General features: G+C 41.4%; 1 pseudogene; it reads right to left on the reverse strand.

Moving 5' to 3' along the window:
• Positions 1 to 10,090: 10,090 nt before the first annotated feature.
• On the reverse strand, positions 10,091 to 24,406 carry LOC133042190 (alpha- and gamma-adaptin-binding protein p34-like; annotated as a pseudogene).
• Between the last annotated feature and the right edge of the window lie 47,683 nt (positions 24,407 to 72,089).

Consider the following 72,089-nt stretch of genomic DNA (forward strand, 5'->3'; position numbering starts at 1 on the left):
CAACATTGTAAATAAACTATCTCCAATAAAAAGAAAGAGAAAAGTGCTGGCAAGCAGTCTGCAGAGAGCTGTCACTCAGCATCATTTGCTAACTGGCTGCTGAATAAAGAGATGAAGGGACACAATGAGTGACTACCACTAGGAGCCATTCCAGACAATGAGAATCTCACAAGAACCTAGGGCTGTTTAAATATAATAGGGGTGCTGCTTATATGAGTCTTCCCAGATGTCTCAGTGGTGAAGAATCCACCTGCCAATGCACGACACTCAGGTTTGATCCCTGGGTCAGGAAAATCTCCTGGAGAAGAAAATGGCAACCCACTCAGGTATTCTTGTGTGGAAAATCCCATGGACAGAGGAGCCTTGAGGGCTACAGTCCATGGAGTCGCAAGAGCTGGACTCAGCTTGACAGGAGCATGTACTTTCCTTACACAGACAAACCCTGATTATTAACATCTTTGAAACTTGAGATGGGAGAGTATGTTCTTAGCACAATTTGGGAAAACATCAGAAGGCACAGAAAAATTTTGTTTTGCATGCATACATCATTGCTGGTTATGGAATTTCTTTCTTTTTTCTGTATTTTTCTATATAGAAGAGAAACTAGAAAGAGTAAGAAGAGAAGGATGAGGAGAAGAAGAAGGAAAAAGTCACAACAGAATTATGAAAAAGCAGAAGAGGAGACGGGACTGGGAGCAAAAGTAAAGGAGCAAAGAAAAAAATAAAATAAAATTGAAGTATAAACTTCCGGATATTACAGATGGTAAATAAACATCAGCTGGCAATCTGAGTACAACTTTGAGAAATCAGGACTCCTCTTGAACATGACAATCTGTACTCAGAGGAAGAGAAGTAAAAAATTTCCAGCTAATCAAGAGTGTTAATAAAAACATAGAGATACAAAAATTTACAGAACATGCATTTACTGGCATGAAAATATTTCTCTGACTCTGTATTCACATACTATACGTTTATATGTATAGTTTTTATAGAGGAACTATACTATTTAAATTACACACATGCACTCTAAAATGAACTTTATTCCAAGATGATAACTATGTTTGGCCTTTATTCATAAGTTTCTCCAGTGCTAGGGGAAGGCTGGGCTGGGTCAGTGTTAGCTGAGAGGACCCAGCTCTACCAAACAACATTTCTTTCCCTCTAACCAGCTTGTCTTTGTTATCCTGGTTGGAAAAAGTTCAAAAGAGGACCAAAGGGTTCAAGGGCTCCAGACACCCAGATCTGGCAGGAACACACCATCACTTCTGGAGTTATTGATAACAGCAAATCTTGAAATGACCCTGATTCAAGGGGCGGAGAAACAGATCCCAATTCTTTTGGTAAACTGCTGAGTATCATTGCAAAGTATGGATACAGAGAGACTATTGATTAAATCTGTGAATTTGATCAATCCAATTGCTAGGTAAAGATACATGGATGTGCCTTATACATGAGTGTGTTTCTGAACTGATGACTGTCATGTGGTCTATTGTGTAGACAGATTAGAACTCAGGTAACTCAGGTTGCTTACCTGCCAGAGATTGGTCTCTTTATTTAAGAGATTATGACAAGGCAACAAATCAGTGTGAAAAGACAGCAATAGTTACATACAATCCATAGTTATGGGAATCCATCACAAACTTATATTTTTATATGTTGTCCTTGGTATTGCATTTGGTTCCAATCATTATGGAAAATACATATGTATTTTTGAAAAGCAAAAAAAAAAAAAAAAAGCCACCACAAAAAGACTTTTTGTTTACTTGTCTTTTCTTTTAAACTGCCTGCTATGAAAACCTGACTGAGTTTATGTTTGGAATGATCTTACTTAAAATAAAAGAGATCTGAACTTTCCATGGAGGAACTGGGGAGAGAACTGCAAAGACATTCCATGCTCATCACCCAGAGAAGCGTGGCTAGAAATGTGCTTTCACCTCACTCAAATGGCATTTTGGGGGTGATTTGACATTTTTTATTTTTGGTGTGTCTTAGCATTTACAGAACTCGCTTTTGGGGGACTGGGAGTAGACTTTGACAAGACAGATGGTTATCCTCGTGAATGGCTGAAAATTTAACATCACAAGAGGTGTGTGATGTGATAATACATATTAAGATGTGGAAAAAGCAAGCAAACAAATATAAGCCCACAGAGAGTCTCAAGGACTTGAAATCAGGCTTCATCTCACATTGTATACAGTGGGTCCTGGAGAGAAAAAGAGCAAAGCAGCATTTATTAAATCACGTCCATGAGGTTCACGGTCAGTAATGTCCCCAGTGAGGCAGGGTGGTCAAGTGACTTCCTCTCTTACATTCTCTCTCTCTGTCTCTCTCTCTCTCTCTCTCTCTCTCACACACACACACACACACACACACACACACACACACACACACGGCATATACTATGAACCATAAAACAAGCAACTACTTTAAACCAGTATTTATATTTCTTTGGCTCTCCCATCCACAAAATCATGCAAATAATAGAGAAGGTATATTTACGAAACTCTTCATATAAATAATATAAAAATCTGAAAATGCAGTCTATGTCCTAAAATAAAGATATGACCAATTATGTTACTTCCACATAATATGTAGCCTTTAAAAGTGAGGGCAAAGATCTTATAACAACACGATAAAATCTTACATATTTTATTACATATTAAAATCTTACAAACTGAATATTAGTAACAATTGGAAGTAAGCTGTGATACTTTAATAGTGGTTGAGATGATACACTGAAACATGTTTAGGAGAAAATATATTAAAATTGTGATGTAATTGGTAAGGATGTGCCAGGCTGTTTTCTTCATTCTTTCCCCGTTTTTCCATAGTCATTATACTTGTTGTTATAATAGTAGATGCATTTATAAATAAAAATAACTGCATAACTATTCTTTATACAGAAGCAAAAATAATGAAAGCATAACAAATGCAGATCAAAGGGAATTAGGGGGAGGTTGAAAATAAACTCTCTGCCTATGTCCTTACTTTTGTTTTTTCAGACAATGAATAATTTTGGTAATTTTAAACATGAATATCCATCTAGCTAATTAGTTGAAGATTTTAATTATGGAAGCATATGAGGTGAAATCTCTCTAAAAATAAATCCTTATTAAACCTTGAAAATACACCTTTGATAGCTTCAAAATAAATGAGCATATTTTTTAAAAAACTATTGTTATTAAAAAAATGTAACCACAGTGTTAAAGTTCTTATTCCTGTAAATAACAAATATTTTGCAGTTCTGAAGAACAAAGACATCATTTTGTTTAATTTTGTACTCTTAGCAATTATCACAGAGTTTCTGTTGTTAATCAGTTACTGTTTACGGAACACCTGCTGTGTGCTGGACACTGTTCTTCACGGAGGGGACTCAGAAGGCACCAAGGTTTTGCTTTCCTGCTGTCCAGGTTATAGCAGGAAAGGAGAATCGATATGAAAAATAAAACAAAACACTAATATGTTCCCAGAGCAGTACTCGTTATAGACCTTAAAACACCTTGATGGATGTTCAAAGAGACTATGGGGGTAGCTTGAACTGGCTGGTCAATGGAGGCCTTTTTGATCATGTGACCTCTGAGCAGAGACCTGATGGAGAAGAAGGAGCCAGGCTTTTCAAGATCTGGGGCAGGGGGGTGGGTGGGCGAGTTGTATTTCAGGTTGGGCGGTGTATTTCCCGAAGCACTGCGCTTGGTCAATACGAGGACTTGGGATGAAGGTGACCAGGAGAAGACAGTGGTTGATGAGAGCCACGTCAGGCTGCCAAAGCCAGGTATTGTCCCCAGGGCACTGGGAAACCCTGGGAGGGTCTGAGCACAGGCATGACATGGAAGGATTCATGTTGTCAAAAATTCATTCCTGCTGCTGTGCAGAGGAGTCCCGGGGAACAGTGGTCACCCTGAGATCAATGAGTGAACTATGGCCTTTGGATAGATAAGAAATTATAGCACCTTAAGCCAGAGCAAAAAGTTGTCTTAGAGGACGGGGCGGGGGGGGGGGGGCGGGGGGGGGGCGGTGGGTGGGTTGGGGCAGAAATTGGAAATGTTTTAGGAACAAAAGCAAAAGTCCTTGCTGATTGCTTGGACATGGTTGGGGAGGGAGGACAAACACTGAGACAAGGGTTGTTGACTGTGAGCTTTAACTGAGTGTGGGGGTGGAGGGTGCATTTACTCCATGAAGACTGGTCAGAGAAACAGCCTTTCTGGGGTGGTGACTCCATGCTGATTCAGGCAGGTCACGTTTGAGATGTCTAGAAGCTTTCAAGCAGAGATCTCAAATATGCAACTCGAATCTCTGTATATTTGGAGCTCAGTGGATGGATTTAAGAGTTAATGACATATAAATGATATTAAAAGTGGTGGCATTTGAGACTGGATGAGATCACTTAAGCAGAGATGGCAGAGTTAGAAGAGTCAAGACCCAAGAACTAAGTCATGTGAATTTCCAAAGTGAAGGGGTTTGAGCATGAAGGTACCAGCAGGGAAGACCGAGGAAGAACAGCCACGTGTGTGAACAACTTCACAGCAGCTGGGGGTATTGAGTTTCAGGGATGGAGTCACCAAATGGGTGGAAGCATAGTCTGGAGCCTGGTAAGAGAGCTGAACACAGTGAAGGCAGAGTGGTGACTGATGGATTGGAAATAAAGCAAGCATTGGTGACCTTGACAGAGGAGTCTAATCAGATGGGTCCCAAAAGAAGGCAGTATAAGGAAAGGAGAAAGAAGAAAAGTTGTAAATGAGACTCTCTAGATAACATTTCCAAGACAATTTTTTGTAAATGACTGTGCAGCAGCTAGAGATGTCAATGTCACATTTATTTATTTTTATCTACATATATAGACATACAGACACAGGCAAGCACCATCATACACACACGCTTTTTTTTTTTTTTTAAATTACTTGTATAAAGCACAAGTGTGTGTGGGTGCTCAGTCACGTTCAACTCTGCAACTCCATGGACTATATAGCCAGGACCCTCTGCCCCTGGATTTCCCAGACAGGAATACTGGAGTGGGTTGCCATTTCCTTCTCTAGATCTTCCTGGCCCAGGGATTGAACCCATGTCTTCTGCATCTCCTGCATTGCAGGTAGATCCTTCACCATTCGAGCCATCAGGGAAGCCCAGTTATGCCATTAGTGGTGCCCTTGTCAGTTTCTCCTGGGCCATCACGAGTCCCCCTACCCCCACCCCCCTCCACTGCCCAGAGACCAGGGCTGCTCTCCATGTACACATGCTTATTAGAAAGAATGTATATCACTGGCCAGTGTAAAAATATTTGCTGTTATAAACAAGCTTAATCAGGAGGAGGCCCTTTAAAATGGTTTCATTTTTTGTCAGCAGTTAGGAACTTGCCACCATGGAGGACTTGATAACCTGTGGGTGATTTCCATAGCACTGAAAACCTGCCCTGGGATCTCTACATCCTTGTAACAGTTCTATTTACATGGATGCACTTTGAATAAAGCTGTGTCCCCTACTTGATGTGAATGAACAAGAAAGTCCTCCCAGGCACTGTTTCTGTCTGTCCAAGGGGCGGCGGGGGGCGGGGGGGCGCATACACCATACCTGGAGCCCCAGCCACAGGCTATCTACCAAGTAGGTTGCATTATTTCCATTTTGAAATGAAGTAGACTCAAAACAGTCTAGTATCTTACCCATGTAGTCTAGTATATTACCCACATAGCAGAAAGTAGTATTCTTTCTGGAGCAAGTCAGACTGAACTTCCTGTTTTAAGAAGAAAGATTAAAAAATAAAAACTCAGTGCTCAACCTACACTGTCTAAAATGAAATCTCCCTCCCAGGCAGTTCCAATTAATTTCCTGAGTTTTTCTGACCTCTCTTGTGACACGCATTCCGTAGCCCCCTACCCCCACCCCACCACACTGAAACAAAAATCACATTAAGCTAACCAATGGATGTTTGCACTTCAACTAATCTGAGGTGAGTAGAATTCTGAAGTTATTTAACACTTTTTTTCTGTAGCTGGAGACAGCTGAGCTCAACTATCACAGAGGGAAATGCACATGAAGCTGTTAGCCAAGATCTGAGCAATGGAGACCCAATTGAAATAAAAGGTGTTTATTTGTTAGGACTGAAGCCCAGGAGACACAGATTCATGAAGCACTTGAACTGTGTTCCCCTGACTTCAAAATGGGGGAGGCTTATAAAGGAAAAATAAAAAAATTGCAAGGTTACTGTTGGTTCCATCAGTTTTTTCTCAAGAGTTAGAATTGGGGCTGGCAAGGAGTAGGCTGTTCGTTAAACAAAGATGGTTGGGGTCTGAAAGGCTTCACAGCCAGAGGTCACCTTGAGACCATAAGGCTGCGGCTGTCAGTTGCTGTTCTGAGTACATCTGGTGGTGTCCTTACACCTGGCACAGCTCAGAGAAAGTTCAAGTCCTCGGTGGAGGTAGGACCAAGTCTGGGCCCAGATCCTCCATGACCACCTGACTCCATGTTTGTATGTTTGGTCTGATTGTTCCATCATAGTTTCAGTTTGTAATGGAAGTCTTCTAGACTTATCTGGTGATGACTCAGCAGCCTAGAACACCTTGGCTAAGTAAAGGTATGTCTTGAGGGAGGGGTCTTAAATGAAAAGGGGCAAAACAGTGTACACTCAGCAACATTTCATTAGAAAACCCACAGAAGTAAATAAATAGGATCACTGTTCCAATTCAGAAATACTTGGTAATGGTTAAGTATTAATATTTAGTTGCACTTGAACACAATAAAGAAAATCAGCTTGAAATCATACTGGGCATGTTGAAACCATGAAGTGAGAAGGATTCAGATGTGAGTATTGAATCCATGTAACCCTATCTTTCTAACGGGAGACACAAAGTGAAGCAAACAAAAAAAATATATTAACCAAAAACAGAAACCCTAAATTTACCTATCCATTCTTGAAACTGAGGTGTAGAAATAGCGACCAAGGGATATCCACAGATGATAACATAACCTATTTTTACAGAAACATATTAGGATATATGAAGTTTTACACACATTATTTGCATATGGTAATTCAGTGAGGTTAGCAGACATTTTATGGAGTCAAAATGGCTCGACTCAGCCAGTGTCTGAGTTTCATATACAATGACTATTACTTTATATCATAGCATATAGAGGTTTTGATATGCATTCCAAACTCCCTCTTCCAAAGAACTGTTTCCAAAATGTTTCACAAACTAATACAGTGTTCTAAGATTTCTACACTGTGAAGGGTGGGCTGAGTAGGTGGCCATTGTATTCTAATTTTGTAAACAGTGAAACTGAAGGACCTAGTTTCAGTTTCACAGTAACATACTAGGGTACAAAATTTTCTTGTGAAAATTATGCTTCACAGATTGTATTGTTTTGATGATTTACATTCACATTTTACTATGCTTATATTATAAAATAATAACAAAATTTAACATTTAAAATGAACCTTAAGGAACTTTTCTTTAAATAGTTCATGTTCATCTCAGTTTATCTGTCCCCTGGTTTGTGTACTTTATTTATATTCATTTGGAGCATCAGATGTTAGACTGCATTTAATTTTCATCATGCTAATTTCCATAAATGGTTACACAACTTGATGAGGAAAATTTGGAGTAAATATTCCTTCTCCTTCCAAAAAAAAAAAAAAGGACATCAAACTAACCTGATTTTACTGGGACTGACAGTTCAAATTAATCAACAGTTTCTTTTTTCTCTTCCTGGCAGAGACAGACGGAGGGAAGAAGACTGAGAGACTTTGAGTCCCCGTCAACCAACCCCACAAAGGAAATCTCTCCCTCCAGGTCTGAATAATCAACGGCATATGATTTAATTAGTCACATCTTTATGCCCTGCGTCTTATTTAAATACGGTTCTTTTATCTTATGTATTAAATTTCTGCGATGATCCTTGTTTCTACTTGTCGGGAGAAGATAACAGACGCCATCAATCGCATCAAGCGGGTTAAATTCTGGGGAGAAAAGCGGCCTCACCCACCTGGGGAGCACAGTCCGAGCTCCCCAAACCTGGAAGCGGTGTGTTTGTCCTCTCACAAAACCCGCACTTTGTGAAGCTTGTCAGTGGGGATGACACGACGTGTCTCTGCAGACACTAGAGACACGTGTGTGTCTACATCTGTCCAAGGAAAAGAGAAACTTCATTTACCAAGATCCCCAGCAATCCGTCTACTTCCACACGGACCCTAAAGCAAAACACACGCTTCCACATTCGCGCCAAGTAACAACGTTCTGAGTAGTTTTGCGGGTCTAGTGGAGGCCAGACGGCTTCATCTGACACGGTGTGAGGGCTCCCCCCCACACCTGCCACCGGCGCCCCAGTCACCAGCGCCCCTGGTCAAAGGCCCGATAGAGGGCGGGCGACGCGCCCCTTCCCACCGAGCGAGCAGGTTCCCCAGCGCAGCTCAAAGGGGACTGGAGGCCTGTAGTGAGTCGGACCCTGGCCCGCCCCCGCGCCCCCCTCAACCCGCCTCCCCTGCGCGCGCCTCCAACCCCCCCCCCCCCCCCCCCCCCACGGCGGGATCCCGCTGGAGCCCAGGCGGCGGAGAGGTGGCTCAAAGTCTAAGGAAACCGTGGACTTCCCGGGTTGAATAACGAGCCTGTCTGATTTCCATCCCGGGTGATCCCCGGTCCAGTCTCGTTTAGCCTTGAGGGAACCAACCGGAGGCGCGCTGGCTACCGCCTCCCACGCGGTCCCCCACCCCCAGGTCCTGGGGGAGCCCTCTGGACGCGCGGCGCCAGTCCCTGGGCTCGGATACCCCGAGCCGGCGTGGAGGACCGCGGTGCGCCCACGACTCCCTCTGTTGTCCGCATCCGGGCACGAGGACTCTGAACGCCCGGCCGCTAGGAGGGCCTGGGACCCGCGTCGGGAAATTCGCGTTTACCTCCAGCGCCCTCACCCCACACCCGGTCCTTCCCTCTTGAGTTCCCTCCCAGGTCTCCAACAATCTCCGGGCGCGGAAAATGACACTCGTAATCTCAGTGCCGGGAGAGGTGCGCCGTGGTACGACCCCCACCCCCAGCTACATTTTCCCTCTTTTCTATGGGTCCTTGGTTGTAATTTTGATCAGCTCTCTAGCAGTTCCAACGTAGTAAATTTCGGTCCCCCGCCTCACCCCACACGCGTCCGCACCAGGTGCCGAATGTGGGCGGCGGAGCCCTCGGTGGCCGTCCCGGGGACCCCCGCGCCGCCCCTCTTGGTGCGGGGGTCGGCGGCTGTGAGAGCCGGTGCCGCGGGCAGAGGTGGGGTCTGCGCGCCGCGGGGACGAGGGGCCGGAGAGGCCTGGGGGCAGCGAGCAGAAGCAGGCTAAAGAGCGGAAACCCGAGCCGGGACCGGCGGGCTGCGCTGCGTTCAGGCATTAGAAGGGCGGGGACGGCCGATCTTTCCCGCTGACTTTATCGTCCCCCGTTCGGTCCTTGAGAGACCGCCTCCCCCGCTGCCCTGCAGGGCCCGGGGCTGCGGACGCGCGCCAACCCGGCCTGGGGGAAGGAGCCTGCGCCCGGCGCGCACCGCTGCCTCCCCGGCTCGGAGCCCGCGCTCACGCGTCCGCGTCCCGCCCGACCCCCTCCCAGAGGCTCGGCAAGGATTTCCAGACAGTTCAGCAACGCTTTACAAGGTAGCGGGGCCTTTTCTTTCTTTCTTTTTCTTTTTTTATTTTCTGTTTTCATTGAACAGTAACCTGTCGTTTCTGCTCGGAGGGTCTCGGTGCTGTGTCTAACCTGGGAATTTCACAAGGCGCTTCTCAGAATCTAAATGCGCACCCCCCCCCCGCCCCCCAATTGGTGATGGAGATTGCAGAGTCTTCCGAAATAGCCCTTTCCGTCTTATGTAATTAGGGACCCACAGAAGCGCTGGATTTTCCACGGTACATAATCTATATTTATTCTCTCTTCCCCCTCCCTCTCTCGTGCGCGCGTGTGCGCGCGCGTGTGCGTGCGCTCCCGTTCATTTCTAGCATCAGGAAACTCGTTCGCGGCCACTGAAAAGTCAGGAGCGGCTCACAACTGATTTCCCACGGATTTCTGCCTCCAACGGCAGATGCTGTCCGGAAGCGGTGCTCCCAGACAAGCATGAAACCGTTATCTTGGAAAGCCGGTTAGCCCTGCCGCATAAGAAGCGCCGAGGGAGGCGAGTCTGGAAGAACAGCTAACCGATCGCGTTCGCCGGTGGGGAAAAGTGCGGCGCGTGGCCGGGCCTGGGGTTCGGGCCCGCACTTCAGCACCGGCGGGGATGGACAGCGTCTTTGGACCGGGCCACCGCCGGGACCCCACTGCGCCGCCACGGTCCTCGCTGCCGCCGTCGTCGCCGAGGGCAGCCCGGCTCCAAGCTCGGCGCAGCTAAGGGGCTTCGTCTCCGATGCCCCGGCGCCCCCCTGGCCGGCCGTGATAGACCGAAAGGGATCTTCCTTGCCTGCTGCGACCCCCGCGCAGGGCTCAGAGAATCTCACCTGATCCACAGATTAAACTCGGCAGCAACTTCCAGGATAATTGTCGACAGGGGCCGGAGGAGCACCGGCAGCCCAGAGAGGCCGAAGTTGTCCGGCCTCTGAGAACCATGGGCTCTGCAGACGGGGTCCGAGCGCTCAGAGGAGGCCCGCGCTGCTCCAAATAAACAGGATGCTCCCGAGCGGGCTGCACCTGTTTTGGAAATAGCTTTGCGAGAGGAGCTTCTAGACCTACTCACAACCTGGCATTAGAGAAACTGGAAGATTCTAATTCCTTTACTCGGCCGGTAAGTGATAATACTATTATTACTGTTTGTTTGTAACTCAAGTGACCCCCCCCCCCCGGCAAGATTTTAACAGAAAGATTAAAATAGTATTATTTTTTTCCTTGTGGATTAAGATGATAAACAGTTTGATTTTTAAATGGTTGTTCCTGCGTAATGATCTTTGAGAAAATCTTGCCTAGTAAAGTAGTTGGATGTTTTACTTATCTGAAGTCCTTTATGTGACAAGAATATTAAAAATGATGTGTGTGTGTGTGTAAGCCTATATAAATATAGTAAAATTTTAGTTGGATATTTTTATTGATGATCTAGTATCTTTTTGAGTCTGTGTCTGTGTTTTCCCCCAAAAGAATACAATGTGGCATTTTGTAAGTTTTTTTTTTCTCTTTGTGTTATGCATGTAGTTTAAAGCGATCCTGTTTGTATCACATAGTATGCAAGACTGAAAAAGTTACTAGTAGTGATGGTTTCACCATCTGGTCTGTTATATTTTATATGAATATAATGTGCCAAACTGTACACCTGGTCCCTATCTCTACCCCAATCCTGAGTGTACCTACACTTGTGGATCTTAACCTACAGAAATACACACATTTTTATGCAGTGTTGTCTTTCTAGCCTTCTGAAGACTGCTTGCTCAAACCAGATCTGCCAGAAGGCAGAAAATGAGAAGCTGTAGCGTGCCTTTTTAGGAGAACAGGTTTCCAAAGCATTCTTAGTCCCATGAAAATGCATTTGTCACTGAAATCCACAAAGTGGTGGGGGGCGGGGGGAGGCAAGAGCTTTTGGATGAACCATAGCTTTAAAGTGTTTATGAAATCTATTTTCTGTTGACTCTTACTTTTGTAGCTTTAGAACTGCAATCATTCACAGTGACCTTGATGAGCATTCTGCTTTTAAGAAAAGGGCTTTGCAGGGTAAAGACACAGATTTATAGCCCAAGCCTGACATTTCGCTAAGGGTTCGGTGGGTTCCACCAAGCATATCCAGTTAGTGGGGTGCAGGGCTTGGCAGGACTGACTCTGACAACCCTGTGAACACATGTGATGCTGTGAGCACGACCAGCCATGTGGGGAGAGTTGGCCCTTTTGAAAAAGCACAGTTCTTCAGGTTCTCCTTTTAATTTCATAGGGCATCTATAATCAATCATAAAATACATCTCCATACTGCCCTGTTTTTCAGTTTCATCACTCGAATCCTTGGAGGCATTTAAGATGGCACTGGCCAGTGTGCTGAAAGGCCCTTGTTTTGCGTTGACTGAGAGCAGAAACTGCACTCTGGGGACAAATTGTTCTTAACTGTCACTTGCCACTTACCACAAACCTGCTTGCTTAGCAGAAGGGAGAGCGGTGTCGGCATCATGGAGTTCCTTGGGGGCTCTATTGCCCTATATGGGTCAGAAACGGCAATCTCAGGAGGAAAAATGCACTATTGATTTGGAATCCGTGCCAGGAGACCTGCGGTGTGCCCCTGACAAACCTGCTTTTGTGTGTTTGTTTTTTTCCCCTAGTCTGGAAGATGTGAACGTGAAATTGCCACTTATACTAATTAATCATGTTTTAAGAGAGTTGCAGCCTGTTGCTAGACTCTGAGTGTGGTTGTCAGTTAATAGCACAGACAGGCTGCCTGGTGAGCAGAGCATAAGATGGAAGCAGGCCTGTGGGCACGTGGCCGCAGTTACCTTCTCAGTGACAGAGGGGGCAGGCTTTCTCCATGTGTGACAGAAACAGCACAAAGTAAAAGTTACCCTGGGCTCATCCCTTTAGAGATTTAATCACAGAGATAAATAACTGATTCACCGTTCCAAGCCCAGGCAAGCTGCCTGGAAGCTCTCCTTATCTTTGGGGAAATGTCATTGTGTTGAGACAGCATTTTGTAAACCAATTTAGTGCCTATATAAATTATAATCTTTAACTGCCCCCAGTCTCCTGGACTCCACAAAAGGAGTGGGTGGGCTAATGCAACCATACCACTTTTTGCATAGAATCCCTTGTCTCTAAAGAGAAATCAACACTTAATTCTAGGACATCCATGTCCTATTAAAATAGCTCTTTTCCCTGATTTTTTTTTTGGTCTGTTACCAAAAAAGGATGCATGAAGTTTGAGAAGTATCAGACACAGTATCCAACATCCCTTCTCAGAGGAAGGAGTTCTGTTGGTGGGGGGGGGGGGGGTCAGTGTTTTTGTGTTACTTCTACTTGAGACTCGGAGGAGAAAAGTGAAGTAGGATTGCATAAAGAGGACAATGGAAAGTGTATATAGGACTGCAGGATAATTTGAAATGAGTTCTGGAACCTGGTCAGTTACTTTTCTTCTTTTAACAAGAAATGATCTGCATGAGAGTGGGACAGAGAGTTCTGGCTTAAACCTTTATATTATACAAATATTATAGAAACATTTATCAGTCAGTATTATTATTTAGACCATCTAATTATTATTTGGATAATCTAGTGTGATTACTGACCATTAGATCTTATTGGATTGGAAGGTCCAGTTTGCCTTTGGAATTGCTTGCTTGGGTTTGAACCAAGTTATATACATGTTTACAAAAAATGTAAAAGAAGAGATGATTATTTTGGAAGTTAAGAAGTCCCTCAATAATTAATTGTTATTTTCATACCAACTAAAAGATTCTAGGCAAGGATCCTGGTTATTCATCCAATTCTATTAAGAAGGCAAAAGCCACTGAAGAAAAGTGTATCCTAAGCCAGAAATTATGTCTATAGTTATTTCACCTCCAGTGAGTCATAGACTGGCACACAAATGAAGAAACCTCTCATTTTGTATTTTCTTCCTGTTTAGCTTGGCAGAATGAGTTGTGCATGGCACACATGGAAAGAGACAGCATCCTGCAGCATGAAATATGTTATGCATCGTCATGTAGCAGAACAAGACTTGTTTGACAGTCAGGACATGGGGATTCTTGAAATGCTGGTCATAAGATCTTGGGCAAGCCACTCAACCCACTACTCAACTTTTTCTACCTAACACGGGGTACTTTATCTACCAATTAAGATGCAGTCCTCTACATATGGTTGACATCTAAGTATTTGTGGAATAAATGAAGAGATGCATATGCTGGAATATTGGAAAGTCTCAATATGATGCTCTTGAGAGTATTTTGGAAACTTAAGTGCTATATCTTTGAATTATTATGTCATATCTTATAGCAATCATTCCTTCACTCCTCAAAAAAGTCCCTTCTGATTACTCTATAGCAACATGCTTCTTGCATTTTAAGAGCTTAAATGTAGGGAATATAATATTTCCCCGGGAATTCACCATCAATTTTCTTAAATCTCTCAATGGAAAAAATATTTTAATGCAGGGAAGACTTCATTTAAAAATAGTATTCAAAATTGACATCATGCATTAAACCAAATAGGCAAGACTAGGTCAACGTGACACCCAAGTTCATTTTAATTACCCTTGACCCTTGAGCAATGCAGAGGTAGGGGGCTCTAACTACCCGTGTAGTCAAAAATTCATATGTAACTTTTGACTCCCCCCAATAGCTTTCCCAGGTGGCTCAGTGATAAAGAATCCACCTGCCAGTGCAGGAGACCTGAGTTTTATCCCTGGGTCGGGAAGATTCCCTGGAGGAGGAAATGGCAACCCATTACCGAATTCTTACCTGAGAAGTCCCATGTACAGAGGACCCTGGCAGTCCATAGGGTCACAAAAGTGTCAGACATGACTGAGCACAACATGCATGCACATTGACTGCTAATTGCCTACTCTTGACCAGAATCTTTACAATAATATAAATGATCCATTGACTCTGTATGTTGTATATTTTATGCATTTATGATGTGCCTAGGGTTTTCTTATTTTTTTAGATTTTTTTTTGGCTATGCATTTCTTCAGATCATCATCAACCTCAAAAAATTTAAATATACTTATTAAAAAAAATCTGGGTATAAGTGGACCCATGCATTTCAAACCCATGTTTTTCAAGGGTCAACTGTACTTTCATTTTGACCTGAAATGAATCAACCACTGCATTTTTGGTCATAATTTTCTGGTTTGTAATGGAGAAGTAATGTTTACCATTAGTTATACCAATAAGGAAGCTCATAGGATTAAGTGGTCTTTAAAAACTCAACATCTGATAATACATCCAGAAAGCAATTTGTCTTGCTTCACCAACTAGTAAAGATGGAGTGGAGGGTAGACAGCGTGGGACTTGTCCATGGGCAACCCTGGAAATGCTGTGGTCTTGGTTTAATCTAGATTCTATTCATAGGTGTCTCAGGAAATCTCCAGTTAAGTAACATTTCATGATTTATTTTCTTTCATCAGTTGGAGTTTTAAAAGTGGCTATAATTTTTAAAAAATGTAATCGATAAGCATTTGGTCTGTATAGATTTCTAGTGAAGTAAAGTCGCTCAGTTGTGTCCGACCCTTTGCGACCCCATGGGCTGTAGCCTACCAGGCTCCTCCATCCATGGGATTTTCCAGGCAAGAGTACTGGAGTGGGTTGCTATTTCCTTCTTCAGAGTATCACTAAAAATACATAAAGTGTAAGTTTGAGAAATCTAAACTACCATTGGTGTCATAGTCAGTTTCCATATAGTCTGCTGGTTGAACTATTTGACTGAACTGGAAATGGAAAATTATATAACTGTCTAGTCAGTGATACAACAACGTTAAGTTTTTGGTTTGATTTGTTATCATTTACCAAAAAAGAAAAAGTAAATAAACAGTAGAGGAAAAAAAAAGAGGAAAAAAGCAATGGGTGAAAAGTCATTAGAATAATGTCATTTGGTCCAGAACCAGATTTTGGGTGAAATCTCTTGGTTTTTACCTGATTTAATTGGAATAAAATGGACTGCAAGTTGGACTCGGCACAGAGCCGCAGACCATGACTACTCTGATTTCAGTACCATTTGTTAAAAACCAAAACTGACATATTTTGTCAGTCTTTTTCCAGTCCTTTCTGTCTCTTTTTAAAAGTGGGAGAATGAATCAGGACTTGGCAAAATAAAACTTCATCATAATATCTTTTAGAAGTTTATAAGAAAATATATCTCTAAAAATGAGGAGTGGCTGAGAAGAAATAACCACTCCATTTCTTTGGTCAAAATATTGTGGGAAAAGAGTCCCAAGAATAGGCAGGAATGAAGCCAGATCAACAATGTTCCATGATGTGTCTCTTCTGGCAACTCTTCCCCTTCTTTGTCCTCTGATACCTGCAATAGCAGCTGTGAACACAGTCGTGTCCGACTCTTTGCGATTCCATGGACTGCAGCCTGTTCTGCTCCTCTGTCCATGGAATTCTCCAGGTAAGAGTACTGGAGTGGGTTGCCATTTCCTTCTCCAGGGGATCTTCCCGTCCCCAGGATCAAACCCAGGTCTCCCACATTGCAGGCAGATTCTTTACCAGCTGAACCTAAAGGGAAGCCCACAATAGCAGCTGTAACCAGGTGAAAACCTTGGGGAACTGTAAGACCAAGAGAAAAACAGAGTACCAGCTATTACTATGGTCTGTTAAATGCAGAGCTGCCTCCAATACAAGTTTTGATGCAGTTTTCAAGAAAAGGGGAGAGGTTATATTATAAGGTGGAAAGAACAGCAACTGTCCACTGCAGTGTCATGAAGAATTTACCAAAGGTTTCTAGGTCAGTTTCTGTATCTGCTGTTGATAGAATGCTCAGGAAGGTGGGCTCATAGGCTGTTGTCTCTCTAAAAGCTTGTTTTTGCAGAGCGTTTTATTAACAAGATGAAATGTTCATAATGTGGCCTCGATGTAATTAAGACATCCCAGCTTTGTGGGCGTCCTTTCAGTTTGTTACTCAGAAATGACTAATATCCAGAGGACACACAAACAGAGCCAGAGACCAAAGTGGATAATAGTACTTCTGGCTGGAGAGCTTTTTTTTTTCTATATTTTTTCTTGCAGTTTTATATAATATATCCTCATTTATCAAGTGGTAAGCCTATACCAGTTTAGCTCAACTATTTATCTTTTGTTTCTCTGGTCTGATTTTAATCTTGAAGAAATAAATCTCCTAAGAGTAGATTAATTTAATTGCCTGAATACACCTCTGATTACAGCTCATATGAGCAAGTAGTTACGTGGTCAGGACCTTTAGAGCTCAGGTAAGTAAGATGAGGGTAGTTCATCTAATTCATTACATTCACAAACACACAGGCTGTTCATTTTTCTTTCCAAGTCCATCCTTTTTCTCTATTTACAAATCCTTTTAAGTGATTACTGAAAAATGAAACTTGCCTACTATCCACTGAAGCAATGTGTTTTTATTTTCCATTTCATATTTTGTTTCCATGGCGGTAAATTTCTGGGAAGTCCTAAAGGTAGATTATTTCACTGTTATATGAGGTTTTCGTGGGCCATATGACTGCATTCCAGGTGACCCAACCCCCTTGAGTTCCCATCCTCAGAGAGACTCAGTACTTCTGTGGCTTCAGCAGTTTTGTGAAATTCCCTCTCTAAGGCATCTTACCTATGAATTTCACAGCAGGACTGAGGCAAACATTCTGATTCCTGTTTTGCAAATGAGACAGTGAAGTCCAGGGAAGTTAGATGTGTCTCCATACATTGAGTCAAAATTAAGATTTGTGTCAATATTTCATATTTTCCATACTTTTTAGGTGGTTTGGAAAGAAGAAATATCTTTTGTCCCACTGATTACATGCGTCACTTGCTTCAAATTATGACTATAAACAAACAAACAGAGCAATTGTATTTTATTAACTTTTGCTTTTACTGTCTAAGGAACTGGAAGGGTTTAGATTCTCAAGGATTTGGAAGGTCTTGCAGATTATCTTGACCTTAATCTTACTCAGTGGAGGAGGGAATGGCTATCCACTCTAGTATTCTTGCCTGAAAAAAATCTCATGGACAGGGAAGTCTGGCAGGCTACAGTTCTTGGGTTTGAAAAGAGTCAGACATGACTGAGCAACTAACACTTTCACTTCCATAATCTTGTACAAATAGGAGGGTTTGTGGATGTTGTGCTCGTATGTTGCATGTCATATTTTAGAAGCGTTGGTGAGTCAGAAAAGACCAGGGTTGATTCTGCTGCAGCAATTCAGGTTTGAGGTGATGAGAACTTGACCTCATGAGGTGCAGGTGAGCAGTGAGTCAGTTGAGACTGGATGGTAAGCTGATGGGTGATGGACTGCCACACAGAAAATGAGTCAAGCTAGGATATGTGCTTGGTACCTGCCATGGGCTGGAAGAATACAAATGCACTTGGGCATAAAACGCCCATCTTTGGAAGGAAAGGTGTCAGACCTGACTTGGGACATGTTCAGTGAGTGGGGAACAGGTACAAGGACCAAATGGCAGGGGAGGAACCTTTGGTTTCAGAAGGAGGTGTAACCTGACATGTCCAGCTCGGAGCTGGCAAAATGGAAATGATTGTTGAAGCCATGAAAATATAGCCTTAGTCTCTCAGTCTTGTCCAATTTTTTGTGACCCCATGGACCATAGCCCACCAAGCTCCTCTGTCCATGGAATTCTCCAGGTAAGAATACTGGAGTGGGTTGCCCTTCCCTTCTCCAGGAAATCTTCCCCACCCAGGGATCAAACCTGGCTACACAGCATTGCAGGCATATTCTTCATCAGGTAAGCCACCAGGGAAGCCTGAAGATATATTACCTGTTTGAGAAAATGAAAGAAAAAGTGAAAGTGAATGTTGCTCAGTCATGTCTGACTCTTTGTGACCCCGTGGACGGGAACCTGCCAGACTCCTCTGTCCATGGAATTCTCCAGGCAAGAATACTAGAGTGGGTTGCCATTACCTTCTCCAGGGGATCTTCCTGAGCCGGGGATTGAACCCAGGTCTCCCAAATTGCAGGCCGATTCTTTACTGTCTGAGCCCCCAGGGAAGCCAAAAATATCATATTTTACATAATAAATCTAAAAGAAATATAGATAATAGTTGGGAAGAGACCTATTTAAACTCTTATTCTTTCCAGTAAATTGTATATTCGTTTTAAGTGATCATGTAAAATATATCAAACATTCAAATAATTACTCATTTTTGTCACTGGAAGATTAACTTTCTTCCACTGGTGATATGTATCCTGTTGTTGATTTTACTTGAGAGGCTGCAATTGATCCTCAATAATAATAATAAAGTGTCTTTTAATTATATAATTTTTATATCTCATTGATATTAGATCTTATGTAAAACTTCCATATTTTGCTAAAAGAAATTTCTGAGGGTAAAAATCAGTGCAGTGTTCTTCAGATCAATCTAAGTGTCCTCAATGCTTTTTCTGTCTCATGAGCTGAATAACTTCCATGGGAATGACTAGAATTTTCAAGCCAGGCCAGGCAAACAGAAATTTGTTTTTGTCTGATTTTCAAATTCCTTTCTCCAGCCTCTCAGATTCTCCATATAACTTGCTGACTGTATCTTGGTATAATACATTATCTAGTTTCTGGTGGCCAACTAAGTTTTCTAAGTCAACAGTGTGCCATTTAGCCAGTTACCTTGCAGAGCCCTAAAAGGCCCCCAGTAATGTGCAGGAGAGGATGTGCCACCAAACAGGGGGGGGCATGCCCTCATCACTGATGCAGTCAGTGGTTTGGTACATCCACGGGAGCTGCTTTGACTCAACAAGTCACATTTGCATCAACATGGGAGTTGAGTCAGTGAGTCTGTGCAAGGCCGGCCCCCAGAGGTTAGGAGATGTGGACAGGGGAGCAGGGCAATGCGAAGAGGTACTCCGCCCTTGAGAAATGCAGTCATGCTGTCAAGTTCTATCTGTATGGAATCTCTGTGCCATTGTCTGTGTCCTTGGCAACCATCAGCAAGTCAGTCACTCATGGTTACAGGAAGTTATCTGATTATAGATTTGTAAAGATGTGTTCTTTGTGAAGTAATCAGCTACTCTGCAGTTGTGAAATTAAAAGATGCTTGCTCCTTGGAAGGAGAAGTATGACAAACCTAGACAGCGTATTAAAAAGCAGAGACATCATTTTGCTGACAAATATCTATATAGTCAAAACTATGGCTTTTCCAGTAGTCATGTTTGGATGTGAGAGTTGGACCATAAGGAAAGCTGAGCATGGAAGAACTGATGCTTTTGAACCGTGGTACTAGGGAAGACTCTTGAGAATCCCTTGGGCAGCAGAGAGATCAAACCAGTAAATCCTAATGGAAATCAACCCCGAATATTCATTGGAAGGACTGCTGCTGAAGCTCCAATACTTTGGCTACCTGATACAAAGAGCCAACTCATTGGAAAAGACCTTGTTGCTAGGAAAGATGGAGGGCAGGAGGAGAAAAAGGAGACAGAGGATGAGATGGTTAGATAGCATCACTGACACAATGGACAGGAGCTTGAGCATACTCTGGGAGACAGTGAAGGACAGGGAAGCCTGGTGTGCTGCAGTTCATGGTGTTGCAAAGAGTCGGACACGACTTAGTGACTGAACGACAACAGCTACTCTAGTATTAATGTAGTGACCAATGGCTATTTTTGTCCTTGTCTTTTTGACTAATGGAGTAATTACTTTCTGCCAGTTATTAAATTCAATGACCTCAGTGTAGATGGATGGTCAACACAGCTCTGTGGTGAGAACACTTCTGGTGTTTCTTAGTAGTTGCAGTGATTCTGCTTGGCTGTTTACTCTTATGTTCTGTCACTATTCCACCTGAAATGTCCTTTGGGAGCCTTTGTCCTTGTACCTCTAGGTCGTATTCTGGGCAGTATATGCATACAAATTACATACTGTCCTACCCACTAAATCACAGGTGTCCTACATTTTCCAGGCAACTGTCAACAGTATTGATGGGTGTTGATACATTGTCATGCTTATGAATGTATAAAACTGTTTTGAGAAATAAGCAATTCTATTACATAGAACTCTGTGTTTTTTTTCCCAGTGTAAATGAAATTTCTTTAAATCATACCCATACTTACTTTTTCTGAAGTTTTCTTTTTTTGGTTATGTATAAAAGTAGTAAATCATAAAATAATCAGTTAAATGGAGCCTAGAAATAACTTGGGCTTCCCAGGAGGCTCAGATGGTAAAGAATCTGCCTCCCAGTGTGGGAGACCTGGGTTCAATCCCTGGGTTGGGGAGATCCCCTGGGGAAGGAAATGGGTACCCACTCCAGTATTCTTGCCTAGAGAATTCCATGGATAGAGGAACCTGACAGGTTACAGTCCACGGGGTCACAAAGAGTTGGACACAACTGAGCATCTGAATAACAGCGACAGAAATCATTTACATTATTTTTACAAGCATATAAATCCCCCACTGGGCTATTTTCTCCTGAGCAGAATTAACCAAACTCCAAATGAAATGCACTCTCTTCCTTCCACGTGTGTCTCCAGAATATTTGCATGTGAGCTACACTTCAATGTGCTTAGCTTTACCAAATCACTGAGCTTTTTCAAGTTTATCAAGGATACACATTAAGAGATTGGATGACACGCCAGTGGGTAGAAGTCCTGGGCATGGATCTGAGACTATGTTATCAATATACCTATTCTTAATGAACGTAGAAGTTGACCACTTGGAACAAAGCTGAAATGGGACCAAAAAAAAAAAAAAGTGTTTGGCATCTGATGAATTACTTAGCATCTCTTTTCGTAAAGAATAAAAGCTCTCTGGCTCCCAACAAAGAGTTTGTGAGCTGTATGGCAGTGTTTTGAACAAGAAGATCATTTATAAAAGCAGTCTTTATATTTAGGAAATAATTAGGGATGCAGCTGCAGGTTTTAATGACTTTTAATAAAGCCTGTTATAAAGTGAATTAGCAATAAATGCTTAGCAGAATGATACTGAATCAGGACATGATAGAACATTATTAGATCTGTTTATTGGATTGTTAAGGCAATATATGTTTATGTAATACCAGTGGTTTTGTCATTTTCTAGGATATTTTGAAGGAAAGTTCAAGGTGGGTTGAATTTTAGTGAATGGGAGGAGTATATCAACTAGCCCTGATAAACCAGTAAATGTTTTCATTTATAACTAACTGATAAAGTGAAAAATCTGAAAGCTTCTTAAATTTCTGCAATATTTGGAATTATAGAACAATATTCATGTCAAAGATACAATATTCTGATCATTTAAAATTTTTGAGTCTTTCATAAGGAAAGTTGAATGTACTTTGTAGAAAATAATACTTTGTTAGAAATAATCTGTGCTCAAAGCTTGCTTGGTTGGCATTGCCAAAATCTAAATTTCAATGTCAAGTGGTCAGAATACTGATGAGTAGATGCACATACAGCTCATAACTCACCAGTTCATGTTTGCCTAAGTATTTTCAGGCCACCTGAGCATGCAGAATGGTACAGGGTAGATCCTTTTAAGGATCAAGTGTTGTCTCTGACCTCAAGGAGGCCAGACTCTAATGAGGCAACGCAAGGGTACCTGGAGTCATTATGTCCCTGGAAGATAGAGCTGGAGATACAGTCAGCTTAGGAAACTGACCCTCAGAACATTCTGGAAACTTGCAAAAAGGTTCAAATTTGGCTCATGGTTTAGTCGACATAGAACAATCAATTATGGTTTAATCAGTGATGATGCTCCAGAGATGGTAAAGGAAGATCAAATACTGTTTATGGCTCCTCCCGGAACCATCCTTCACAGTAAATGAGCAACCCAGGATGATGAGAAGCTAGAAAATTTGTTAAGTTTTAAAATCTCAAGCAGGTGAGATTGAATGTCCATTGGAGACGCTGCTAGGATAGCGATGCTGTGTTTGAATAATCACCTTTTTAACTTCTTATTTATTTTTAAATAATTACAGACACAAAGGAAACAGCAGAGATATTTCTTGTGAAGACTTCCCCCAGCTTCCCCCAGGGGTAACATCTTAGATCCTTATAGTACTGTACCATGACCAGAAGTTGATATTGCCACAATACTGTCAAACAGATTATAAATCTTATTTACAGCTCATTTTTTAAAAATAAATGAATCAGATTTTAATCACCCAGCTTTGTTAAACCCACAAGATCAAGTTCACAGCTTTTTCTAGTCTGTTTTCCCTAACCACATGACCTAATGTATTTTCTGAAACCTTTCATATTTTAAGAAAAACATATTCCACCTTTGGTTTTGCAACCCCAGAGCTGATTTCCCTAACATTCCCTGTAAATGGCCAATGTTCAACCTCAAAGAGACACTGCTGGAATGCAGCTAAACTACAGTCTCAAAGACCTTCAGAATGGTTTAAAAAGAAAAAAAAAGGTTATCAAAGAAGATAGCCTCCAGTGTTCCTTGGAGAGGTTCTTCCTGAATGTTCCACTTACTGAAATCTTCCCTCTGGAAACTGGAATATTCCATTCCTTTTGTCACATGTTCTTTGGTGCTTAGACGGTATCGCACAGATGGGTCTGAGTCTTGTTTCCATAGGCGACCTTGGGGTCCATACCCACACCAGGCCAGCAGCAGTTCTCAGCCCATGAGCCCTGAGCCAGCTGAGAGCCATGGCAGAGTGAAGCCTCATGACGTGCACTATGGAGTGCCTAGAAAAGCAGAACTAAGGGTTTCATTTGTTGTATTTCTCACTCTTCCTCTGGCAAGTTTCCCTTTGGTGACAGGTTCCCCTGGAGCTGACCCCTCCAGCCCTGGAAGTAACACAGGTACCGAGGCATCTGCCGCCTCATGTTTGCATGCTTTCCCACCAAGTCTGCTCCTTAGTGTTGCTATTTTGGCAGAGATGTCTGGTATTCAGAGACAGAAGAGGAATTTCCCCTTGTTTTGAGGGTATGAATTGTGACTACAGAGCTCTGCCACCTCAGGTAACAAACTCTAAGAAATACAAGTTTCTCCACAGTAATACTAATGCAAAAATCTCAGGATATGATCAGTTTCAGTGGCCTGTATAAGGAATTCCTTTGTTGTTGTTCAGTTGCTCAGTCTTGTCTGACTCTTTGCCATCTCCTGAACTGGAGCACACCAGGCTTCCCTGTCCACCGCCAACTCCTGGAGCTTGCTCAAACTCATGTCCATCGAGTTGGTGATGCCATCTAACCATCTCATCCTCTGCTTCCCCCTTCTCCTCCTGCCTTCAGTCTTGTGTCAGATGGACCACCTTGATGATCCAAGAGGGTTTCAGTCCTCTGGTTGCTGGCAGATGGGACTGCTCTGAGTGGCAGTTTTCTGCTGATCCAGTGCTATGATTTGCTCCAGCCAAAGAGCTTAGAATGCTAAAGCCTTGGTTCCTCTCATTCTTCACCACTACCAGACATTGGCAACAAGGCTTGAACAATTTGCTTTACTCCTGTAGCTTCTTGGAACTCATATTCCTCAGGCAACTTTTCCAGACTAAGTTCTACCAATTCAAAGTCATGTTTGACAACTTGAGCTTCCTGTCAGTTTACACCATTTTCAGGCACTCTCTTGCAAACCAAGATCATCGCCTCAGGTAACCACTATTCTGCCAGTGGAAGCCAGGAGGAAACACTATCAAGACCAGATTTTTGTGTGCTGTTGAAGTAAACCACAGATGCTCAGACAGACTGCAGTCTCTGTGGTGATGAAAAATTTGTGTGGTCCCACACGCAGATTGATATCTGCTGAATAGTGTTTATTATCAATGGCCTGGGGATAAAACCTCACAGCATCATTGGCAGTCACCTCCACAGTAAGATCTTCTATTCCAAGAATATGTTATATTAGCCAGTCTGTGGATAAGGTAGAGGAGCAGCTAGCGATGAGTGTGCAGGGAACACCAACAGCCATAGCTTGTTCATCCATTCTCATCTGAACTCATTTGTGTGTGTGTGTGTAGTTCTATATAATATACCCTGTGTGTTGATTTGCATCACCATCATCACAATCAAGACATACTTCTTTTTAATCTCTGCAATAGAGATTTCTCATCTAACCCTTAACACTGTGACCACTCCCCACTCCCCTGGAGACACTCATCCATGCTCCAGCTCTAGAATTTTGTCTTTTTTGAGAATGTTATATTAATAAGATTGTGTAGTCTGTGATCTTCTGAAATGACGTTTGCTTTTCCATTCAGCATAATATTGAGCTCTGCCCAGGTCGCTGCTCATGTGAGATGTTTACCCCTCTTAATTTCTGAGTAGTATTTCATGATTCACTTGCACCAGCTTTTTGACCATGTACTATGTGAAGAGTATTTGGGTTGTTTCCAATTTGGGGCTTCTATGGATGTTACGAACATTCACATGGAAGTAGTTTGTTATTTAGTAATATGTAAACTGAATATCTCTGTATAAGTTCACTTGAACGTCTAACAGGATATATTAATAGTATTTCAAAGGCAGGCAGTAAGCAAAGGATTTGAAACAAGTAATATTGTTTAAAACTCTGGCTTTCCACTGATAAATGATGACAGTTTTGTACTCATTACTTTTGCTTTGTGAGCACTGGTTTCTGACATGTAGTAGGTGTAAAACAGTATTTTCTCTAAGACAATGCAGAATCTTAAACCATTCATTAATGGTCCCACATAATTATTGATTTTTAAAGAAGAGATTTTAGTTAATGTCATGTTTACTTGATTTTGTAAACACAGAATGGATTGTAGACCTAAAGGTAAAACACAAAACTATAAAACTCCTACAGGACAACACAGGAGAAAATCTAGGTGATTGTAAGTATGGTGCTGACTTTCTAGATATATGACCAAAGGCACAATCCATTAGACAAAATAATCAAGAAGTTGGACTTCTCTAAAACTAAAGACCTCTCCTCTGTGAAAGACAACATCAAGAGAATGTGAAGGCAAGGCACAGATTAGGAGGACTTATTTTCAAAAGACATATCTGGTAAAGGACTTTGATCCAAAATATGTGAAGAACTCTTAAAGTTCAACAATTAACAAAATGATCAACTCAATTAACATAATGGACCAAAGATCTAAACAGAGACCTCATCAAGGATGATATACAGTTGTTAAATAAACATATGAAAAGATGTTCAACATTTAGGACTAGTCCAGTGCTGTAAAGGTTGAGGGAAGCAAAAATTAGCCTAGATTTGTAGTTAATAAAACTGACCAAGGAGTTCTGAGACTTTTGAAAGTACAGATTCTAGACCCTATTCCAGGTTTGCTAAATCCTAATCTCCTCTCTTGGAGAAGGAAATGGCAACCCACTCTAGTACTCTTGCCTGGAAAATCCCATGGACGGAGGAGCCTGGTAGACCATGCAGTCCATGGGGTCTCGAAGAGTCAGACGTGACTCAGTGGCTTCACTTTAATCTCATCTCTGGAATGAAAGAGGGTGTGTACCTGTATGTGTGCGCACATGTGCATGTACATGCATGTACCTGCATGTATGTGTACATGTATATGCATATGCAGCACACATGTGCATAGTATATGTGTGCTCATGCACACATGTCTATAGACTACACACATGTGTAAGTGTGCTTGCAGTGCACACACACACATGTCTGCACACACATGTGTTCAAGCATGTACACACGTGCCCACACATGTGTGCACATGTACACATGTGTCTCTGCATATGTGCTGCATGTATATGCATGTGTGCATTGTGGGCCTTTACACACATGCATGTATGTGCAAGTGTACAGGTATATGTGTTCACATACACATGTATGTATATGTGTACATGTATGTGCACACACATACACACATGTGTCTGTGTATATGTGTGCATGCATGTATACGTGAATATGTGTGCATATGTGTACCTGTACATATGTGTGCATGTGTGTATGCACATATATGTTCATGTATAGGTGTGTGTCTGAATCACACATGTGTACATTCATGTGTCTGTATGTATGTGTATGTATGAGAGAGAGACAGAACTCTGGGGTATTTGAATGTCTTCTTCCGAAATGAAATGTCTGAAGAGCATCCTAAAGAAATTAGGAACTAGAAACATTCCTTCAGGGACTCCTCCATATCATTTCCTTTACTAAAGGCACCTGAAGTCATAATTCCCTTCTTGGTGTTGGGCACGGGCAGGTAGAGATGTGCAAGTGGAGATGTTGGGTCACTGGAGGAATGTGTCCCCATGAGGAGGGGAAGCTCAGCCAAGAAGGAATCGTCACAGCAGAGGAGGTGGATCTGTCTGAAGACGTGCTGGTTTTGCGTTCCTAGTCCACTGGAGACAGAGGCTGAGGCATTGAACCAAGGAGTGAGCACCCTGCTTGGATGCAATCACCGTGGCCTCTCTGTTGTACACCTATTAGATTCTTTGTTGTCCACCCGCAGCTCTGGCCCACTGGATTCAAGCTAGCATCCCCACACCTCTACCAACATAAAACCCAACACTGCGGTGCACCAGTGCCTTGTAGGCACCCTCATTTCTGGACTTTACAGTTTATGTCCTCATCTCAATTTTCCATTCATTTTTCCTACTGGACCATGAGACATGGTTGTACCATCCCAGGTTTTTAAATACCCTGCTTCTGTTCCCCTGATTTTTCAGTGGATATGGATGACAGTGAACTTTGGCATTCACAGTCCAAAGGAACTTATTGATAATATGAAAAGGAAACCAATGAAAACCAATTAAAGTTGAAATTAAAAATGTCTCTAAACACTGAATAGTATCCTAATTGGAATGGATTGTATGAACTAAGTTGGCAGTGGCTGATGTTGTTTCTGAAATGCAAGAATCTTGAGGTCAGAGCAAACTAATGGATATAATTGAAAGGCTTCATGCATGGGTAAGGGCTATTAGCAGGGTTGGCCAAAATCATGTCAACCAAATTGATACTTATTTAAAATAAATTTAAAAATTGATCTAAGCAAAAGGAAGGTTTTCCTTTATTTTTATATGTGGCTTTCTTAATTATTTGCCTTAAAAAATTCAGGTTGCTGAAAGCGTCAAAGCTACTTTGGCTATTTATTAGTATGAATTGATTTTACAGTGAACTTAATATTCTTAGAAGAATTATTATGAAACCTGCAATTTTAGAGAATTGTAGAAGTATCATTCATGTTTAGTAATTTAAATATAAATTGCCGATTGGTTGAAGTGAATTTTTCAGTATCTTGATTGTGGTGATATTAAGTACATGCAGCTTGTTATATGTCAGTCATCCTCACAAAGGCTATTACAATTAATTTCATCTGTCTCTTTGTACTTTGGAAAGGTGACTCTTAGGAAATTTGAGATGATCGATGTGGCTTGTATTACATTCCTATTGGAGAGTGCTGATTGAGGGATCCATCTTTCAGGAAATGTGGGAACAAGAGGTGCATTAAACATCATCCCCGGGGTCTCGGGAACTATGTACAGAAGACGGAAAGTGCAGGACGAGGCACTGGGCTTTTTCGAGAAATAGAAGACCTGAGAAGCCATAGCTAAAAGTGTTTATGAAAATAGCCACCAAATGCAGGGTCCATGTGGTTAGACCTGGATTTCTCATTTCTCTTTAGAGTTGTTCAGCTCTTGATGACACTGTCATCTCTCCCCCTCCCTCTTTTGCATCACCTCCCGCTCTTCTTTCTGGATCCTCTGTTTCTCATCTTCCTTCCGAGTCCACAGCCTATTTCTCTGCTTCCTTTCATATCCTGTCAGTGATCCATTTTTTTTAAAAATTGAAGTATAGCTGATTTTCAATGTTGTGTTTGTCTCATGTGTACACAAAGTGAATCAGTTTTATACATATACATATATCCACCCTTTTTAAAAAATTCTTTCCCCATATAGACCATTAATCAGAGCACTGAGTAAAGTTCTCGGTGCTATACAGTAGGTTCTCATTAGTTACTTATTTTTTACACAGTACCAATAGTGTATATGTGTCAATTCGAATGTCCCAATTCATCCCACACCACTTTATCCCCTTGGTGTCCATATGTTTGTTATCTATGTCTGTGTCTCTATTGTTGTTCAGTTGCTAAGTTGTGCCTGACTCTTTGTGACCCCATGGACTGCAGCACAGCAGGCTCCTCTGCCCTCTCTTGTCTCCCAGAGTTTGCTCAAACTCATGTCCATAGATTCATCTGCACTAGTGTTCTAGATTCCACATGTATGTGTTAATATCTGATATTTGCTTTTCTCTTTCTGACTCACTTCACTCTGTATGACAGGCTCTAAGTCCACGTCTGTGCAAGTCATTGGTCTTACACTCTTGTTCGTATTGATCTTTGAATCTGCTTCTCTCCTCCATGGCTGTACCTGGGCCCCCCTCACTGGTCCCCAGATGCCTTCCAAATACATGCCACTTTCAGGTCAATTTTCTCAACCAGAAACCCCACTCTTCCCATGCCTTGCTTACTACCTGCACTGCTGCACACAGAGGGACTCCTCAGCCAGATTCGCCAAGCTCTTCGCAAGCTGCCCACCTGTCTTTAGTCCCGTGTGTGGTCCTTCCCTGGGGTGTGATCCAGTACCATAGGATCAGCTCAGCTCATGCTGAACACTCTGCAGGCCATAGCTCATTTAACCTGTGTAGGGAAACTGGAAGGCAGGTAGCAACTGTAATCTTCATTTTATAGGTGAAGAAACAGGATGCATGTTCATTAGATCAGATTCTCATGATGGAAACCTGATTCATTGTCATGATTCACATTATATTTGCACCATCCAGCCAGACTTCACATCTCGAGAGCTCCTCCCTCCCTTTCTTCCTTTCTTCCATTATTTTCTTGGTCCTCATGGCAGGACTTTAATTAATTATACTACATACTATCAGTCAGTGACTCAGCTAGAAGCTGTGATCATTGGTAGGTGATTTGAAGGGAGTTTAATAAATGGGTTATTTACAAATGTGGGTGGAACTTGGGGAAACAGCAGGCACATCAAGCATCCTCCTGAGGTATGCAAAGGGGTAAAGGACGGAGGACAGGGATCTCACCTGGCCCCAGAGAAGGGACCATATGAAAGAGCCACCTGCTACGATCTGCTTTCTTGAGAAGGCATTTTGCCACCCCAAGGACTCGACTGGCAGATACTTGAGAACAAACACCCCAGACACTTTTCCCCAGCCCCCCGTTTCTTGCTGGCCCCTTCAAGCAGAAACTAGAGGAAGAGAGATATAGTCTATGCAGATCCACCTCCTGTGGCCAGAAGTGATGAAGAATACAGGTCAAAGAGTTTTTAAAGATGGGAATAGCCCTATAAAATAGGTGACATTTTGTGTGTGTTTTAAATTTATGCTATAATCCTGTTCTCGTTATGAATTACTTTCTTCAGTGTATGCAAAGATACCATTATGTTGTTTATGTCCTTGTAGTTCAGTACTCCTAATGGTAAAGAATCCACCTGCAATACAGAAGACTCAGGTTTGATCCCTGGGTCAGGAAGATCCCCTGGCAGAGGAAATGGCAACCTACTCCAGTACTCTTGCCTGGAAAATTTCATAAACAGTGGAACCTGGTGGGCTACTCTTCATGGGGTCACCAAGAGTCGGACAAAACAGCAAAGAACACTTTACACTTTAAGTGCTGCATCGTATTCCTACTAGTGAACCACTGCATTAACATACCTGTCTACTAGTGAACAAGTGCATTAACCTATTTACCTGCTAGTGAACTGTCTGCCAGTGAACTACAGTGAACTACTACATCACACCCAGATTGGTTCCAGTGACCAGATTCTGTGGGCAGTAGTGGGGTAGAGCCTTTGTGTATGTCTCCTATTGACTTATGGGTTTGCTGGGTCAGAAGGTTTGCACATTTTCAATTACATTAAGTGCTGTCAGACTATTTTTGTTTGAATTTTTCCTCTCTTCACTTGTGTGTGAGGACTTCCACTTTTGTGCATTCTGAACATCCTTTGGCATATGTCAGTCTTTAATTTTGCTCTTCTGTTGAGTAAAAATTAATAAGTTGATATTTAAACTTCTATTTCTATTATTACTAGTAAATTCTAGAATCTTTTCAAAATTTTCAGTCATTAAGATCCCATCTATAAATTGTCTGTTTATAGGCAGATGCTAATAAGTAGTTTAATTGAATGAAAATGACCTTAGTATTCATCTAATCACAGCCTTTTAAGAGCCCCTTGCCATTGACCACTTAGTAGAGACACAGTAAATTTTCATTTAATAAAAAGCAATGTACCGCATTTTATTTTCTGTACATCTAATTTCTGCCATTTGCCTTTTGAGTTGGCTCAGTAACCATAGGTAACAAGTCATGAAATGACTCTTTTAAGCTGTCAGTCAATAGGCTTTTAGAACACACAGACTGACAACTTATTCTCTGGCTGTTTCCTATGCCCCATCCACCCCCAGTTCTCCTCCTCTGCCAAGTGCATTGGGTTTCAGAGGACATGCTGAGCACAGGGCTTGTTTGGGAGGACAGCAGCTACTGGGAGGCCCTGCTGCATGAGGGCCGTGCGGGAGAGATGCAGGCTGCCTCCCCAGACCATCCTGATCCGACGTGTCAGGAGGGGTCCTCCTGAGGCAGTGACCTTGCACTGATGCTCATAATTTAATGAACTTGAATTGGTTAAACCAGGGACCTTTGATGGACCAATATTTAATGCACTGTTGGGACCACCCTGGGCATTTAGAGTCTAGAACATTACCTAGATGGAATTCAGCAATAAAATGCCCCTTAGTGGTGTATATCTGAGTGAACACCTATCTTTCTAAGGCAGCTCTTCACCCCATGTTCCTCTGCATTCCAGGAACTATTATTGCTTTTCCTGAAATGGTAAAACTGAAGAACAAGATTGCCTTCTAGAGCTAGGAGTTATAGACCATCACTCAGGAGAAAAGGTGTGAATGTGGGTGCACCCCCACCCCACCCCCCTGCCACCTCAGAAGGCTTGAGCCAACGTTGCTGTGTGTCTGAGTGACACTATTCTGTCCAACTTGTAGAATTATAATCCTTGCCTCTGTCACCCCATAACCCATGTTTTTCAAATGTCACCGTGAACCCCACATTAACTATGTCTTATTTGGATGGAAATATCTCTATGTTTCTTTCCAAATTATGTTGCATGTAATATTCTTCTATTAAAATGGATTTTTTCCCCTATACAAACTTTTGCATCACTCAATGTAGCACATTTGAATTTCATTTCCATAAATATTTTTAAAGCAATCACATAAATTTAACTGCTTAGTTTTTGTTATCATATTAATTCAGCTAATGCATTTATTATTAGTGTTTTTTAAAAGTTTAAAAAAATTAAAGCAGGGAAATTTAATTTCACAAGGTCTCTAAAGCATATCAAAAAGTTATAATGTAAATGCAGAGTTAAGAAATTATTAGCCGCCTAAAATTTATGTATTATAATTTTGGTGTTTAGTGTTTAGTAATTTAAAAAGTGATTTTTCTAAATGTCCCCTCCCAAATTATTTCAGCAGTCAGTCTATCCATAGTTCATGCATCTCTGGATTCTTGTCTGATTTAACCTGGTGCCAGATCTTTGCAGGGTCCCAATTCTGACCCACATTACATTTCACAACTACTTCACTGGGGAAAGAATATCTCCTCAAATGGTTAAACAGGGTATCAGGTTTGACTTTGCAGAGTTCCCTGTGGGCCGTGAGTCTAGAATTCTATTTTAAGGATTAATGGAATTTATACTTATTCTGTAATCAGTAGACCCTGTGTTAGGAAGAAGTAGTTGGAGAAAAGACATTTGTGTCAGTTTCGTAATACATATTCTTAATTCTTTAATCTGAATATTCACTACTGTTTATTATTGTGTTTGTCACAAAGTTCCCCAATAAAACATTAATTGACATGAAATTTGTTCTTGTGGTGTGATGAATATTCTGAATATATATTTAATAATTATGTATTTAGTGCTCAGCTTAAGATACCATACGTTCAGTTCATCTTTTGCCTTTGGACTTAAAACATTCAGAGCAGTGTCAGAGTTTTGCCAAGTTACTCTGGTGCTGAAATGCAGACACACTCCTAGGTTGACAGGCTGATAGGATCTGTGGTTCAGAACTTGCATCTGACTGGAGGACCCTTCTAAGTCCCCAGAAGGTCAGTGTCGCCCTGGCACTCTGCTGGGCACCTGGAGACAATAGAGAGGTTTTATTTTCGGGGTGTATATTCTGTTATGGGACGGCTCCAAATGTTTGAGCATCCATTTCACCTGCTCTCAGTGGTCTTGTTAATCGGCTCTTCCTTCAGTAATGCTCACTGGGGACATAGTGACACACGACCTGACTCCAGCAAGCATTTAGCTCACATCCCTGAGTCTGCAGGTGACCCATGCCCAACTCACTGTGCTGGGCTCAGCCTTGCTTCGGGCTCAGGTAAGATTAGTCTTGTTGCACATGTGTGCTGTGCCTTCTGGGTCCTGTTCTCACACTGACGCGTGGAGCCTGCCAGGCTGGCAAGGACACAGGCTCACTCACGGCCTCCATGGCATCGGGTCACGAGCGTCCACTCCCAGCAAATAGCCCCGTCCAGCCCAGTGTGAGACGAGCAGGAGGCCAAGTACTTCCTCAGCAATAATTCAGAAGATCATTCCTTTTAAATCTGATCTCTGCATGAAAGCAGGTCATTATAAGCTTCCCCTTTCATTGCAGATATAGTAGCTGAAAATCAGAAAGGTTAAATGTCCTGCCCTGGTGACAGTAAGGAGAAAGGCCAGCAGGCTCATCCAGTCTAATTGAGTCCAAAGCTGCTGTCTTTGCATTATTCCCATGGCTCCTCTCTGGCTCAGCATCCAGACCATAAATATATCAATTTGAAAGAAAACTTCATATTCCCCTTAAGAGTTCTCTTTTCCAACAGTGCTACTGTTCCTCCCAGTTACCATCAGAATCTTTTAATTTTCCAGATGAATTCCAGCTGCTAAATACTGTGCTCACCATTATTTCATACTCACAATCACATTAAAATCTGCTACCACCACTAGACAAAATATTTAAAATAATTTTATAGATAAGATTAATTAATGTATGTCTGACCAGTTTAGGCTTCAATGGGAATCTCTGAATAAAATCTTGAAAACTCTGGGAGGTGTGTGTGGTTGTGGAATATATATATGTCCTAAGAAGTTAAGTCCTTTCTGAATTTTACTTGGGTTCTGGAAAATTATTTTAAAAAGTGTTTTAAAAATACTCACTTGAAAGTGGTGGTCGTAGCTTTTACTTTATAAAATTCCAGAGGAAGAGATTTCAGGGTTTCTTTTTATTTATTCATGAAATAGAAAAGAGAATATTTCTTAGTGAAAAAAGGGAAAGAGAGGCTTATTAGTGAATAAAGTCTCACAGTGCGTTTCTGTAGTCAGACTGGGCCTTCAAATGTAATCTGAGTCTGCTCAATTTTATGAAAATCTGCTGTTCCCTGACACAGTGCCTCCTTTAATCTGGACAGGATGTAAACCATGAAAAGATGAACCTTATGTCTGTGTTAGATAATTCTTAGGAGATGTAACCTTTCAGTTCAGTTCAGTCGCTCAGTCGTGTCTGGCTCTGTGACCCTGTGAATCGCAGCATGCCAGGCCTCCCTGTCCATCACCAACTCCCGGAGTTTACTCAAACTCATGCCCATGTAATCTTTAGTTGAATTCAAATTTTGTGTGAATTGCATACCATTTTAAAATATTTTCTTAAAATGAACATGCCCATAAATGTTCATATTTTCACTTTTTATATTAACATCCTTAATACATGGGCTTCCCAAGTGGCACTAGTGGTAAAGAACCTGTCTGCTAATGCAGGAGATGCAAAAGATTCAGGCTCGATCCCTGGGTCGGGAAGATTCCCTGGAGAAGGCCATGGCAACCCACTCCAGTATTCTTGTCTGGAGATTCCTATGGATATAGGAGCCTGGCGGGCTGCAGTTCAAAGAGTTGGACACGACTGAGCGACTAAACACACAAACGCATAATACTCAAAATACATGTTTAACACATTTACTAAAATTAAGTACTCCTTGATTGCTGCATAAGATTAACAGGAGACTAAAAGCCTGTCCTCAGTACAGCTATAAATTATCCCCAGTGAGCATTACAGGCACAAACAGGACTGGAGGGGAGGCTGGGCTTGGATGTGGCTCAGAATGACTGTGTCCCCAGAGCAGGGCCCTTCCTCAGTGTCCCCACACTTGGAAATAAAAAATGTCATAATAATAATAAGACATCTAGGATTTAAAATGACGTAAATGAACTAAACATTTATGCAAGTATCTGTCCTGGGGAGGCTTTGTGAGTTTTATCCTTCTATAAGCACCATAATTCATATGTTCTCTGAAATAAAAACTAGGGATATTGATACAAAAAGGTACAATATTAGCAAGTGTTTGATATTTTCTAGTACATCCTTATATTCCTAATATGTTTGTTAAAAAGTTCTTTAGAAGTCATTCTAAATATGAATATAACTATGTAATGCTTGGATTTATACCTTAAATAGAATTGGCATAAATATTTATGCTACTTTTGTCCCTTTGTAGTTCAATGTATGAAATATGATCACAACATTTGCCTTTAAAATACTTCATAGAACATGAAAAAAACAGAAATAACTGGCAATGGGATATTTGATCTTATTCCATATTTACAAAATTACAAGAAGAAATAATTCCCTAAATATCTATTTTATCCCTTTAAAGTATTTTGGACCTTATGAAAAGGCTTCTTAGAATCCTAAAATGATTACTGGAAAAAAGAAGCTAATTCATTATTTCATTTAAAAAGCTTATTAACACATATAAACAATTAAACCGAGAAATGAAAACCACATAGTGATTTTTTTTAAAGTTTTGACCAAAGGTTCGATGCCTCGCTCCTAAATCTAGGAATGCCCTTTTGCAATTATTTGGTCCCTGTGATACTCAGTCTCTTCTTCTTTTTAAAAAGTTATTTATTTGTTTATATTTGGTCGTGGGTCTTTGTTGCTCTGGGGGCTACGCTCTAGGTGTGGTGCTTGGGCTTCTCACTGCGGTGGCTTCTCTTATCGGCGGAGCACGGACTCTAGAGCACATGGGCTTGGTGGTTGTGGCTTCCGGGCTCTAGAGCACAGGCACAGGTTGTAGCTCACAAAGCTTAGTTGTCTTGTGTCGTGTGGGCTTTTTCTGGATCAGGGATCCAACCTGTGTCTCCTGCATCGGCGGGCAGATTCTTTACCACTGAGCCATCAGGGAAGCCTGACACTCAATTTCTTAATCAGTAAGTTAGAAATGATGTTTCTGGTGATACCCATCCAAGGCCTCTATAAATTTGAGATGAGGGGCTTCCCTGGTGGCTCTGCAATAAAGAATCCACCTGCCAAAGCAGGAGATGTGGGTTCGATCCTGAATCGGGGAAGATACCCTGGAGAAGGAAATGGAAACCCACTCCAATAATCCTGCCAGGAAAATCCTATGGACGCAGGAGCCTGGCAGGCTACAGTCCATGGGGTTACAAAGAATCAGACATGACTTAGTGATTTAAAAAAAAATGTGTGAAAGCACCTGGAAAACTTTAGCACACTGGCAAAACCATCACCATCACTGTCACATCTTTATCAGGAGAGTAAGTAAACCCAGAGATTAGCTCCCCATGTTGTTTTTTTAATGAAAAGGATATATTTTGCTTTCTCCAATGATAAACTTGATCATGTGGTAAATGTCTGGACAGTTGATTTTGATTTGGCATGGAGAAAATCTGTCAGTTTTCACCCTCACTGTCTGCCAAGTGTGGGTTTTACCAAATGCTTCCCAGGCTTCATTCATTTCTCAGAGCTCAGTGACAAGTGAATCTCTCCCGGGGTTCCAGAAAATATTGTCACTGTTTGAAACTGTGCATTTCTCCAGCTATGAGAAGCTCACATCATACTTTTTCTTAATATTAAGTGATATAAATCTGCTATATAAACAATGCCAAAACTCTTTTTTCTCCTTTGATTACTCATAAAACCCTTATAATCTTAGGGTTATCAGATCATGTTGAGTTTATCTACTCAGACACTTTCATTTTTGAGGATAGTGAAACTGAGATCAAGAAAGATGTCTTAATTGCCATCTTACACAGCTAATTAGTGGTCAAAGTAAGATTAGAAATTAGGTTGCTGACATCTAGTTCATCCTACTATTATGTGATATTTTACTAGTGAAATGAGAAACAAAATAATCAGTGGAGTAAGAAGTAAAATAATAATAAATAACATAAAAACAATAAGTGTAATTAACTGAATGCTTGCTATATCCAGACTTTAAATACACCATCTAGATGGGTTCTCCCAAACTTTAATGGCAGGTATAATTGGCCGGTTTCAATGCTGGCCACATCCAGGCAGAGAGAGAATCCACTGACCATGATCACATGAGTAGGAAGTGGCAGCACTGTCATTGGAAAGTGCAGATATTTAATAATAACCATGTAAATTCTTGAGGCTATTTGTGAACATAGGGAGTGGTGATAAGAGTCATTAGTAAAAACATCATCTGGAATGAATATTTTGCTTGTTGTGTTAAGAGAATAATTGGAACTGAGTGGCTCTCAAGACAACTTCAGAGTCTAGAGAAAGGTTTCCACCAGCAAGATCACTTTACACTTGTCGTCACCCTGAACAGACTTTTCTTACAGCAAACTATTGCTTGTCTTCACTAAACTACTGTAGACTGTCCCTTGCCATGAAGAATAAAACAGAACCCAGAGCAGACTCAGCCTCATTCCACAGAGCTTACCAGACCAGGGGAAATTCTAGCAGTGGGCGATGCTGGGTTAGTGGTGAGTGAGGGGAGGGAAGACTTCCTCCAGCAGTGAGAAGGGGAGAGGAGGACCCATCCTGCACAAACAGTGGGCGAGACGTCCACAGGAGAACAACTCACACACGTGGGGAGGTGGGAAGGATCTCGGCTTGTCCAGCAAACCAGAGGTTGCTGTGGCCTTGGCTTAGGGATGAGGGCGATGGTTTAGTATGAGATGGAGAGACAGGCAGGTGAGGGTGTAGTTGGTCCAGTGTTGTTATTGCTGTTTCGATCAGTGACCTCTAAGAGATGCCTGACCTGGGAGGGCCCAGACGAGTGTGCTTTAAACAGTGGGGCCCACAGAGAGCAGCGGGGCCCAGACAAGTACAGTACTTGACAGACTTGATTCGAGGGCTAAGAATAAAGAAGGGATCAAGGAGAAATTCTTAGGGATTTTCCTTGGCCAACCAGCTGGTTGATTCCATTTACTAAGAATACCTTGGTTAGGAACACGTTTTGTATGGTGCGGTGGGAGGACAGCAAGTTGTGGTGGGAGGACATCGAGTCTTCAGTGTCAGGCTTATTTCTGTTAATAAAATCACTTCCTTCCAGATGGAGGTGTCAGTGAATGGGTGGATACAAGAGATTGGAGCCAAGAGGAGTCTCAACTTAATGTGCATGGCCAGAAGCCTATCGGGGGATTTTATCCATGAGAATGGATGAGACAACCAATGGCACCAAGGAGCCAGAAGTCTAGGAGGAGCCGGAAGGGCTCCAGCATTAGCAGGAGAAACCAGCAGGGAGACCGTGTCTGTCAAGGTCCTGACAGCAACACGTGGTGGATCAAATTGGAAGAGTTTAGCCTCTGGGGGACCAACAGTCGATGAGTCACTGCTCCTCACCCTTGGGGATGGCAGTCCGGTGGGCAGGATTCACAGCTGTCCAGGGCACTCCTGTCTTCCCCTGATATGCCTGTTGGACAAATCAGCTGGAAGCTGGAGGTCCAGAGCCTGTGGATGGCAGGTCAGGCAGGACAGTGCCTCCTGGGGGAGAGGGAGGGCATGGAGAGCAGTGGGGTTTAAATCAGGGGGACGGAGCCTGCACGCTCTTTCTTCACCTCTAATGGTATATAGTGCAGGGGAAATGTGGACATTATCTGCTTTGTTATCTCCCCAGGGTGTGGTGAGAATTAAATTACTTCAGATGCTGGAGACTGCCTTGAAAATTTGAAGCCTTATGTAGTGGTTAGTACTTGTTGTCACTGAGGCCAGGTCTCCCATGGAGGGAAGGAAAACTCGGCCTGGGTAGCAGAAACAAATGCGGTTTTGAGGAAGCTCAGTTCATTTCTTGAAAAAAATCAGATCCCTGAACAAAAAAGACTATTATAGCACCCGGGTAGGAAAACTGAAATTATTTTAAGTGGCAGCTACAATTTTCTGCTTTTTTCTCCTCCTTCTTTATTTCTCAGGTACTTCTAGTGTATTTCTAATAAAAATTTTCTGTGATTAACAAAGAGGTAGAAATGCAAACATCATAGTGTATTTTTGCTATATTTCTTCAGTGAAGAAGTTTAAGGATTGAAATCACTTGCTGTGTTTTCTGTTACAGTCCGAACCTGGGAGTAGAAGATAAATATGATTAGAGATGCTATGAGAATGGTTTGATAGAAATAATTGCAATAACTTAACATCCATTTTCATTTGATCTTCACCCCTCTAACAATTGGCATTAGTTGGGTAATTTTTAAAAGAGACTCAGTTGGGAGAGGGTGCAGAGAAAAGGGAACCCTCTTACACTGTTGGTGGGAATGTATGGAGGACAGTGTGGAAATTCCTTAAAAAACTGAAAATAGAACTGCCATACGACCCAGCAATCCCACTGCTGGGCATACACACTGAGGGAACCAGAACTGACAGAGACACATGTACCCCAACGTTCATCCCAGCACTGTTTATAATAGCCAAGACATGGAAGCAACCTAGATGTCCACTGGCAGACAAATGGATAAGAAAGCAGTGGTACATATACACAATGGAATATTACTCAGATATTAAAAAGAATGCATTTGAATCAGTTCTAATGAGGTGGATGAAACTGGAGCCTATTATACAGAGTGAAGTAAGTCAGAAAGAGAAACACCAGTATAGAATATTAACACATATATATGGAATTTAGAAAGATGGTAATGATAACCCTATATGCAAGACAGAAAAAGAGACACAGATATACAGAACAGACTGTTGGACTCTGTAGGAGAAGGCGAGGGAGGGATTTGAGAGAATAGCACTGAAAAACATTTATTATCATATGTGAAATAGATAGCCAGTCCAGGTTAGATGCATGACACAGGGTGCTCAGGGCTGGTGCCCTGGGATGACCCTGAGGGATGGGATGGGGAGGTGGGAGGGGGTTCAGGATGGGAAACACATGTACACCCATGGCTGATTCCTGCCAATGTATGGCAAAAACCATTGCAATATTGTAAAGTAATTAGCCTCCAATTAAAGTAAATAAATTTAAAAAAAAAGAAAAACATTTTCCTATCAAGAAAATAAATAAATAAATAAAAGATACCCAGCTGGAGAGAGGATTCCACATGGCCAGAAAGTGCAGTTAAATGTGCAGTAATGAAATTAGTAGCGCACGTTCAGAAAGATGTCAGCTAACAGTTCACACAGGATTAGTGATTGTGTTGTCATTGTTCAGTTGCTCAGTTGTGTCCGACTCTTTGCGACCCCAGTGACTGCAGCACGCCAGGCTTCCCTGTCCTGCCTCACTCCTGGAGCTTGCTCAAACTCATGTCATTGAGTTGGTGATGCCATCCGCCCATCTAATCCTCTGATGTCCCCTTCTCCTCCTGCCCTCAGTCTTTCCTAGCATCAAGGTTTTTTCTAATATGAGTCAGTTCTTCAAATCAGGTGGCCAAAGTATTGGAGCGTCAGTGTCAGCATCAGTCCTTCCTATGTGACCATGTTTAAGACAGAAAAATTACTAACATGCTCCTTGGCAAAGGTAATTTTAGGCTGCAATGTCTAGTGAGCAAGGTGAATGAAACCCAACTTGCAAAGGCTGCTATTTTGAGAGAGAAAGGTGACCCAGTTTCTATTGCCTTAATTCTGTGTTAAAATTTAACGGAGAAATATGAAGCCAAAAGAAAATTTAAAAGAATTAGAATGTTTGTTTTCTTTCCTTTCTTTTAATCTTTAACTTATGGTTCTAATAAAATCTGCCATTTTCTTTGTATTTTACAGGATAGAGCTCCTTAGTTAAATTAGTAATTTCCTCCTCATAAAATATAGAGCCAGAGAATAAATGACCAAGTTATTATTAAGTTTAGAGTATTTCTCAGAAGGACTAACATATTTCCACTAGTAGTTTTTCCAATTTCCTTAGAAAAAGACAAAAACCTATTGACTTTTTAGGATGCAATATTATGTTAAATATATATGTCATTGATTGCTTCAAAGGATCAGAAAAGCATAGGATTTTTAGTTGTCAAGATACATATATTGCAAATATTTATCCAGCTTTCTTTTAAGCAGAAGTATTTATTAACTGGCATCTCTATAATTGGCAATGTAATATGACTCCAAAATAGTGAAAATATTTTAAGTGTTTTCATGAACATCAAAAGGATATTTTGAGACTTCCTTGGTTGTTCAATGGTTAAGACTTCATGCTCCCAATGCAGGGGGCATGGGTTCAATCTCTGGTCAGGGAACTAAGGTCCCATATGCTGTGCAGTGCAGCCGAATTTTTTTTTTTTTACCAAGAGTAACTATTCTCTCATCATTTTAACATTATAACTCTTGTGTTCTTATTTCTTAAAGGTTCTTGATCCATAAATGTCATAAGTGAACAGTTGCAGGCACAGTGTTTGGCATCCTTTCATTGACATCCAGAGCATTATTTCAGTGCATATTCAGTTATTAAAAAAAAAATCTGCTGCTTGTAGTAGTAATTGGACAATCACTTTTCCTCCTTCAGCTATTTAAAGTAATTTTTAACTTAAAAGGACCTCGGTAGAGTATCTGCAGCAGTAAAGTTCTTTCAGCAGCGTCCTCCCCCACCCCTCGGCCGGGCCTTGGTGGCATGCGTGGTAAACGCCCAGCTGATGAGTCGCGCTCAGGCCCTGCCTGCAGGAGCCAGACTGCTTCAGGTTCAAGTGCACATTTGGGAGGTGAAGTGTTTACAGTAACAGATCAACTGGCAAAGCCCCACGGCTGCCTGTCATCATTTCCTTCTCTGTCACGGGAAATGGCTGAGTGTGATGTGTCTTTTCCATGTACTCAGTATTCCTGTGATTGGAATGGATTTTCTGCTTTAAGACGTCATTAACTCCCATGGGAATCAGTCTCTGCTGTGAGAAACTCAGGCTCGGCAAGAGCACGGTGGTCCCCACGCTGCGCGGGGATTTTCCACAGCTGCGTCTCGATATCTGCACAGAGATAAACACCAATCTACAGGAGAAGGACATGGCAACCCACTCCAGTGTTCTTGCCTGGAAAATACCATGGACGGAGGAGCCTGGTAGGCTGCAGTCCATGGGGTCGCTAAGAGTCAGACATGACTGAGCGACTTCACTTTCACTTTTCACTTTCACACATTGGAGAAGGAAATGGCAACCCACTCCAGTGTTCTTGCCTGGAGAATCCCAGGGACGGGGGAGCCTGGTGGACTGCCATCTATGGGGTCACACAGAGTCAGACACGGCTGACATGACTTAGCAGCAGCAGCAGCATGGGCTTTTCTCAGACTTGCTGCCTAGAAGGCCAATAGGGCTCTGGGAGTTCCCTGGCTGGATTCCTAAGTCCTTGGCAAAACAACTCTAGGACACTATATGTCATCTCATCTTCAATACCAGTGTTCTTTGGCTTTCTTTTGGTTGACACCTGTCTCTGTTCAGTGTCATATTTTCCTTATATCCAGCTAGAAAGATTTCCTCATCAAAAAAATCTCCTGCAGTGTTACATGGATCACTTGCTATTTATTTCACAGACAACACACAGACTTAAAATTCTTACCTGGTTGATTTTACATTTTGCAGGCAGAAATTTTACTTCTTACATGGACAGTAATAAAAACATAGTTATGAGCAAGATGCATTGTACAACTAGTGAGTTGAAGAACCCCACTGAGACCGTTTGTGCAAGAAAGACAAAACCTAAAACAAAAAACCCAGACTGTCCAGGGGTGGGATTCTCTAGATCGCAAGACCTGCTCTTTCTAAACAGCTGTGTATCTCCCACTTCGTTTTGCTGCCTCGTAAGTACAGTCCCAACACAGCTCATCAACCTGCATTAAAACAAGTGTAATATGAAAGCTGGGCTTCCCTGTGGCTCAGCGGTAAAGGATCCGCCTGCCAATGCAGGCTCAGCAGTAAAGAATCTACCCACAATGCAAATTTGTTCCCTGGGTCAGGAAGATCCCCTGGAGAAGGAATGGAAAGCTACTTCAGGTATTCTTGTCTGGGAAATCCCATGGACAGAGGAGCCTGGTGGGCTACAGTCAATGGGGTGTCAAAGAGCTGGACATGACTGAGCCACTAAACAATAAGCATGAAAGCTGGTTCAAAATGTGATGATCCGTGTACTGCCCTGGGTGGTGGGCAGCATAGCTTGGCTCTGAAGAGATCATTACTCAAGTTTATCTTCAGACACATCCATGAAAGTGGGAACTCAGGAAGTAAGGTTAATAAAACGCTGACTTAGACAGGTGATGACAGATTCAAGTCTTTTAAAGAGAGCTCTTCCAGATCTTTAATCAGTGCCCTCAGGGTCACCTCCAGGAGCCCCGCCCAATAGAGACAATGCTTCTGCAGTCAGATTCAGGTCTCACATGGGGCTTGTGAACAGGATTGGGGTTGCCTCATGCTCAGGCTTTCTCAGAAACAGTGATATTTTGTAACTAAGAGTGGGAACAGCAGAATGAGCGAAACGCTATTTTCCTGAGCTCATTTTAGTTATGGTTGTCCCATCTATAGTACATTTTTATTGTAATTAAGTGCATTCATTTTTCAGTGTGAATATTACTGATTGTGGTTGTCATTCATCTTTTTGTCCTTTTTGTCATTACCGGTTATTAATGTTTTGTTTTGAAGTATTTGAAGTAGCAGTTGGAGCTGCTTCAGCTACGTGTGGGAGGGTGAGAGCCTCATAATTTGGATGTCCCCACATGGGTTAGGGGGGGCTGACAGGGGAGCCGGGGCATTCTTGGCAAGGGTATGCTGCCTGGAAAGAACGTTTTTCCAGAAGACCAAGTCCCCCAGTTCCTGTCCCACAGGATCCAGATGAAGATAAAACCTGGAATATTGGCCAAGTCTGAAGGAGGTGATACATCATTGCTTTCATCTTTCATGTAATTGGATTTGGAGAACTGGCTGGAAGAAAAAGCAGGGGCTTTAAAATGATGAACATGACGTGGGGCCCATGGACCTTGATGCTAGAAGCCTTGCCCTTAAAAACATCTTTGCTGCCTTGTGTTTCAGGCTGAATGTCCACAAGTCAGGCTTTAGCTCTGGTCTAATAAGAGGTCATGGGGAGACCAGGGAAGGAAGGTGGATGAGGAACAAGGCAGCTGCTGAGGGCCGTGGCCGACGCTGTCCAGTGAGAGGGCAGAGCTCTTCTTGAGGGGCCACAGATACACAACGTACACTCATCCTGGAACCAAACTGAAGGCAAAGCCCCCCAAAGGTAGAAGGGACCCATGGTGGCTACTCACTTAGGGAGGGACTCTGACAAGGTACAGACCTGCACCCCCAGGCCTGGTTGGCTTGTGACTGTTTTCCTTCTGCTCTGAGGATTTACTGCCATGAAGCCTAATTAAGATCATTTTAGGTGAAAAAAGTGAAGCATATAATCACAGGTGAATCACTACTCGTCACGGAGTAGAAAGGTGACACTCAGCACAGAAATATTTCTCCGTCTGGGGCTCCAAAGCGGAGATTACAGCCCTCATGAAAGTGGAAATATAGCTTCAGTCGGACCTGAAATGATCTCACGGTTGAAAACGTGCTTCAAAGCCTCCGCCTCATCCTTTCTGGTCTTCCAGTCAGTGTGAATGCAATGAGCCTCCTTGCAACAGGGAACTGCAGTTCATCTACTTAGCTCTTTGGGAATTTTTGTCAGGTTCAACATTTCTTAAATACTAAAATGGGGCATGTGGATTGGAGATCAGTTTCTTGTGAGCATAATTTTTGTAGTCAAAGAACATCTGCAATGTTATTTAACAATTACTAATAAACATATTGGACTTCCCTGGTAGCTTAGATGGTAAAGCATCTGCCTACAATGAAGGAGACCCGGGTTCATGTAAACTGAGTCACCTGGGAAGCCCCATACCAAAGTGTACACCTACTTGAAGTGTGCATCGATTGTATATTCATTGATTTTAGAATATATACAGAGCGGTACAACCGTTGGGCTTCCTCGGTGACTCAGATAGGAAAGAATACGGCTATAATGCAGGAGACCAAAGTTCTATCCTTGGGTCAAGAAGATCCCCTGGAGAAGGAAGTGTCAACCCACTCCAGTATTCTTGCCTGGAGCATCCCATGAACAGAGGAGCCTGGTGGGCTACAGTGCATAGGATCGCAAAGAGTAGGACACAACTTAGCAGCTGAACAACAACAATGAGCAGGCTCAAGATAGGTGCCTGTCGCACATGCTAGCTGAGCATCTCTCTGCAGACTCTCCTGGGAATCAAACAGGAGACTGGACAGGAGGGTGTGTAGTTCCTCTGGCACGCTGCCTGCTTCCCATCTCGGCAGATCTGATTTTGTTTTGGTTCACATCTTGGGCTTGCGATGTTCCTTTATAGACTCTGATTTCACAAGTTTGTTATCTTTTTAAAGTCATAGTTTTTAAGGACTTAAATTACTATTTCAATGTAACAGTTTCTTTGTTAGTATTCACTATATTTTCTGAAAAATTAAGGATCATTTAAGGGGACGACAGAGGATGAGATGGTTGGGGCCTCACCGACTCAAAGAACATGAGTTTGAGCAAGCTCTGGGAGATGGTGAAGGACAGGGAGGCCTGGTGTGCTGCAGTCTTGCAGAGTCAGACACAACTGAGTGGCTGAACAACAGCAATGACCTTGCTTCTTTATCTTGCAGGCAGGCATTGTTCCTTGCAATTCTGTAAGTCAGGTAGGATTCAGGTCTGGTGCTTATGGGCCTGGGATTCCTTTTCTATGAGCAACTGGTCTTTAATACCTTTGGATGACTATCTGAGCTCAAATTCATGCAGCACTGCTATGAATAGCTCCCAATTTATTTCAGGGAGTTCTGAAACGTGTTAAAAATAGGACCTTGCTGAGACTTCATATTCTCCTGTTTTTCATAGCTGATCTGACAAAACATGTCTTTGTAAATCTTTTCAATTTAGAAAGAATTTTGCTTTACCTCCTCACTAACGTCTGATTTTTTAAAAATTTATCTCTAAAACTCAACATAAGAAAAATGGTATGCGTCAAATCTGTTAAATTTTCGCCACTTATTTTCAACATAACACAAGTTAACTTGAATACCTATTTCACCCATCCCAGGGCTTATAAATAGTAGGGCTTCAGTGGGATTATTAATTCTGTGTGTTAAGACTGAAGTACCCAGATAATTGGTCAAACCTTATTCTGAATGTTTCTGCAAAGGCATTTTTAGGTGACGTGTGTGCATGTGTGCTCCGTCATCTCAGTCATGGCCAACTCTTTGTGACCCTATGGATTGTAGTTCCCCAGGCTCCTCAGTTCATGGGATGCTCCAGGCAAGAATACTGGAGTGGGTTGTCATTTCTTCCTTTGGAGATCTTCCTGACCTGAGGATCCAATCCACAGCTCCTGTGTCTCCTGCGTTGCAGGCAGATTCTTAACCCACTGAGCCACCAGGGAAGCCCTTTTTATATGCTATTGACATTTAAATCAGTAGACTTTGAGGAAAGCAGAGTGCTCTTCCTATGAGGGTGTGCCTGACTGGTCAGTAGAAGGCTGGCCTCCCTGAGCGAGAGGATATCCTGCAGCTGATGGCTATGGATTCAGCTCATCCCTGGGTCTCCAGCCTGCTGGTTTACCCTGCAGACCGCCATGATCATGTGATCCAATTAAGATAAATCTCTTTCTCTGTGGACACATGCGTACACACACACACACACACACCGTCTGGTCTGTAGGTGCTGTTTCTCTGGAGAACCTTGACTGACTCACTTAGTGACAATGGGTTTACTCCTTCCTTCCTTCTCATGAGGTTGCAAATTCTGGTCCAGGTGCACCCTGCTCACCTTTGCAGTCTTCCTTCTGATCACAATCCCTGTACAGGGAAGAAGCAGTCATGTTTGTTGAAAACAAGATTAGGCTGCTCTTTTTTGTTTTGTTTTGTTTTGTTTGTTTGCTTTTGTTGTGTTCATATTTCCTTCTCTCTTTTTGACCAGAATTGTATTTATCCAGGTCAATGACAATCAGTATTCATTCAGGATGTCCTTGATGCAACAAAGTTTTAAAAATTATCTCAGAAATCTGCAGAGTAGAAGGAATTATGCTCAGTGTGATTGTGAAGTTGTCTCTGTGTTGATTTTTTCTGTAATTGGGAGTCATCGGTGATGCACGAAGTGTTGCCCAGGCATTTTGTATAAATTAGAGTTTGTCTGTAGAGAACTCATGGGGGCAGCTGGGAATTATTAACGACATATGGAGCAGGGCATGGGATCTCTGACCTTTGTTTTCAGTTAGGCCAGCACAATTTTTGTGAAATGAACTTCAGGGCCGTGCACCTGTTCTTGCTGAAGGTCTGTGTTTGTCACTGTCATCCTGGTAAATGAGATACCAGAGCTGAGACTACCTGCCTCAGGTAAGGAGCATGGGCTTTGGCCACTTTCCTGAATGGACTAAAGTGCCTTCATTTGCCTGGATGGATTTTCATTTGGCAATGCTGACAGGCTGCACTCTGTCAGCTCTGAGAGCGTTGTTTTCTATTGCAGAGTGGAATGTCTTGTCAGAGAGCAAGACGGTTAACAGGTGACATTAATGTGGTTGTTAACAAGATGGCTAACAGGTAATGGTAGATCCCAGGGCCCCTTTTTCTACTCCTTTCTGAGTGTGTACTTGTATGTGGTGAACATGAGTGTACATGAATATGTATGCATATTGTGAGATTCGGAGGCCCCGAGTGTTATCTGCCAACATAACAACTTGCTGTGCAGTCAGTCTGCTCTCTCCCCAAGAACACCTTGCTCTGACTGTCATATTTACTCGCCTGAACAGGGAATGCATTCACAAATTGAATAATTTAGGTCGTCAGTGGAGCACAGGAGTGTTCTTGTCCCAGACCCCAGGACAATGATCTCTGTAGAGATTTGAAATCTAGATAACCAGAAACTTATATTTCCTTGAAGTGGATTCCTTGTCATGGATCTTAGTCATTGCTCCCTCCCTCCACCAGAAGGATTCAATTTTCAGGTAACAGAATTTTTTAATGAAAGCAGGACAAATAGGCACCACTTTGGCTTTTGTCATCTTGAAGATATTTACAACCAAACATATTACAAATTTTTAGTTTTTATCCTCTCCCTTTATCTTTTTCCCCTATATGTTATTTTTACTAATTCACTGAGGTTTTTTTTTTTTTTTTCTATCTTTGTCCTGAGGTCATTCATCATCTTTTATTTACCCTTTAATGACTACTACGGTTGTCAATGTGTTTGTTGTTGTTTCAGCTCCTTCTGTCGGCCCTTCTCATTTTTCTGCTTCATCTGCTCACCTAAATGTTGGTGAATCGTCCAGACCATGGGTTTCTTTTCCAGTATCTTCAACATGTAATATTCATTCCAAAATGTGTTTGGTTTCTATTCGATTGAATTTTTATTTATTCAAGTCTCCAGTGTTCTATTTTCTTAACTCTGTTAGGAAAACGCATGCTTGCATGCTCGGTCGTGTCTCACTCTTTGTGACTCCATGGACTGTAGCCTGCCTGGCTCCTCTGTCCATGGAATTTTCCAAGCCAGAATTCTGAAGTGGGTTGCCATTTCCTTCTCCAGGGAGCTTTCTGACTCAGGGATCAAACCCACATCTCTTGCACACAGTGCATTTTCAGATGAATTCTTTACCACTTTGCCACCTGGGAAGCCCATATTAGGAAAATGGTGGGGGTGCAAATGGACTTTGGAATCTGAGTACTTGGGTCCGAGTCTTTGGTCAAGTTGCTTCTTTAATGTCCCAGCTTGGATTTTAGTGCATAGAGTTGTTAATTGTAGGTTTGCACTTGAAATGTAGTTAGTATTTTAGATGTATTAGTTACCATTATTGTTTTTGTTCTTTAAAACAGTCTGCTGCTTATACGTTCTTTTCAATAAAACAGAATTTTGCCTCTGAAAATGATTTAGTTTTATTTCACATTTCCCTAGCGGTAGTTAATTTGTGATAAACAAAGGGTATGATGACTTCTGAAATCATTTTCGTTTATAGGCATATTTTGTATGTACCACTCTATGTATGCCTAACACATAATTAATGGTTAATAAATATTTTTATGATTCTGTTGCAATGCTAACAGCTATATTACATTTTATGTAAATTTAGTGTCATATTATTAATTTGCAAATGATACTTTTTTCAACCTTTTTATAAACAGTGTCAACAAGTATTTTTATGCTCTGTTTGAAGGGTGCAAGGCTAGACAGTTCCGTAATAATGATAAAAGCCAAAGCTTCCTAAACACCCAGTACTGGCAAGCGTTGCTCTAAGCTCTAAGCGTTATTGGAGTCCTCATAATAACCTCGCAAAGCTGGACCTGTTCTCATTTGTATTTTGCAGATGATTAAACTGACCACAGAGAGGTTAAACAGCTTGCCAAAAGTCACATTAATATAGTGATGTAGCAGGGCTTCGAGCAACACCTGCTGGCTCTGGATTCCTTGCCTTTAATAATTATTCTGTTTCCACCAAAATGATGAGGCCCTGTCCTTGGAGTTTTCTGTCTATCCTCTTACTGTGTTTTAATCTCTTCCAGAATCTGCTTGTGTAGACATGAGCCTGTGAAGTTTCCTGCCTTGGTTTACATTCTCCTACACACATTTGCTCAGAGCATATATGGTGATGAGTTTTTCATCTGATAAAATCTTCACTATTCATCCATGTTCTGTTTTTCGATTTTTGTATATTTAGTATAATGTGTACACCATGTTTAAGTTCTAGTGGGTTGATATGAATAACTTTCTTTTTAAGTTCAGTAAATGTAATCTTACCCTTTTTTCAATCTAGCTTCACTATGACAGTGCTGGGTCTTCTGAGTTCCGCCCTTTCTCTGAATTATCTTTTTCATTTATAGTGAGAATTGATAGGTGTTAATTATCACTGAAAGTGAGATTAAAGCAACGAAAAATCCATTAAGCAGAATTAATTACTAGGGTGGCATTTTACAGAAAGTTTTTAAAGCAAATACAAAGATGTTATGAGCATGTATGCCTTAGGAGTGACATTTACAGTTCAAGATAATGAAAATCAAAATAACGTGTCTTTTGAGCATCTCCCTCATTGTGCCCCAGAGGTGTGGGTATCAGTCTGTGAAGGTACAGATGTGAGTGTGTTCTCTCCTCACAGTTCATCCTGTCTTTAATCTTTGCAGGCAGCAAAAACTTCACTCTTCACCTTGTAAACCCATGCATATTTCCACTATACCCTGGTGGCCATTCTCTGTTTTATTTTTTTCCTGCAAAGAAGTACAGTGGTAACTGTTCAATCTATATTTTTGTTTATGTATACCTTTTTGAGAGGGAGCAAAGATTTTTGCAGAGAAGAGTGGATTTGTTTACTATTCTTCCATTTCTCCTGTGTCTAAAGCCATTTGCTCACATACATCATTAAGTCTGATAATATGAAATGTGCCCCACATCCCAGACACTAGTTTATGGGGTTTCAGCACCCTGTCTCCCTCTTAGTCATGCTGTATTTTGTCTCAAGAATAAAGATGTTGGTTAATTCTGTGTTATCAGTTTGATGTGTCACAAGATGCCTCGAGTAAACCTAATTCCTGTTAGTCTGTGAGGGTGTTTTGGGTGAGGCTGGCATTTGAATTGGTGAGTGGTCCTCTCCTATGAGGCCTGGTACTGTCGAATCCACAGGGGCCCTCAACAGAACAGAAGGTGGAGGAAGGAAGGAATGTCCCTCACTGTTGAGCTGGGACAATCTGTCTCATCTTTTCTGCCCCTGGATTGGGAATTTCACTACTGACCCCTGGTCCTAAGGTCTTTGGACTCAGACTGAAATGTGTCATTGGCTTTCCTGTGTGTCTCCAGTTTGCAGATGACAGATTTTAGAGTTCCATAGTCATGCGCACGGATTCCTCACAGAAAGAAAGTGAAAGTGTTAGCTGCTCAAGTGTTAGTGTCCGACTCTTTGTGACCCTATGGACTGTAGCCTGCCAGGCTCCTCTGTCCTTGGGATTCTCCAGGCAAGAATAGTCGAGTGGGTTGCCATTCTCTTCTTCAGGGGATCTTCCTGACCCAGGGATTGAACTGTGGTCTCTTGCATTGCAGGCAGAATCGTTACCATATGAGCCACAAAGGAAGCCAACAAATACATATATACCCTGATTATCTGGAGAATCTGATGAGTAAATAAATCCTTAAACTCTCTTACTTTTGCTTGTTGTGACTTGAGAGGTGACTGTAAAGAACACATCCTAAAACATTTTCCTGCAGAAGGTGACTCAGATCCTGACTTTGAGCTTATCTTTTAGTCCCTGAATTTTCACAAGTATCTGAAAAGGAAAGATTACTGGATGAGGTACTAAAGGATATAAACTAAATCTGATGTGATCCTTGTCCTGGACAGACTTATAATAACGTCCCCAGTTTACCACGAGTAGAGGTGTCTTCTCATTATGAGGAGATCACATAAGACTGGGAGGTCAGATGTAACTTCATGGTGAAGGTGATGCTTGAACTTGGGGAGAAGGAGCATGGGTCCCCTGGGCTCAAGGACGTACTTGTATGCACTGTGCTCCAAGTTTCAGAAAACTGAATGGCCCTGGATGGCAGGGCCATTCAGAACACATCTAGGGACATAACAGAACATTCGCTTTGTTTGGTGTTTACTCAAGGAAAACGCACAATACTCTGGCCACCTGATGCGAAGAGCCGACTCATCGGAAAGGACCCTGATGCTAGGAAAGATTGAGGGCAGGAGGAGAAGGGGACGACAGAGGATGAGATAGTTGAATGGCATCACTGACTCAATGGACGTGAGTTTGAGCAAGCTCTGGGAGATGGTGAAGGACAGGGAAGACTGACGTGCTGCGGTTTATGGGGTTGCAAGGAGTCGGACACAACTTAGTGACTAAGAAACAACAGCAATAATAGGGAAAGTGCCAGTATCCAGGAGGAGAAATAAAACCAGGCGGCATCTAAAGTGAGGGGCTTGAATGCAAGTAAGGGAACCGTGGTAGAGTCCCTTGGTAGAGGATAGGACATGAGCATTTCTGAACTGCAGAAATTTTAATTTAAGAATAATGTGTAAGATGGATTAGTGAAAGAATGAGAGAAAAGCCAGGTGACCACACATTCAGATCCAAGGTGACTAATACATCAGTGGTGGCTTGGGTACCCGCTGCTTAATTCAATTAAAGTCTTCTGTTCTGATTATTTTTTTAATGAGGTAGTTGAACTAATTTATTTAGGAGGCTTATTCCACTTTTTAAATTTCCTCCTTTTGATTGATTATGAATTTGTGAGAATTCAAAGAGAGACATTAATACAATGAAACCTTGGATATATCTCACCACAGGGTTCATAAATCACATTACAGAGAATTGTAAAATTTAGGAAAATTCTTAGTAGAAAGTTTATTTTTGTTCACCTCACTTTTCAAACTACATTTGTGGCATGTGGCATGGCATTGGGGCATGTTATAAAAGAGAGATGGCTGCATTTATCAAAACAATAATTATGCAGTTTCGTAAATTCCTGTTTATAGAACATGAAAAGCTATGTCTTCGCTCATCCCTTCCTCAGCCAATACAGGCTGGGTTTTGATGATGGAATTAAGGACAACTTATGTTTTTTTTCATCATGGTGTACTACTGAATCTTGGTGAGAACATCTCATGATCTAATTATTTACTTGAATCAAATGGCATAATGCACAGTGACTTCAGGGAACAGTTAGACCAATCTTCCGGTGATTAGCAAGGGTTGGTTGCAGAAAGTAAGTACTAGGCAGGCTGACATCTGACTAGGAAAATGTTTCAGTGATTTGAAAATGCAGTACTATCTCTACTTCATCTTCTTGCAAAATGTCTTTCCTTGTGTGGTGAGGAAGAGGCTCTACAAGGCCCTCACCAGGCGGTTGTCAGCCCGGCAAACAGTTTCAGTAACTTCTGTGGGCAGCAGGCAGTGCTGCAGACAGACAAGCCCTGTAACATGCTGCATTCTTCCTGCAGTGCACACACGTCCAACCCTGAATATTCATTGGGAGGACTGATGCTGAGACTGAAGCTTCAATACTTTGGTCACCTGATGCGAAGAACTGATTCATTGTAAAAGACCCTGATGCTGGGAAAGACTGAAGGCAAAAGGAGAAAGAGGTGACAGAGGATGAGATGGTTGGATGGCATAACCGACTCAGTGGACTTGAGTTTGAGCAAGCCCCGGGAGATAGAGAAGGACAGGGAAGCCTGGCGTGCTGCAGACCATGGGGTCGCAAAGAGTCAGACACGCCTGAGAGACTTAAACAACAACAATAACATGTTTATGCAACATCTGGCACCTAGTAGCCTTGTCTGACCTGAGCAGTGATCCTTTCTCAGGACACAGCCACTTGTTTTAGGTGATTATTTCTGTTTTGGAGCTTCCAAGATAATAATAAAGTATCTATTTCATTAGAGAAATAAGCATTTACTACCTGAATCCAAACTAGTCAAATGTGTTCTTTTATCTTTTGTTCAGATTCCTCCCAGACTGTGAGTCAAAGATGTCAGTTATGCGGTTCTGAGCACCACGCTCTAGAGAAGCATCCTTTTGCTGCCCTAGACCCTTGGGCTACTGAGCCTGACCAACAGCTGTCATATCAATACTAGGGACCCCTTTTCTCCTTGTTGACAGCCGTGGTGAGGGAGGCTCCCATGTCTAAGTCAAGGTGACTTGAAGATGCAGAGGGTGTGGAGGGCCATGGTAAATGCATGTTGAACCTCCTCCAAGATGGAGTCTGTGTTTCAGATGAGATAATTCACTGCTCCAGTCTGGTGACTCCTGGGTTTCATAAAATGTGCACCAATGTGCTCTAAAAACTAAGAATAACTCAAGCAAGACATGAAGGTGTAAAAGGAAGTATGTTATTGTGGTTATTTATTCACTAAGTCATGTCTGACTCTTTTATGATCCCCATGGATGGTAACCACCAGGCGCCACTGTCCATGGGATTTCCCAGGCAAGAATACTGGAGTGGGTTGCCATTTCCTATGCCAGGGGTTCCTCCTGATCCAGGAATTGAACCCACATATCACTTTATGTCTCCTGCATTGGCAGGTGGGTTCTTTACCACTAGCACAACCTGGGAAGCCCCAGATGAAGTATATGGTGGGACAAAAGAATATTCTTTCAATAGATTTAGTATTCATTCAGTATATTTCAATGTATAGGTCAAATCAGTTGAACTTAGGACTTCAGAGAAACACTAGAGATGCATAGGATGAGAAAGGAATATCTGGAGGAAAAAATGATAGCAACAATGGTCGCTCTGATTCTATTTGGTAACATATATCTCATTTCCAAAAACAATATTTCTGCAATTACTAGAACAACTTTTTTAGGTCCTGTCTTTTTATTCAGAGGAAGTAAGAGAGGGTGCTCGGTGTTCAGTACATGACCATCTTAGGTGAGAGAGAAGCATGTCCACTTTTAGGAGAAACCCAGTTTTTCCATTGTTAGACTGTGAGGCTGTTTGCTCTTTGAACATGTTAAGATCATCCATGAGTCCGAGTTTTTATTTAGTTACACTAGGAAGTGTGCTTTCTTCTAAAGTGAATGAATATAGCTTCCACAGTTTCAAATCATTCAGCTGTTATTTTGCTCCTATGTGTATAGAAAAGTGAAAGTGAAAGTTGCTCAGTTGTGTCCGACTCTTTGGGACCCCATGGACTATACAGACCATGGAATTTTCCAGGCCAGAATGTTGGAGTGGGTAGCCCTTCCTTTCTCCAGGCGATCTTCCCAACCCAGGGATCGAACCCAGGTCTCCCTCATTGCAAGAGGACTCTTTATCCACTGAGTCACAAGGGAAGCCCAGTGTGTATAGAAGCACTGGCCAAACACTGTTAGCAAAGAGACTAATTCTATGAGTTACTAAAATCACCTTCATCCTCCAAATGGAGGTCAATAAACTAAAACAGCCACTGGAAAAACATCAGTTTATGAGATTAGCACTCCGTATGCATAGAGTTCATTTCTATATTTTGTTAGGGTGTTTGGCCTCTGGACAATTCTATGAGATAGATAGATGAAAACAGTTTTTTTTTTGTTTGTTTGTTTTTCCTAAGAGGGGAAATCAATGTTCCCAAGGATGTTTAGTTAAAAGTAGTAAAATTAGCCTCAGGCCTTTTGATTTCAACATTCTTGCTCTTTCAACCATTTCTCAGGATGAAGCATACAGAATTTTTCAGTTTTATTTTGATGTCAGGGAAGAACCTGGCCAGAGAATTGGAGAATGCAGCCCTGGCTGGCCAGGTCAGTGACTTCTTTGTGGCCTGTCTGTGGCTTCTTTCACCAACTATAAAAGGTCTTGCACTGGATAATTTTCAGCTAACAACATTTGGGGATTTTATTTAAAATATTTTAGAAAAATTACATCTACAATAATGCATTTTGTTGTTGAAAGTTTCCCAGAATGTATCCTGAAAATGTTAGTTTCACATATGTTAATATGCATTATGTCAAAAATAATGGCCAATTTGGTTTGGGATATACAGGGTGGAACAAATTAGACCTACTTCTGTTTGTGGTAGGATCCTCTGTCACTCTCAGAGATGAGTGCAGAGACTGAAAGAGAGCACATGGGATGAATTTACAAGCATGCCAGGAAGGCATCGTGGGCACCTTCTGGGCGAGATTGTCTAGGGGTTGAGTCCCTGGAAGACCCCTCCCAGCCCGACAGTTGGAGATGGTTTTCAATCCCCACATCATCACTGCATCTCCCCACACTCTGTCTCTTCCAAGATGGTTTTGAGGTGGCTGAAGACTTTGGTGGAATAAGATTTAAATAAGTTTTTTACCAAATATAACCACAGGCATACAATTTAGAATGTCTTAATTCAGAATCTCCTCAGCTGTTGAGATTACTTTAGTTCTTCTTTATTTATGGCAGTGTTCCTCATTTCTGACATTTCTTGGAGTTTCATTCTAAGAATCCCTGACTCAGTTACCTTAGCATGCTTTCTGATGCTGACTTTATGATATAAACCTATTACATGAACTCCCCCAAGGTTAAGATTTTAACTGATCACCAGGAAATACACCTAACCTTTGCCTTCCAGATCACTGGAGCTGTGCGGGGTCGCTGCGTTGGTGCATAGCCTCTGCAACTCCTGATGATGTTTTCCCTTATTACTGTTTTCACCATAAAAAAAACCTGTGGAACTGGACTGAGTGTGCCTGGCACACCCAGGCCTTCCAGGGGAGCTCACCAGTAACTGGGAGAATCGTTCTGTACACCCTGAATCATGAGCGGTCCCAGGAACAGGCCTTTCCTTTCACTGTGGAGTTAGGCTTGTCCTGGTTAAATCACTGTGTCCCTGAAATACCTAAGACACAGATTCACACATGAAAAACTTCTGTTTGTTGATATATAATTTGAAAATACTTTGTCCTTGTTTCTGACAAATTAATGAGGTTGACAATTTGCTATAGTGCCTTCTTTCAGCATTTTTCCCCTCTTTTTTACATTTTTGTTTTCTGTTCCTGTTGGTCGTGGGGTGCGTGGCATTGCCTCATTTACCTTTTAATTAACAGCTTTTTTACAGAGTAAATTTGCTTCTTGAGTTATTTATTCTTCTTATTCTTATTTCAAAAATTGGGATAGAGAGAGAATTGGAAAGAAGACTGGGTGCCGTGTCTGTCAGCTATCATCAATCCCGAGATTCGCAGCCAGTTCACCACAGAGCAATGACCCGTCCAGACGTACCTTGCAATCAGGGCAGACTTAATTGGATTTTATATCTTTTTCACGGGAAAGTAAAGCTTTCTTTGAAGCTCAGAGTGTGAATAGTTATGTAGAATACAGAAAGGAGTGGGGAGGAAGCCTTCCTTCTTGTAAAGTCAAAGTACACAGCATTCTATAGGTGCCTTTGATACAGACAGGAAGGGCTGCCAGAGGAGCACTCACTTATTCCTATGTTTTTGCATTTGTATATTTATTCTCAAAATACTTACCTGATGTTTTCCAGGCCACGAGACTGAATAAGGCTGACTGTTGACTCTTTTCATGAAACTAACCTCCAAGGGGGTCCAAGAGGGCCGAGGAACATGAAATAAGGAAAAGATAAACATGTGATGCTGCAGAATGTGATATAGAATTTTACAGTATTAGGGAAAAGAAAGTGACTTAAGCTTGTCCAGTAAGGCTCTTCTGCGAATGTGCCATGTGCTCAGTTGTGTCTGACTCTGCAACCCCATGGACTATAGCCTGCCATGCTTCTCTGTCCATGGGATTTTCCAGGCAAGATTACTGGAGTGGGTTGCCATTTCCTACTCCAGGGGATCCTCCCAACCCAGGGGTCAAACCCACATTTCTGTGTGTCTTACATTGGCAGGCGGATTCTTTACCACTGAGCCACGTGGGAAGGGGAGACCTAAACTGAGATGTAACTGGCAGAACAAAGCCAGCTCTGTGATGAGGAGGGTTTGCCGGCAGCGAGAGCGGTGGTGGGCAGCACCAAGGACAGGGGTCCCCACAGGATTCCAAGTCCTGCTGAAGCCACCAGCAGGTTCTCAGCAAGAGTCGGTGGCTGATTTCACTCCTCTTGAAGCATCACTCTGGGTCTTGTGGGCAAAGAGAAGTGCAGGGACGGACACCAGGATGTGGTGATCACTGCCCGCTGCTGCCGGATACCGGCTCAGGCTTTGCACGAGGACCTGCTGGTAGGAAACGTGTGTGCTGCGGACCTTGAGACCAGACTGCATGGGGACGTGGGCGGGGGCGAAGGCTTAGGTTCTGGGGTGGAGGCTGCTCTCCATGTGGGCTGAGTGTCCTGAGTCAGACAACTGTGTGGCTTCTGCATTCACACCCTGGTGTGGGTCATGTATAGCTGCGTGTATGTGCATGTGCACTTGCTTGCGTGTGCCTGTGTGTGCAGACAACCAGGGCGATGTAATGGTTATTTGTATCCAACACTGGTCCTGTCCACGCTTCCCCTGGGAGGTGCTGTGGGGACAGCGGGATTCATACCTGGGGATGTGGGGCCCTGAAAGTCCAGTCGCTCTACACTCAGCAGTCACACTGGTGCTGGGTAACTTGTCCTGGGTGGATGATTGTATTTTTATGAAAACTTAACCCTAAGTGACAGGGGAGAATTTGAAAAAAAAAACAACTTTCTGATTAGTCTTTGTTAACAGAGAGTTTTTGACACATCAAGTATTAATATAAAGGTCAGATCAGCTGCAATTCAAAGTTCAAATAACTTTTTTTGTGAAATTTAATGTGACTCCATGCATATGCTATTTATTTTTTTTTAATTTGTTGTCACTTTATTTTCTATTTGATTGTTTTTAAATGGAAGTTGATTTACAATGTTGTGTTAGTTTCAGTTGTACTGCAAAGTGATGCAGTTCTATATGTACATATATTCATTGTATTTTTTAGATTTTTTTCTCATACAGATTATCCTAAAATATTGAGTAAAGTTCCCTTTGCTCTATAATAGGTCCTCGTTGTTTATCTGTTTTGTGTGTAGTAGTGTGTATATATCAGTCTTAACACCTACCTTAATGTTTAGTCTGAGTTCAATAAAAAGACCAAATTCTGTCATTTGATATAAGGGATATATTATATATTTAAGGAATGTTATGTTATATATTTAAGGAATCCGTTCCTTTGTTTGAAACTCTAAGTGCCTTGTTGTTAATCTCATTGGCCTTTTATTATTGAGAAGTGGATGAGATAGGTGAACTTAAATAAGCGGGTGAAGCAGTGTGTGTGAGGTAACATGGATCACCACGGTCCTAAGTGGCCAGTAACTTACTGTCCGTCCCCTTCCCTCCAGTTCTCTGTTGAGGGAGACACAAATCTCATGGTGGAAGAAAGCCCTTGGAGGGCCAGTCACAGGCTCTCGGCGTCCTGGTGCCTGTAGGTTTGCAGGAGAGTGATGTAGGAAACCAGTTCCTGTGCCTTCCCCACCCCACTCGGCGTCCAAGGAGTGCAGAGAACACTGCTCCACTGAGGAGCTGGAGCCTCAGTGTAGCTCAGTCTTATTCAGGAGGAGATGTGACCACGAATGGGGTGGACCGTTGCCCTGAGGCCCTGCTGGGACACGCCTTGGGCTTGCGCATCGCAGTTCTGTCCTGCTCCCTTCCAACCCACCTTTTCTCTGACTCTCCATACCACTGGTTTCCTTTGGGGGCATTTTATTCCAAGTCTAGATTTAAAAGAAAAAAAATAAGTTGATTTGGAATAAAGCATGAACATTTAAAAATATAACCCATATTGTGACCAACTTTTTAAAAAATTATTCCTAAACAGTAATTTTCTTGCAGTGGAGGGAGGTCAAATATAAATTATTTCCAATAACATTCAATGAATGACCTGAGGTATAAAATTTTCCTAATGTTTTAAACCTCAATGTGTAACTTATCTTGCCAAATTACTGTGTTTTGCTCCTTTTTTCTTCAAAACCGTCACTAAATTCCAAAAGGAGTAAATTGAAGAATTGACCCTTTGTAATAGGAAGAGATTACCATACTATGTGTTGTACAGTTTTAAGAATTTCTGCCTACCTGATTTCATTAATGAAATGGCAAACTTCCCACACAATAAATATCATTAGACATTTTGGCTGGGGAACCCTCGGGAAAGGTGAGCTGCTTCAATAATGTTAAGTTCTTAAGCATCTGAAGCAGAAAGCAGTCTATTCTCCTGTTGGAATACATTTTTTTAACCTCTATCTTATCAATTTCCAGAAGGAAAATTATCTAAAAGGCATTTTTTTGATTGAATTCTAATTAACCAGCTTTCCTTCTGGCTTCTGGGATTAGATAACGCGGGGAGTAAAACTTCATAATCAGGAATTGAGAATGAAGTTTACAGAGGCACAAACTGGTGGTTCAAATATAGTGTACATGTTATAAAAGTGAAAGCATACATAATGCTTTTATTGTGCTAAGATAAATATTCAAGTCATAATTCTTATTATCTTCCTAGAGAATATTGACATTATTAAGTTGTCAGAGAATCTTCTTCAGGTGGGTTAGGCTTTTATTTAGAAGTGAAAATAGAAATTTTTCCTTAGACTTATAAGTTGAGGGAGTTAATGACTGAAAACATTTCATATAATCATGTAACACACAGTAAATAGAGTTCAAAGACTCATATTCGGTCTATAGCACTGTAAGTTTTGATAGTCAAATCAGCTATTTCAAATAATTTGACAGAGGACACACTTTCCTCCCATTTCTGATGGTGTCATAGTTTCTTGTCAAAGGTGGTCATAACTTTAAAAATTAAAAAAAAAATTCTTATACCCACTTTTATACACTTTCAGCTTAAAACCCAAAACAAAACTCAAAAAAACCAACTTTGAGTATGATTTATTAAATTGACATTTTTCCACCTAAGGTGGTTCTATTTTGATCCATCCTGTGTACACTTTCATTTAGTCATCAAAGAAAAAAGACTGGTTGCTTTTTGAGAGCAACAGGCTAAGCTATGGACCATCTGAAAGTTTCACAGAGAGCAATAAAAGATACATCCAAGAAGAACCTTCCTGGGATTGGAAACAAACCTCAAAATCTATTCCCAAAGTTAACCTCTGCAAAGGAGTCCAAATTTAATTAGATCAGACTTTGGAACAATTTTTGCCTAGGACACTTTTGAATATAATAAAACCATCAGCTTGAAATTAGTGGAAGCTAACTAACAGCTAGGTATGATACAAACAGATGTAGAAGCTTAACAGAGAGACCAGGAAGAGAGAGACACTCGAAAGAACTGTGTGAACACCATGGTCATCCCAGGGTGGCTGCATCCAGGCTCAAGGCTGTGACTTTCGGGAAGTGACAGAAAAGACACTTCAGTGAAATGGTCTAGCCAAGACAAAATTAGGAAAAGAAAACTCTCCTAAGACAAGGGTGATCCATACATAAGGGAAAACAAATGAACAAATGAATGAAAAACTCCCAGAAACTGCTTTGGAGAAGGCTCAGATGCCAGATTTAGCAGAAAAAGACTTCAAAGAAGTTTTTACTAAAGTGTTCAAAGAACTAATGCAATTGATACAAAAAGAAGTAAAGGAAGATAGGACAATATCTCATCAAGTATGCAATATAATGAAATGCATAAAATTATTAAAAAATAGAAATTCTGGAGTTGAAAAGTATAATTAATAATCACAATGAAAAATTCACTAGGTGGCCCCACTAGTAGATTTGAGCTGGCAGAAGAAAGCATCAATAAACGTGAAGATAGATTGATAGAGATTATGCAACCTAAAGGACAGAAAACAGAATGAAGGAAAATGAAAGGAACTTCAGGAAGCAACCAATATTCAAATAATGGGAATACCAAAATGAGTGGAGAGAGAGAAGTAGAAATAGTATTTGAAGAAATAATGGTGGAAAATTTTGCAAATGGGTTGAAAAAGATGAACTAGACTTTGGAGTTCAATATAGTCTAGTTAACATAAAGACAAAGATCCTCAAACTCAGATACATTGTAGAAAAAGAATGAAAGCCAAAGATAAAGATTCAATCTTGAAAGCAGCAAGAGAAAATTAACTCGTCATGTACGGGAATGCTAATAAAAGTTATTGCTGACATTCCATCAGAAATGATGAATTCCAGAGATAGTAAGATGGCTGAAAGGAAATGAAGAGTACTGAAAGGAAAAAAATGCAAAACAAAACTGTCAGGTAGGAATTTTATATCCAGAAAATTATTTTAAAAATTAAGAGAAAATAAAAGCATTCCCCAAATGAAAGCTGACATTATTTTTTGTTCCTGTAGCTGCCTTAGAAAAAATACTAATAGAAAATATTCAGACTGAAAATAAGTGACCTCATAAATTAATTTAAATCCACTCAGAAAGAATAAAAGGCATTGAAATCAAAGTATTTTCTTAGATCACAGGTGTTGAAATTAGAAATCAGTATCAGAAGGAAAATTGGAAAATGCACAAGTATGTGGAAATTAAACAAAACTATCTCTGATATCAATTGTAATTGGAAATGGAAAAGTATCAGACAATAAAATTAATGAAGTAATGATACATGCTACAAATGGATGAACCTTGGAAACTTGCTAAGTGAAATTATATAGTCATGAAAGAACACATATTCTATGATTCCATTTATATGTAATGTCCAGAATAGGCAAATCCTTAGAGAAAGAAAGTAGATTATAGTTGCCGAGGGATAAGGGAGGGGAGAATGGGGTGTGACAGCAAATGGATATTGTGTTTCTTTTTGGCTTCATGAAATGATCTAAAATTAGACAGTGGTGATGTTTGCACAGCTCAATACTGTAAACAAATAATGTGTAAAGTTAAGTAGGGGAGTATTATGATATGTGACTAATATCATTAGAGCTGTTAAAAAATAAAGAAGGGCATAAAGAATAATTCTCCCCATTTTTTTTCTACTACACTTCTCTAGTATTATACGCGCCCCCCTCAGCCCCGACTATGCCTCCTTGGGCTTCCCTGGTGGCTCAGATGGTAAAGAATCTGCTTGCAATGCAGAAGACATGGGTTCAATCCCTGGCTTGTGAAAATCTCCTGGAGAAGGGAATGGGTACCCACTCCAGTGTTCTTGCTGGGAGAATTCCATGGACAGAAGAGACTGGCAGACTATGGTCCATGGGGTTGCAAAGAATCAGACATGACTGAGTAAGTAACACACAAATGCACACTCACACACACACACATATATGAACACACACATGCACATGCCTCCTTTACAGCATGCTGTCCCTGAGCTGGAATGTAATGTGCACAGACCTAAATCTTGTACATAGAGTTCTTGTATTCATGGGGTTACCTGGTATAGATTTCCAAAAATTTAAGGAGAACTTTCAAGTGCCACCATGATAATAGATTTCAACTGTGAATGTAAGAAAATAAGGTATTTTCAGATGGTGTTACATTGTGGCGTAGATCAGGATACGTGGGTGGAGCAGGCAGGAGAGCTGGGAAGGAGGAAGGACAACAGTGATCTGCTCTGAGTGCTAGCAAACCCACCACAGCATCTCGACTCTGGTGATTTTGCAAATTACATCAACTACAGTGTGTTTTTGCTGCACCACCCAGTTCAGTTCAGTCGCTCAGTTGTGTCTGACTCTTTGCGCCCTCATGGACTGTAACACGCCAGGCCTCCGTGTTCATCACCAACTCCTGGTGCTTATTCAAACTCATGTCCATTGAGTCGGTGATGCCATCCAGCCATTTCATCCTCTGTCGTACCCTTCTCCTCCTGCCCTCAATCTTTCCCAGCATCAGGGTCTTTTCAAATGGTCAGCTCTTCACATCAGGTGGCCAAGTATTGGAGTTTCAGCTTCAACATCAGTCCTTCCAATAAACACCCAGGACTTATCTCCTTTAGGATGGACTGGTTGGATCTCTTTGCAGTCCAAGTGACTCTCAAGAGTCTTCTCCAACACCACAGTTCAAAAGCATCAATTCTTCATTGCTCAGCTTTCTTTATAGTCCAACTCTCACATCCATACATGACCACTGGAAAAACCATAGCCTTGACTAGATGGACCTTTGTTGGCAAAGCAATGTCTCTGCTTTTTAATATGCTATCTAGGTTGGTCATAACTTTCCTTTCAAGGAGTAAGTGTCTTTTAATTTCATGGCTGCAATCACCATCTGCAGTGATTTTGGAGCCCCCAAAAATAAAGTCAGTCACTGTGTCCACTGTTTCCCCACCTATTTGCCATGAAGTGATGGGACCAGATGCCATGATCTTAGTTTTCTGAATGTTGAGCCTTAAGCCAACTTTTTTGCTCTCCTTTTTCACTTTCATGAAGAGGCTCTTTAGTTCTTCTTCACTTTCTGCCATAAGGGTGGTGTCATCTGCATATCTGAGGTTATTGATATTCCTCCTAGCAATCTTGATTCCAGCTTGTGCTTCATCTAGTCCAGGGTTTCTCATGATGTACTCTGCATATAAGTTAAATAATCAGGGTGACGATATACAGCCTTGACATACTCCTTTTCCTATTTGGAACCAGTCTGTTGTTCCATGTCCAGTTCTAACTGTTGCTTCCTGACCTGCATACAGGTTTCTCAAGAGGCAAGTCAGGTGATCTGGTATTCCCATCTTTTTCAGAATTTTCCACAGTTTATTGTGATCCACACAGTCAAAGGCTTTGGCATAGTCAATAAAGCAGAAATAGATGTTTTTTCTGGAACTTTCTTGCTTTTTTGATGATCCAGTGGATGTTGGCAATTTGATCTCTGGTTCCTCTGACTTTTCTAAAACCAGCTTGAACATCTGGAAGTTCATGGTTTATGTATTGCTTAAGCCTGGCTTGCAGAATTTTGAGTATTACTTTGCTAGCATGTGAGATGAGTGCAATTGTGCAGTAGTTTGAGCATTCTTTGGCATTGCCTTTCTTTGGGATTGGAATGAAAACTGACCTTTTCCAGCCCCTTAGCCACTGCTGAGTTTTCCAAATTTGCTGGCATATTGAATGTAGCACTTTCATAGCATCATCTTTCAGGATTTGAAATAGCTCAACTGGAATTCCATCACCTCCACTAGCTTTGTTCTAGCGATGCTTCCTAAGGCCCACTTGACTTCACATTCCAGGATGTCTGGCTGTAGGTGAGTGATCACACCATCGTGGTTATCTGGGTCATGAAGATCTTTTTTAAATAGTTCTTCTGTGTATTCTTGCCACCTCTTCTTAATATTTTCTGCTTCTGTTAGATCCATACCATTTCTGTCCTTTATTGAGCCCATCTTTGCATGAAATGTTCCCTTTTTATCTCTAATTTTCTTGAAGAGAGCTCTATTCTTTCCCATTCTATTATTTTCCTCTATTTCTTTGCACTGATCACTGAGGAAGGCTTTCTTATCTCTCCTTTCTATTCTTTGGAACTCTGCATTCAGGTGGGTATATCTTTCCTTTTCTCCTTTTCTTTTCACTTATCTTCTTTTCACAGCTATTTGTAAGCCTCCTCAGACAGCCATTTTGCTTTTTTGCATTTCTTTTTCTTGGGGATGGTCTTAATTCTTGTCTTCTGTACAATGTCATGAACCTCCATCCATAGTTCATCAGGCACTCTGTCTATCAGATCTAGTCCCTTAAATCTGTTTCTTACTTCCACTGTATAATCATAAGGGATTTGATTTAGGTCATACCTGAATGGTCTAGCGTTTTCCCCACTTTTCAATTTAAGTCTGAATTTGGCAATAAGGTGTTCATGATCTGAGCCACAGTTCAGATCCACTGAGATTCAGATCCACTGAGCCACTGAGATTCAGATCCACTGATCACAGATCTGATCAGTTCATGATCAGAGCCACAGCTGCACCACCCAGTGATTCTCAAACCCTCAGTGGGCACTGACCAGGTTCCCACAAGTTTACCTCACTTCTGACAGTGTCTACCTGAGAATGTCCGGTCCCACGGGTAGAAAAATCAGTTCCACAAGATGCCCCCACTTCAGATGCCAACTGCAGGTCCATGTTGTCACCTGTGCCTCTGACCAACTGGCTACAAATCAGTGGTTTTCATAACCCCTCCTTGGGTCCAACTAATTTGCTAGAACTGCTCACAGAACTCAGGAAACCAGTTAGGTTACCCAGCGGGTCCCATCTCTGGGTGGGGAAGATACCCTGGAGGAGGAAATGGCAACTCACTCCAGTATTCTAGCTTGGGAAATCCTGTGAACAGAGGAGCCTGGTGTGCTGTGGTCCATGGGGTTGCAAAAAGTCGGACATGACTTGGTGACTAAACAACAACATCGTCTGAAAACCAACATCTTATTACATGGGATTTTCTATGTGGATTTGAAGCATGTTCGCTTTTAACATTCTTGAGGTACCTAGACATAAGGTAAAACTTGATGGATAAAAGTCCTAAGTGCACACAAAGAGCTTTAGTAAACTAGCTAACTGGAAGCAAACTCCCACATGTTTGTACTGACAGATGGGAAATGTTGGAAGAAACTTTAAATTGGCTTTCATGACAGCGCCTGCCATCAGCAAAAAGGCAGAATTCTAAGTACGTCTGTCATAATTAAAACCCTTTACTTTCCCTGTTGGGTGAAAGTGGGTTTTACCCTTTAATGGATCTCTTGAGGACAGTTAGGTTGTATGTATTACCTCAACCATTAATTTACAGACATAATTCAAAATGTAACACTAAAAAGTTATTGTTAATAAATAAAAAGACCACAGAAATGCTCAAATCAGCTTTTTGTGGATCAACCAGTAGTATTTATTATATATTGTGATTTTTTTATACTTGCGCTTTTTTACTAGAGCATGAGTTCATATAGACATTGGAAACTTGAAAGCAGAGTATTATTTCTGCAGGAATATCTTATCCTTATCTACATTTTACAAGCTCAAAATTCCTCAAGTCAGTTCAGTCACAGTCGTGTCCGATTCTTTGGACAGGCTTCCCTGTCCATCACCAACTCCTAGAGCTTCCTCAAACCCATGTCCATTGATTCAGTGATGCCATCCAACCATCTCATCCTCTGTCATCCCCTTCTCCTCCTGCCTTCAGTCTTTCCCAGCATCAAGGTCTTTTCCAATGAATCAGCTCTTCACATCAGGTGGCCAAAGTATTGGAGCTTCATCTTCAGCATCAGTCCTTCCAATGAATATTCAGGATCCCTACTAGCCACTATATGCTTTTTATGTGTGCATGTACCATTATTACATTTTTATGGAGATCAAGGAGGGTGCGTGAAGGTCTTTTCATCCTAAGGTGAGGAAATTGGAAATCGCTTCTCTATGGGCTCTGTCTTGAAGAGAGGGAGTGTTGGTTAACAAATCGGTGAAATGTCAGGCAAACCATCATATTACTATTGAGAATAACTGAATTCTTATTCATATGAGAGGGGAACTTCCCCTTCTGTATCCTTCTCACCTCTCTAGGTGAGAAGTCTTCTAGCCCCCAGGATACTCATTATACTATCTGCAGTTTACTGTATCTTACTACATGCTTTAAATTGTCATGAATATGTGGATGGATAGAGATATAGATATTTACATATACATAGATGTAAGCATATGCATATACACATAGCATTATTTTTCATGATATACTTTGTTTAAATGGTATAAATGAGACATGAAAAAATAAACTCTTTTCTACTGTTCATCAAATATTAAGTATAATTCTCAAGATCATATTTCTTACTAAGGGATATTATAAAGAGCGGTGTATTAGATTAAGATAATGCAATGAAATAAGCATTATTTCAAAGTCGAAAAACTGTTAAAGCTTATCTAATCCCCTCATTTTTAAATTATAATACCAATTTTTTTCCCTCTGAACCTAGAGAATGCCTCATTGCAATGAGATAAAAGATGATAGGGATTGTGATGGAAATGTCAAGAGTGTAAGACAGTGAGTGGGTTAAAGGAGAAATCAAAGATAGTTTATTAAAGATCACAAGGGGCACTCCTTGATTTCGTATATTAATAGATCATCTCAGATCTTAAGAAACAGTTTAGGAAACTTTTTTTTATTTACCTCAAAGCCTTGTAGATCTTTTAAGTAGTAGGTGTCAGTGCTAGAGAAAAATATAGTAATTGCCTAGCAATATCACCTCATATTTAAATATGAGTATGGAGGTCTGATAGTAAGATGGTTTGTGTGTGGCTTTTAAGATGAGAGAATCGGTAGATTGAGAAATACCAATTGAATGGGAGATATGAATGAGAAAAAGGAGAAAGAGAAATGATTGATTGATGAGGTTTCAAAAATTTTAGAGTAGAAAAATCTCAGTCTGATGAAGAGTTCAATTTTGAAGTAAACAAGGTGTCTCAATTATAGTGTAAAACAGAAAATTAAAAAAGAAAGAATGGATGCAGCTCTCTCTATATTTGTTGGATTTGGAGTAAATATTATTTTTAGATGACTTTTTTTAAAGGAAAATTTTATATAAGGTTATTTCCTGAGAATAAATCTGGCCACAGGGTTATAACTCTATGAAGAATGGAGAAATGGGAAAATACATCTGCTGAGGACTGGAGACAGTGTTTATGTAGAAGGATTGGTGGGCAGAGTTGAGAACCCAGTTGAGTTTGGAAACCAGAAAATAATGGTGGCGTCAAGTGGGCAGCTGTGTGGTTTTCTCTAGTGGCTTTCAGCAGTTGAGGGATTTTCACAGTTATCCAGCCGAGTTTCCCCCTCACGCAACACAGACACACTATCTGGGCAGTATCCAAGAATACTGCTACAAAAATGTTCAGGATGCTGACAAAACAGACACTGTCGTCTGTGCTCAGTACAGGATGACTCTGGAACACTCTCTGCTGTGTCCTCGAAGTCCCCGGGCTGTCCAGTGCACTCAGACATCACTGACTGCCTCACAGCAGACCGCTGCTTATCCCTGCTGCTAGGAGGCCTTTTATTTATCTTATTAGTTGATGATCAAAGTGGGTGCGTGCATGCTAAGTCGTTAAGTTGGGTCTGACTCTTTGTGACCCTATGGATTGTAGCCCGCCAGGTTTCTCTATCCATGGGATTCTCAGGCAGAATATTAGAGGGGGTTGCCATTTCCTCCTCCAGGGGAATCTTCCTGATCCGGGGATTGAACACGAGTATCTAAGTCTCCTGCATTGGCAGGTAGGTTCTTTACCACTAGTGCCACCTGGGAAGCCTGATGATCGAGATACTTCTACCAAGAGTTTTAAAGTTTTTCTAGACGTAAATGCCCATTCCTTTAAACTTAAGTATCTTCTGAGTTTCATTGAGTCTACAAGCTTCACACTGACAGGAAAAATGTGTCAATTCAAATTTTAAGAGAAAAAAGACCTTAGAAATTCACAAGAGTAACCCAATACTGGGAAATATGTATCATTCAATTTAATGTTTAAATTCACATTTTTTGGTTTTCCAATTTAGAAAACAAGCCACTTAGCCCTTTTCATTGATTTCATCTTATTTCCTGAAATTTACTCATAAACTACATGAAATAGAAGGATGTAGTTACTATTTTACAACAACTGTTTTATTTCCTCCAGGTGATAAGCTTTTTCAAGGGAGTAGGAGAATGCCAAATTACCTTCAGTGTTAAAAATCTTGCTGCTCATTACTCTTGTATAAATATACCAAGGTGAACAAGTAAAGGGAAGTCATATGTTTTCTATTCCCTCCCCGACGTTTGATGGAGCATTCTCTAAAGGAAGAGCTCTTCCTTCTCATGTCCTTGTCCTCTCCTGTTCCTTCAGTTCTAATTTTATCCACGAGCCTCACCTTGAGTGTTGGAGAGAATTATTTTGTTACTCTAAAGCTTGGAAATTAGGGACAGCTTAAAATATAGAATGTACTTTCTAAAACAATGAAGTCCCTATAAATAAATAGACCACACTATTTCTTAAAATACTCACCACTCAAAAAGTACAATTATCTGAAGAAAGGACCTAATGTCAATCAAAATGTTTTTTAAAATTTGCCCCCTTGGTCTACTGCCAGGCTTTCAGTACTCAATACTACTATGAGAAGAGTCATAGTTTTAATAACCAGCATTTCTCATAACCCTTGAACTTTTAATATCTAGCACTTTGATATTTGTAGGGACTTATGAAAGTTTCTTTCTGATCTGAATTTGAAGGCGGAAATCAGTACTGTATACTTTTTGGCAATGCTAAAATAATTTTATTTATTATACTTTATCCAATGTATGTGTGATGCGTGGCACATCTAAAATGTAATTAGCCTTCTCAAATGATGAAACCCTGTAAGTAGCTCACTAGAACGCATGCTCCAAAAGAACTAGAATGCCTTATCTTCCTATTTGTTCCCTGCTGTATCCCCAGTGCCCAGATCAGTTCCTGCCTCCATAAATACTGTTGAATTGATCAGTTAACTATAGCTGCTGTTTCCATCTAATCATTCTTTGCTATAAGACAAGTAAAACCATAGCCTGATGTGGCTGGGAGAAAGTCTGCTCATTCATTTAACGTTTTTTTTTTTTTTTTCATTCAGTGCTGACCATAACAGCTAGCACTGTGCCAAGCTGTCCAGATGTCCTCTTTTCATAGTTCAGGCTCCAAGATCTGCTTCTGTTCTTGCCTTTTGCCATTTGTGTTGAAGTGATTGATTGCTTCGACCCAGGCTTTTAGTATCTACAGCAAAGAATCTTCAACCTTTTTCTGAATGCCATTTTCCCAGTTCAGATTTTAAGCCCACGTGCCATCAACTATATTCCTAAAAATCTATCAATTCCAATTCTTCCAAGTTTTTAAATAATAGAAATGCTTCAAGAGTTCATGTGCACTCGGAAAATGCCTGCCCCTTCCTGTTATCCTGGAATGCCTTTCTCTTTCTCGTGATGTATTTTAGCTCTGCATGTCTTTATCCCTTCAAAAGCTTCTTCGTCTGTGACATCATGGGGAACTTAATATTTTTGTGAAAAGAAAGAAACTTCAGTGTTGAGCCTGACCTGAGAAATGTTAGCCCATAATGCAGGTATCACAGTCTCTGTGTTACTTCCCACAAGCAATATCAGACATTCTCCTTGGCTCCAATACACCAAGCTTTTATGCTTTCCTGCCCCTCATGTCGCATAAACGCATGAGACCAGAGCTTGTGGTTTATAAATATAGTTGGAAATAACTGCACCCTGCTTCTCATTTAATATACTTCATTCCATTCCTGTTAGTCTGCTGTGGATTTGGAAAAGAGGTTCTCCTTCTTGTTGGTGGCATACACACGTGTTTATTTTAGCCAATTGAAGGAAATGATCCCACCATGTCTGAACTTTTGGCCCTTTGAAGGCATCCAAGCATAGTTGCCAAGTGGCACAGTTGTCTTTCTAGATAGCTTATCACCTAATTTTGGGCTTCCCTGGTGGCTCAGCTGGTAAAGAATCTGCCTGCAATGTGGGAGACCTGGGTTCGATCCCTGGGTTAGGAAGATCCCCTGGAGAAGGGAAAGGCTACTCACTCCAGTATTCTGGCCTGGAGAATTCCATGGACTGTATAGTCCAAAGGGTTGCAAAGAGCTGGACATGACTGAGCAACTTTCACTTTCACTTTCTATCGCCTAATTTAGTCCATACCCTGGCTCACCGTCACTCCTGCAGCACCAGCTGGTCTTAGGGCTTTGTGGACCATTAACTCCTCTTTGCACACAGGACAGGTCTCTTTGTGAGTATTCAGAGCACGGTGTGAGTAAGGGAGCCGCAAACCCAGGGGAGGGCTCCTGGCCTAAGTTGTGAATGGATCACAGCTTGTGGAGGATGGAGTAGAGTCCCTTTCTGCATCCAGAGTCAATGCAGGTGCCAAGGCAGATGCTTGTGCAAGGTTATACGGTCATTTGCAGCAAAAGTTATGGTTTATAAAGTGATTTCACAAATACCAGATTATTTGATTTATATAACTCCATGTGAAGAAAGCAGGGGACTGAACTCCACTGTGTAGATAAGGACACTCAGCTCAGGGAACTGAGTGCTTGCCAAAGGTAACAAAGGCAGTGAAGCCATGGTTCAGGCCAAGGATTGAGGTTTGGGCTTCAGGACCAAGACTCCTTCCAGTTGGTGCCTCCTTTCTTATCATGCTTATCGTGTGTTCCTCACCTCCAACTCTAGACATTTTATTATATTGAAAAATTCTGTTACTGAATAATACTCTGGAAACTATGAAGAAACAGAGGGGCAAATTGAAGTGCTGAGATTAAATCATTTAGGGAAGTGATGCATCAGAAAAATTGGTATTTTTTAAAAGATCTGATGTCAGATATTTTCATCCTCATCTAAATACTGGAATGCAATGCCATTACTGTTTAGCATCAGGACATTCTACTGTATTTCTTTTTTCCTCTTTTTCTTTGCATTGTCTCTTCAACTATAATGTGACCTTCTCGAAGACATGGATGACATCCTTTATTGGTATATATTAATAATGGTTCATACTTGGTATATAGTGTAAGTAAAAGTAAGTTATTGATGATGAAATTTATTTTTATTTTGAAGGTTCTCTATACCCCTACCACACGTATTAATGTTGCTGCTGCTGCGGCTGCTAAGTCGCTTCAGTCGTGTCCGACTCTGTGCGACCCCACAGACAGCAGCCCACCAGGTTCCCCCACCCCTGGGATTCTCCAGGCAAGAACACTGGAGTGGGTTGTCATTTCCTTCTCCAATGCATGAAAGTCAAAGTGAAACTGAAGTCGCTCAGTCGTGTCTGACTCTTAGCGATCCCATAGACTGCAGCCTACCAGGCTCCTCTGTCCATGGGATTTTCCAGGCAAGAGTACTGGAGTGGGTTGCCATTGGCTTCTCCATATTAATGTTAGTTAGTTGAAATATAATTGACTGAGAAGGTTTATCTGTTGAGGATTGATGTAAGAACAGTCAAAATTTTAGTAAATGTGAAAAGAGTACATCTGACTAAAAACCCTTTGAATTGTTAAAGAAATAGAAAAATGACTTTGAAAATTTAGTATTGACTATTTCTCACTATGGTGATTGGAATATTTTAAACTAAAAACAT

This window comes from Dama dama, chromosome 21 (assembly GCF_033118175.1).
Source record: "Dama dama isolate Ldn47 chromosome 21, ASM3311817v1, whole genome shotgun sequence".
NCBI lineage: Eukaryota > Metazoa > Chordata > Mammalia > Artiodactyla > Cervidae > Dama > Dama dama.